General features: G+C 36.5%; 5 protein-coding genes and 1 long non-coding RNA gene across 7 annotated transcripts; 2 read left to right on the forward strand and 4 right to left on the reverse strand.

The window, feature by feature from the left end:
- Positions 1-15,690: 15,690 nt before the first annotated feature.
- LOC113279817 (E3 ubiquitin ligase PARAQUAT TOLERANCE 3-like) lies at positions 15,691-17,467 on the forward strand. The gene has a single exon (XM_026528472.1). The coding sequence runs from the start codon at positions 15,887-15,889 to the stop codon at positions 17,465-17,467; it is 1,581 nt and encodes a 526-aa protein (XP_026384257.1). The 5' UTR covers positions 15,691-15,886.
- A 436-nt stretch (positions 17,468-17,903) lies between these two features.
- Positions 17,904-19,421, reverse strand: LOC113277938 (LOB domain-containing protein 16-like). The gene is made up of 2 exons (XM_026526902.1): positions 18,997-19,421; positions 17,904-18,825 (listed from the first exon to the last, which is right to left on the reverse strand). The coding sequence occupies exons 1-2, from the start codon at positions 19,288-19,290 to the stop codon at positions 18,424-18,426; spliced, it is 696 nt and encodes a 231-aa protein (XP_026382687.1). The 5' UTR covers positions 19,291-19,421; the 3' UTR covers positions 17,904-18,423.
- A 1,792-nt stretch (positions 19,422-21,213) lies between these two features.
- LOC113283094 (poly [ADP-ribose] polymerase 1-like) lies at positions 21,214-30,554 on the reverse strand. Of its 2 annotated transcripts, none has more exons than XM_026532246.1 (20): positions 30,293-30,554; positions 28,642-28,691; positions 28,341-28,527; positions 27,793-27,979; positions 27,265-27,586; positions 26,235-26,430; positions 25,981-26,145; positions 25,751-25,823; positions 25,359-25,422; positions 24,997-25,251; positions 24,632-24,869; positions 24,415-24,530; positions 24,249-24,325; positions 23,960-24,117; positions 22,994-23,188; positions 22,799-22,907; positions 22,518-22,600; positions 22,291-22,428; positions 21,823-22,005; positions 21,214-21,541 (listed from the first exon to the last, which is right to left on the reverse strand). In XM_026532246.1, the coding sequence occupies exons 1-20, from the start codon at positions 30,437-30,439 to the stop codon at positions 21,494-21,496; spliced, it is 2,991 nt and encodes a 996-aa protein (XP_026388031.1). In that variant the 5' UTR covers positions 30,440-30,554; the 3' UTR covers positions 21,214-21,493. The 2 variants fall into 2 exon arrangements, with proteins under 2 accessions (XP_026388031.1, XP_026388032.1); XM_026532247.1 differs by having other exon boundaries at positions 25,751-25,811; positions 30,293-30,553.
- Positions 30,555-47,604: 17,050 nt separating this feature from the next.
- On the reverse strand, positions 47,605-49,826 carry LOC113283095. Its single transcript, XR_003327335.1, has 2 exons — positions 48,462-49,826; positions 47,605-47,939 (listed from the first exon to the last, which is right to left on the reverse strand). It is a non-coding gene; the product is annotated as an uncharacterized LOC113283095 (long non-coding RNA).
- Positions 49,827-55,004: 5,178 nt separating this feature from the next.
- Positions 55,005-57,094, forward strand: LOC113277939 (30S ribosomal protein S16-2, chloroplastic/mitochondrial-like). The gene is made up of 3 exons (XM_026526903.1): positions 55,005-55,244; positions 55,346-55,391; positions 56,718-57,094. Exons 1-3 carry the CDS (start codon positions 55,112-55,114, stop codon positions 56,968-56,970), a joined length of 432 nt encoding a protein of 143 aa, XP_026382688.1. The 5' UTR covers positions 55,005-55,111; the 3' UTR covers positions 56,971-57,094.
- Positions 57,095-57,479: 385 nt separating this feature from the next.
- LOC113277940 (E3 ubiquitin ligase PARAQUAT TOLERANCE 3-like) lies at positions 57,480-59,337 on the reverse strand. The gene has a single exon (XM_026526904.1). It carries the CDS (start codon positions 59,139-59,141, stop codon positions 57,561-57,563), a length of 1,581 nt encoding a protein of 526 aa, XP_026382689.1. The 5' UTR covers positions 59,142-59,337; the 3' UTR covers positions 57,480-57,560.
- Between the last annotated feature and the right edge of the window lie 12,752 nt (positions 59,338-72,089).

Genomic DNA, 72,089 nt, shown 5'->3' on the forward strand with positions numbered 1-72,089 from the left:
GCTCATTTACCTTGAAATGTTGACTCTTGTGCATGTATGTAAACATAAGGATTCTTAGTCTAGATATTTAGGCACCCTGATTCTAGCATAATTCACATGTGATAAGAAACTTGCACACGCACAATCTACCAATACATGTATAGCCTCGATATTCAAGGTGTTTGATGAGAAGTTAGATTGCCAATCACTTTAGAATACTGAACGAAACTTGACTAGCTTGTTCTTTGGTTGGTTGGGATAGATGGTGGAGGTTACATTAAGAAAGACAACCATCGAATTTAACTGGGTGCATCAAAAAGGGCTACCTCTTGCTAAGAGTCATGTAATTTTTTGTTTCCTTTTGTATATGTATCAAAAGTGTTGCTATGTTAAAAAAAAAAAAACGATGTATATATTCAGAAAAAAAAATTCAAAAAAATATCAAAAACAAAAATATCAAAAAAAAAAAAGTATTTATCAATTCCATCCTCTCTTGTTCCAAAAATAAAAGAGAGTAGTCAATGTAAATAAGAGTCATGTAAAGAGTCATCTTTTGTGTTTTTGTGTTATAAGCAAGGAAGGGTGTATGCCATTGATGTACAACGCGAGTAATTGTGAAATACCTCCAAATCATTCACAATTCTCGTAAAGTACGGACAGCTAGCTAGATTTCGACCTCGGTTCTTAGCCTGAGAAACTATATCTTGGTGATTAATAGTCATAACATCCGATCTTTCTTTACACATGTGTAGATACACTTTACACTCTTATCACATGTCTTTATTTGTTATCAGTGCTAGGATTGTGCCTTCGATAGCTAGATTGACATCTCCATTTTGCTGTGAGCTTCTACTGTCTTGCACATGTCACATTTCATGGAATATGAGCTTATATTTTGTCCTAGAACTTTGTAGGTACGTTCTACGCAAACCTTCACGAGACTTCAACTCGTCCACTAGGGACACTTAGTGGTTTAAAAGGCTTATTGCATTCGTTAAATGCAATCGAGAGACCAGCGACAGTGGTATAGGTAGGATTTCCTTAGTTTTGTTTTACTTGAGGACAAGTAAAATTCAGGTTTGGGGGTATTTGATGAGTGCTAAAAAGTGCATATTTCTATATATTTTTCTTGGCATTTAACTCATCTTTTGTGCATTAATTCTACATTTTATCCCATATTCTGTATTTTCATTGTTTTCAAGAATAAATATTTTAATTAATTAATTTTGCATTTTTAGGTACTAAATAGAGCCTGGTTAACTCACGGAGCGAAAAGAGCAAAGAAACGGCAAAGACACCCGCAGAAAGGCAGCGAAGAATGATGTTTGCAAGAGCCGGATCAACTAGAAGTGGGCTTGAAGAGGAAGAATTGTCCTTAAAGAAGATATGGGCTTGGCATACCCAAGGCCCAAAACCCTTACCAAATCCATTTCCAATATCCATACCCATTTCCATGAGAGTCGTCAGATTGGATCCATCACATCATCCAACGGTCGCCTCATCACCGATCATCAAATCTTGAAGCTCCTGTCAAACATCATAGTACCTAACTCCAATCTAAGCCGTCAGAATTGTTGTATCACGCATCCAACGGTCACTGCAAGCCTGTTCCATCTTAGCCGTTCGATTCAATCCAGATGTGATCATCCAACGTATCATCTTCGCTGGACATCGAATTTGCTACAACCGCTTAACACTACAACACCTAACACCTATACCCGCAAAACAAACGCACCCTTCTCCAATTCTATCGACTCCATCTTCTCCCTCACCGTCTGCAGAGAAAAATCTGCCATCACCAACTCTCTGCCACCACCACAACCACCACCGAGCTCTCAAATCACCAACAACCCCATCACCCCATCATCCATCACATATTCCCTTCTAATTTCAGAGACCTAATTCACCTAATTCACTCGCCTCTTCTCAGAAACCCTAGGCGTGTGAGTTTGGGAAATTAGGTTGAGAAATAACACAAATTGTAGGCATGGGTATCATCAGGAGAAGAAATAGAGGGATGGGTCGACGTACAGAAGCCATTATCAAAGATTAGGTAAACTGAATTTCAATTTTCAGAAACCCTAATTTACTGTTTTGGGGGTTTTGCTTGTAAAGTGTAATTGAGTATAAATATGGGTTGTGGGTGTTGTGTTGAAGGCATGCCTGGGCTAGCCAGTGCTTCACCCAAGAGGACTGGAATATCCAGTGCCTCAAGGGTTAGTTCTTAGTTTAAATTATTTTGTAAATTTCAATTGTATTTGTCCCATCCATGCTCTGATCTTGTTGTGCTTGAACTGTCTAGGATTGAATATCCTTTTAGGTTGTTAAAACACTAAGCAAGCTTCTCTGCGGGTAGTTGCAGTGTGAGATCCCCAACTACTACTAGGATTAGATTCATCTTAGTGTTCTTAGTAATCTTTCTAGACCTTAGATGAACATCCGGCTTTGAACCGCAACTGTCATCTAGTTATTCAGAGAGCCTAGAAGCTGACTGATAACTAACAAGGGACAAGAACATAGTTGGAGGACTTAGCTTAGGAAAAGGGTGGATTCAAGATCCTAGTCCCTTCTATACTTCACTGCCTGTGTTACTGCCTTGGTTTCTTTGCCACTATCACTCTTTATCACTCACTGTCAATGTCACCACCTTTGCTTCTTACTCACTGTCATCACTTAGCTTAGCTAGAATAGCCTATAAAACTTCAACTTACACACCCTAGTACCTGTGGAAATGTCCCTGCCTTGCACACTCACTACAACAGACCCTGTGCACTTGCAGGTATAACATGTAGGCCTTTCTGTCTCTCCTTATCCTTTGCTCTTGTTTCTTATGCATTCCCTAGCCTACCACCATTTTACAAGATTATCTTCATACACGTTTTCCTGAACCTAATGATGTCCAGAAAGAAGTTCAGTTGTTAGAAAGCCATCCTCTGGTTGATGTGGTTAACCCAGGCCATGATACCAAGATTGACTTTGTTTTCCCACCAAATTTTTTTTTTTCCAATTGTGGGGACATATGATTTTCAGATGTGTCGGTTATTAAGTTTTGAGACTAAACCTAATTACTTTAGGAAAATAGGGTCGACACATTTTCTTAAGGAAGACCACCTCTTTCATTGTGGTCAGCTGTGTGAGTCAAATCTGATTGACTTAGAGGATCCCCGATTATTCAGGCTTTTGTTATGCACTTCTCAGTTCTTAGTTGAGTATTTCCAGACTCTTCATCCCGATCTTCAGAATGCCTTTGAGGAAATCCAACCGATGAAATCTTTTTATTTAGACCCTTTTATAGAGCCTAAACCTAAACCATAACTAGATGTAGTTGTCTTAAACAAGGGTATGTTCGATGTCTTCTTGGTTTGTTGTAGTTTCCTCTTCTTGTGGTTAGCACTTTTTGATCCAGATGACCCACAATTATTCCGGCTACTGCTTTATGATTCTATGAGGTGATTAATTCCTTCCGATGTCTGTCTGAAGACTTTAAACTTAGCACTTCTTGGGAGGTAACCCAATCTCATGCAACACGGTAATATCTTTCCTTAACTCTTTTGCTTCGAGTGGTAACATTTTCTCCTTGTTCATGCTTTTAATTTTATCTTTAGAACATTGAGGATAATGTTAGATTTAAGTTTGGAGGTATGGGAGAAACTTTTTAGTTGCAATAAATAAATTCCAAAGCATAGAAATTTATGTTTATTAAGGATGACACTAACCAATTTAAGTGGATGGGAACATCTTGGTTGTAGGAGTTGAGGAACCAATCTGATTAGATGGAAACATCTAAAGAGTCTATTCATAAAAGCACAGAGCTCAGGTGTTAGAATTTAAAAAAAAAACATGGTAGTTTCGCCATATCTCGTTGAATCCTAATCCTTCTGTTTTTATTTTTTAAGTGATTTGGTGGGGCACACGATTCAAGTTGTTACCATTGCTAGAGTGAAATAGAGTGATTGAGATACCACAAAAAAAAAATTGAGACCAGACCATCAGACCAACCGGAATAAATTCAATAAAGTCGATCACTGGTGCCCTTGTATATGCCAGTTGTGTTGACCTAGAGTTAGGTTTATCAACCACTGGTTCCCTTGTATTTGCCAGTTGTGTTGATATTAGTCAGACCGGTATCTCAGTCCATTAGGATAGGTTCATCTTGGCAGAGGCCTTCAGACAGATATGGGAAACACCGTTCACTTTAAACCATCTATTTTCTATTTATCCATATTCTTCATCTTTCCATGTGATTGGTTGACTCCGGTTATGATGTCTAGAAAATACCTGAGTAGAGCTCTGTCACTTATATATGAATTATAGTATGTTGAGTGCAAACTCGTTTACAGCAATTGGAATTTCGCATCAGGGTACTTCCTCATATAGTCAATGTTTGTATGCCAACCAAGGAGATTCTTTAGTGCCTTCCAAGGTTCTGCGTAGATAGCTAGGGTGTGGAGTAATGGTTTTGTGGGTACACCTCTGGTAAACCCTCCCGAGACTATATCTCGGTCGCTAGGGCCACCTAGCGAGTTAGGATTTTATTTTTCTAGATTAGTTTTGCTCGAGGACTAGAAAATAATAAGTTTGGGGGTATTTGATATACACATTTTTGTGTCTAATTTGTCCTCAATGTTCTATATTGATGGTACTCGATTTCGTACTTATTATGGTGTTTTATGTTTTTGTACGTATTTTTGGGAAATAAACATTTTTGGAAAATTCGGCTCGAAAAGTTGCTCGGGGCTCCCCTGGAAAAGTACTAAAGGCACCCTCATTTTGGATAAGGGCACCCCCAGGCACCCCAGCTGTTAAAGGCGCCCATACTCTGGATAGGGGGCAACCATCATCTTCCTCATTTGAAACTGAATTTTGACGGGAAACTTGTTTCTCACCTGCAGAATTTTTTGTTCGAGATTTGAGGACATTTTAGAGAGACTCAATGGCTGAGAATTGTTGGGATGATGTGACTGGTCTTAACAGACATGGTATGGCTTATTTTGTCAGATAAAATTGGCTAGATTCTCGTGTTGAAGAAGACAGAGGCCTACGTGCATGGGAAGATATTCTCCATTAAACTCATGGATATTTGGTCAGATTTTCTCTTGTTTTGGATATATACCAGCCTGTTATACTACAACAGGGTTGGTAAGTGCTTTCAATTCGATCAAAGAGGAAGATACATGGAATCTCTTGAAACAGGGGAAGAAAATATTCCCGAGAATATTTTTCTTCAATACCGAGTAATGGAAGATTTGCTGGAGTTATGGAGGATTATTTTCGGTTCTGGGAGGCTATTTAAGGTGTACATGGAGAAACATAGGGGAGATGGAGTGATAGGGGAGCGAATAGAGGGTTGAGGATGGAGAAAAATCAAGTTGCAGAGATGAACCAGTTTTGCTGGTGAAGAAGAACACGAAGAACATTAGACCACAGAAGACAATCGTATTGCTACAGTTCCAGCGACACTTCATATTTATCGTTCTCTGTAACAGTTTGGTTTGTAACAAATATAATTTTTACAAACCCGGTTTTAATTATTTCTCACCTTTTCCATCATTTGTAAACACTTTTTTGAGCAATGAAAAATTCCTTTGAGTGTGTTTTCACCATGCGGAGCTAGACCCATCACTGGGACGACAGAGGAGGCTGTGTTTCGTTCATGTGGTAATTAAAATAATTCTTTTATAACTATTTACATAGAATTTAATTGTTTTATGATTTCCATTAATTATTTGTTATTTTGTTTGATGTCGCATGCTTGGTTTTAATTACTTTTGATGCGTCATGCTCACAACTTACAACGAATGTTTTATGAAATCTACTTTGGCAAAGAATAGAGTTATTGTTTCTTTTGTTTTTAGCTATAAATGTCTAGGATTAATTTATGAACCCCATGAACATGAAAAGCAGTGGAATCCCGAGTCCCAGTAAATTCTTTATCCCGTGACATATTTTGTATATAATTTCTTATTTTTAGTACTTTTATATTTAAGCCTAGAATCAATTCAACAAAGTCCGAGAGAACGACAACCTTCTTACCACTATAAAAAAATCGATCACATGTCCATACAATCGGTTCCCTTTTGCCTAAAAACATGTTGCACATGTCCATAGGATCGGTTCCTCTTTCTGCTATAAACCTTGCCGCACCTCATACAAGGATCGATTCCCCTTTGTGATGTACTGCACCTCTTACTAGCATTAGTTCCCCTTTACCCAGTTTTTTGTTTTGGTCAGACAAACACAAACTCGATCATACTGTTAGAGCATAGCTCGGTTGAACCCACCAAGCGTTGGTATGTCAAGTTTGGTTGTCATATTTTAGCGAATCAAAACTCATGTTAAGAGTCGCTTGATTATGTACTAGAGTCAACTTCGTATAGGTTAGCTTGAAGGTATTAAGATATGAGACATTACAAGTATTGCGAAGTCTTGAAGATGTGAAGAAGCAAGGAGATACAACGACAACAATCATCATTCCACTTGAGGTTAGTGATATTTGACTTGAACTGTTTCATTCCCTTACATATCTTTCAAGTCGTACATATTGAAAATATAACTGGAAGCTTATTTGAACTCTACATAGACATTTTTGTAAGGACCCTCAAGCTCGTCAACGCTATTATACTAGTCAAGATACGTCTTAGTCGATAATTACTCGATTAGTTTAACACGAACGTTAATTAATAGAAATTAATCTAGCAACGATCTAGATACGAAACTAGTACCGTTAGATTGAACTTGAGAAGTTATGCAAAATGGACTACTCGAACGTGTCATTCGGATACTGGACGAAGAAGATATCATCAAAGTGGCGTGAAGGGAAAAATAATCTTTTTGTAGGATAAACCGCCTGGCTGCCCTTATCGTTTCTCGAGTGTCTTTAACATTTTAGTCGGCCTTATCCCCTGCTGAATCGTTTGAGAATTCAGTTTCTCTTTCTTCTTTTCTTTCTTCTTTTCTTTCTTCTTCCCCTGTTTTTTCTTTCTCTGCGTGTAATTGAGAGTTGGCTTAAGAGAGAGAGACGATCGATGATTTAGAGCAGATGAATTAGAAGATGATGATGAAGAGATAAGGGTGGTGTTGATGTTTGTTAACTCTGAAGAAGAATAAGAAGATTATTACGTTAATTTGAAGATTAAGTTTTGAGGAATTAGGGTTTTTCAGAAGATTATGTGGAAGTACGATTAGAAGATGAATTTGATGTTCTAAGAAGAGGATTAGAGATGGGTTTGGTTGAATTGAGGAGTTAGAATTGTGTATTGAGCTCGAATCAGAAAACAGGGGATTAAGAATTACTTTTAGGGTTTTCATGAGCATAAATATTTGAGATGGAGATTGTGTGATGAAGATAGGGGTCGATTTTTTTAATAAGAAGGTGGTGGAGTTATTGTTGGTGTTGATTCAAATCTCGGGAGAAAATGGTGAAGAAGAGTTTGCATTCAATTTCTTCAACAAAACTAATTTGAGGTAACTGTCTTTCCCAGTAAACCTAATAAAGATATTTATTTCTATCATTGAGATTATGAGTAGCTATTGATTAAGATTGAGATGGACAGGGTTGGTTGTGATGGAACTATGATTGTTTTGAAGCTAATGTATGAGATGATTTATGGTTATAGTGTTTTTTTTTAAGTTACAGTTATGAGGAATTGTGTGGTTGTTTGTATGTTGGAATTAAATTACTAGTGAACTGAATTATGAACTATGGATGTTGATGGAGATATATTGAAACTGAGACTGAGATAGTTGGAGGTATTTCTAATGAATCTCTGGAGAAGTATGAATGGATGTGCAGGTGGTGGTTTATATGCTGAATGTAACTGTGTGTATTGGTTGAAGTGATAACGGGGTTACTGCTGGACTCAAGTTGAATGTGCAGATGAAAAGTGTAGCAGAGATGCTGAAGTGTAAACGGAACTGAAGTTGCAGTGTATGGCTGAGAGGATAGTTCCAATGGGATAGTGAATAAGCTGTAGTTGTAAAGATAGGTTTGTGATTGTATTACAGGAATAATTGTTGAGCTGAACTCAGTTGAAGTAGTCTGTGAATTGTGTAGAACTTTTAGAGTTGGTTTGTGCTCTTAAGATGTATAAGCCGACTTGGTTGTGGTGCTGTCATAGCAAAGGGTTCAGCAAAAGATTACAATTTCCGATCAAGGTAAATAGATTTTATAACTGTAATTGTGTTATCTAGTTATTTGAGATGTTTGAGTTAACTTGGGTGTGATCTGATTGGGTAGTTGATGGTGGAGATGTAGAGTGAAGCTACATTGGTGGTTATGAATCTTTTGTCTATATAGAAGAGTAGGTAGGTATGAATGTTGTGTATGGAACAAGAGTTGCACGCAAGGAAGGGTGGATGGTGGGAGTTGTAGGACTGTAGTTAGTGCTTGCAGTGGAAGCTTGCACCTTATACTGTTGCAGGTAGGCTGTGTTATCTTTTGTAAATCAATTTTAAGTTATAATTTGAATGATTGAATTGATGCTTTATTAGATTGAAGTTGAACTAGAGTTAGAGTTTCAGTTATGTAAGAATCTTTGGCATGTATGATATAACTTACTCAGTCGGATTCTGTTTGTTTAGCTGACTCAGTTAATATGACTGAGTTGAATCGTCTTGACCCATCTGAATCAGTCTAGTTGACTGAGTTGACACTGTTTAACCGATTCATCTATTTAGACTTGGACCAGTTGACCTTGGACTTGACCTTTACTGTTAGTTGACCCTTTGACCATCGGTGACTGTTAGTTGACCCAGTTGGGTCATGCCTTGTGTTAATTGGCCGAGTTTAGCGGACCTGGGCTTAGACCTAGTATTCATGTTTTGAGTGAATTGGACCACTTATGGTCCGAATTGGCCTTTGGTTCCTTCTATAAGGTGTAGATATTATAGAACCAATTTAATTGGATTAGTAAACCCTAGATGAGTTAAAGTAGAAAATGAAAAGGTAAAGAACCATAAAAATTTGTGTGAGCCTTTAGGCTAGATTCTTAAATTTCTTGTGTGATTAACAGTTAGTCTATATTAACAACGATCGATTCAAAGGATGAACCAGTGGATCGTGGATCTCGAGGTAGGCGTGGCTTGTCATCAAAAGAGGTGGGAATTTATATTTAACTATATTGTGATTATTTTTGTATTCCTTTACAAAAGTTTATGTTTAACAAATTCATGCATTGTCTGGTTGTGCTTTCCATGCATTGTTTAACTTTGAATTATGAAAGTTCTGTTATTTCTTTTAATCTTTCCGTTGCTTGGAAAGGAATCACAATGCTTTGTTTGTCTTTATGAATTGTTTGGGAAATAAGAATTTCCATTTGGTTGTTTGGAAATGAGAATTTCCATCTGTGGTATATAGGATGCTGCTCCTTCATTTATACTACTCATTTTCGAGCTATGATTAATAGGCGCGGGACGAGTCACCATATAGATATCTAGGTGCGGGACGAGTCACCATATTATATATTGTTTGGAAGGAGTTAGTTCCATATACATGATTGTTTACTTCTGTGATTTGGTTATGTTTAGTGTTAGAGAAAAGATGAATTGTTTTCAAATCATTTCAATGATTACTTAAAAGTTAAATGTTATTCCTACGAGGCACCCCTTTTAGGGATGATGTGCTCACACATTCCCACTTTCAGTTTCAGAGACAGATCAGAGTTGCACAGCGAAGGCTTCAAGGGTTGATTTCGTTAGTTGGATAATTTCTACTATCTTTATTATATTATTTATTGCATCTGTACACCAAATGACTATTGTATATGTATCATTTGAGAGGACTTCTTGTATATATATGTTTCAGAGCGGGTTAGTTTTTGGTTAAGTTTTGTAGCACATTTCATAGTCGAATGCTTAAGTATATGATTTAGATTTCTAGTGCCTCTATTTTTAGTTAATCTCTTGGATTAGTCAGCTGCTAGCTGGGGGGGGGGGGGGGGTGCGCTACAATAGTATTAAGGAATATAATACGAGGTTTATTTCTTAACCATTAAACTTTGTATATAAGACATCGCCATAATCATTTGAATGTTATTTTATGTATGGGTATGAGGTGAGGATTTCATCTTAGGGATCAATGTTTTACATGTGTTCTAAGGAAATAAGTTCATAAACTTGTTTGTGAACCGAAAAGGAAATTTCCAGGCATTATTGGTTTTGTTATTCATTGCATATCTTATAAACAACCACTATGTGTGATTGAGTATAACCGTTCACGACTTGTTTGTGTTCTTGGTAGAACTTGACTTATGTATTGGTATGACTTTTATTAGTGAAATCGATCTTAAGTAATCACCTGAGATGGTATGATCGGGTTTGTGATTTTATGTATGACCAAATATGGGAAAGGGGAACCGATCCTAGTAAGAGGTGCAGTACATCACAAAGGGGAACTGATCCTTGTGTGAGGTGCAGCAAGGTTTATAGTATAAAGGGGAACCGATCCTATGAACATGTGCAACACGTTTTTAGGCAAAGGGGAACCGATCCCATGGACATGTGCAAGACATATAAGTTAGATACCATATATATGTGGGGAACCGATCCTAGTACCAAGTCAACCGAATTTTGGAAATCTAGTGTGACTATGCACATTACTCACATGGAGGTAGAACCGAAATTTGTTTTGGTAGAACCGTTAAACCCATGATTGTGATTGAATGCTATTTGATCAATCACATAGTTCTTGAAATTCAGATGAACCAATTCTAAACTTGTTTGGAAGTGTGGCAGATCAGTTTCAAGGTTGTAAGTATGAAAAAGAACTTAGAAAGTAAGGATATCGACATACTTTGAACACGTGTTGTGAATGTTATTTCTTTAATTGTTCAAAGTTATTCCTTAATAGCCAAGGGAAGAGAATCCCAGGATCGAAACATAAGTAAGTTAAGAATCTTTTAGTTAAGGTTATTAATTTCATTTTGTATGGAAATATAAGAATTAGTAATGTGCATTTATTAATTAGATTTTCCGAGAGATTTCGATCATTATTTTTGGACAGAGCATTTCCAGGAATCATGAAAACCGAATTTGTGCTTTAATGAATATTTTTTGAATATTTTCGGTTTTGGAAATTCCTTGGTGTCCAAACTTCCTTGTCTATAAATACTTGAAATTTGCCTTTCTAGCAAACTAATCCTTCGTAACAACAAGCTTCCTTTTTGTTGTGTTGTTACTGGTGTAGCCGCCTATTCGGAAAGGAGAGTAACCTAATTAGGCGAAATCTCTTACGGCCGCTCAGTTTAAAATCTTATTTGGGATTGAGAAGCTCTAGCGTGTACCGTTGGTGGGAAACTAGATAATTGCGGTTTATCTTTTGTTTTCATTGATTTGACTGACTAACGGTGGTTGAACTTTGATTGCACCTAGTTTGTTTATGCTTGAGAATCTTCTCTTCTGATATAAGATTCACTCAAACTAGTTCAGAGTTTCGACACGGATCTTTAGACAGTTGTTAGTTCTAAAGATGATCTTGTGATAATTCATTGTTAACAGACTCCGTTCTGTGCGTGATTGATCAGAAGAGATTCAAGTGATTGTGTGCAGGTTATTATTGAAGATCTAATAAGATTTGAAGACGAAGAAGATATTTAAGATTTTTGATTTATGAGTTCATAATCTTTGATGTGCACAATACTTGTTTCGGTAAAAGAGGATCCAATTAATAATCTGTTTATCCTTGTGATAGATTGGATTGATTAATTGAGTAGATCGAAATCAATACAATTCTTTGGATTAATAGTGTTGTTGGCTTAATCTTAAACGATTACTTCGGTAATTGAACATAAGATAAATCTAAGGACCTGACGAAGGAGTTTATGTTAAGATAAACAGAAGATACTTTGTCCAACTCATATCACTTGGTTGAAGAGAGTTGATACCAAACATATTTGTTTTTCCTTTACTGTTTGGAATACGAACCAAAGGAATTGTTCCAAGTACGTGACTTATTTATAAGTTGGAGGCGTGGGAATACAGACGGAACTAGGTGAACTATAGGTTTAGTTGCTTGGTCTCAATTATACGAAGTTAGGTGTAATTTTGTGTAGCGGCTTAATCCTGAGAGTATTCAATTCTGGACAAGGTCCCGGGGTTTTTCTGCATTTGCAGTTTCCTCGTTAACAAAATCTTGCCGTGTCATTTACTTTATATTTTCGCATTATAATTGTTTTATTATAATTAAAGTAAATTACATAAACGTTAATTCCTATTTACTTGATAAGTGAATCCTATTGTGTTTGTTAAGCCCGAACCTTTTTATCAAGTAAACATACTTCCTTGTTGTATTGTCTCGATCTCGTATCCACAGACGATCACCATAGCAGCTGGTGCTGGGTATGGTGATGGTGATAGGGTTGTACGATAGTGGTGGTGGTGGGGAACGAATGACTGATTCTGTCGTGTGGTGAATGGGGTAAATTTTGAATACGATGTTGGTTATGGTGGAGGTAGTGGTGTAGAAATCATAGTATTTTGATTCTGGTTGATGTTTCGTTAGAAGATTTCGGTGATGAAGATATCGAAAGAGGAGATTTGGATGGGAGATTTGTTTCTCTGCAAGAGAGAATTTGTTTGTTTTTTTTTCCTGAAAGTGAAGAACTGAAAAAGAAGTGTTATGTTATTGATATACCCCTCAACATTTTGACATTTACGACACAAACTGAAGGAATGATGAAAACACAAAGCAGTAATTGCGTCATTTGGTATAGGGTATAATTTTGTTTTCCCCCTTGTTTTGTAAATATATATGCAAATGTTTCTAAGAAACAGAAAATCATAGGGACAACTTATACATTTCCAGGGGTTTAGAACAAAATGTTTTAGGACACCAAACAACTTATTCTTTTATATTATAGATTGTAAATATGTATCTTGAAATGCAGTCTCTGCTAAATAAACAAACAAAACTCCCAATCTGATATCCAATTCCACCAACTGTTTGTCTAATTTAGAGAACTTAATGCTACAAAATCCTTCCAGATCGGACACGTAAAAACTTCAATAGCTTTTTTCTCACCATGAGGTCTTCAAAATTCTGGATATTCATATTAGCCATAACCCCAAGACATTATCTGAAGACAAACTGATATGGACCCATCACCTAACGGCTAACGAGGTATTCTCAGCCAAGTCATTTATAAAAACACTTTCAACATAAACTTTCCTCAACCTGAACTGCTGGCAATAATGAAGACTCTCTTTGAAAAATGTTTTGGTCGGTAAAATCCTTGCCTCATAAGATTCATATGTTCCTCTGGAGATTACTCATTAATGTTTATCCATGGGCAACATATTAATGAAATTCCAGAAGGAGTTTAATATTGATTGTAGTCTTTGCAATGATGTCGTTTAATATATTGATCATCTCTTTCTCTACTGCTCAGTTTCCCAAGCATTTCTCTTTGCTTCTCCTTTGACTCTTATGGTTGATGATATATTGAGTTGTTCAGTCCAACACTATGTCAAGAGCTCATTATAAGAAGGTGGTGATTTTTCCAAGTTGAAATTATGAGCTTGTCTTTTGTGGATAATTTGGAAAACCAAAAATGATATAATCTATAATAAAGGAAAAGTTAATATCCAGCTGATAATTCAAGATGCCCTCTATTGGTATAACCTTGATTCACTTCACAGATATTACTGAGCTGCTTACTGAACAAGAATTTTTAGATTCTAAAATGGATAATGGTCTCCTACTCATCATCATACTAAGATCAAAATCAACTTCGATGAGGCTGCTGGTCTAAAATGTTATGCTTGTGATGCAGTGGATATGGATCATAATGCTATTTTTAATGGTTGTGAAACTAAAGTTTTCGAGTTTATCTTGCTTGTATAAGCGAAAGATGTTATGATGGGTATTGAATTGGCTATCGGCAAGAATCTCAAACATATTTTTATTGAAGGTGATTCCCTTATTGTGATTAATGTTATGAAGTCCAACAACTCTCATGTTCCTTCTTGGAGCATCAAGAATACCATTTCCAGAATCAAGGATAAGCTCATTTTATTTTTGACATTAAATTTTATTTTTGTTAAAAAGAAATCCAATGCTATGGCTCAATATTTAGCGACTTATGTTGTAGAATGCTTATCTGACCGGTGTGTTATCCTCTCCTTCTTCATGTATTACTCACTTGACAAATGAGCTCTCTCTTCCTTTTTAGTTTTTTTGTTTGTTTTTCTTTTAACCTTTAAAAGAAAAGGAGAAGAAAAAAAAGTCATCCCAACTTAGTGTTATTTATTGTGGAGGTTTTCAAATCACATGGCTCTACACATATTTCATGTATGTACAAGTCACAATCTAACATAATTGGAACTTTTTATACGGTGATTTAATTGCACAAATTTCTAAACGAACAACATTAAAAATAACCTAAAACAACCCTCTCACATTGGAGTGGGACCCAACTCCACAAATATAACACGCTATTAATTTTTTTGGGCGGTCCCGCTCCAATGTGAGAGGGGTTGTTTTTGGCGTTGTTTGTCTAGAATCACTTTTAAATGTAACATATCGGTCACACTTTTTAATCAATATTGTTTTAATATTTTGACTCTCATTTTTTCCAATACTCATTCTAACAATTCTGAAGTTGAAAATATACCTGAACTTTTAAATCAAACGTGGATCAAATACCATGTTAAACAGAATATTAGGTCTGGTTTAGATTAACCCATGGTTTAGATCCTAAGTTACACCCATTTTTTTTATGGATGCTAATAGGGCGACCTATTTGCTTGAGGTATACCATCCTAAAGGTGCTGGAATGTACACCACCAAATAACTTAATACTTCCTATTAGCAATCTTGTGTTCTCCACACACCTAGTTAGTGTCTCCAAGAATCCTAGCAATTTCCGAATTGCCAAACCTTCTAAATAATGTCTTCACCGCCAACTGCTTAGCGGTCGTCTTTTAGGAAACCGATCGTCTTTAGGAAACTACAGGGTTATAAATACCCTTTGGTAAACGATATCAGGACAAGAGAAAATCATAATTTTGTCTGTCAATAATTTTCTAACCTAACCATCTCTATATATTATAAATTCAAGATCGGGAAAGAATTTCATTCAATCCCTGCTCTTAGCCCTTTCATGTTTGTTTTCGAAGTTAAGGACTTAATCTTTCAAACCCAAAAATTTGTTCATGGAAAAGATTTTGATTTGATACCCACAAACTCATCAATTAACAAAGACTACAAAGATGATTCAATCCTTTTTTCGGTGTCACTCTGGGTTAGCTCTCGACCTCGAGCTAGCTCAATAAGTCATGGGCTTCGACGTGATGAAAACTGGAAATTGATATTCTCTTAGGCATTTACACAAATAGTAAGAAAGCTGCAAGTGAAGATAGTATTCAGAGTTGTTTTTTATTATAGTAAGATTGTTGATTAGCGTTTGACTAATGAAAGGATAACATAAACATTTACTATACATTTAGGATATCCCCTTACTATTCTTTTCGACATTGTTTGAGAAAGTCTTTTGATATTGTTTAAACCGATTGATATTGGGTTCTTGTTGATTCGGATTAACGATTAAGGTTTGATTGATGAAAGGGTAACTTAGACATTTGCTATATCTCTAGGAGCAGGAGGACATCCCCTAGCCAAACTGACTAGCCATTAGAATTCTGGGATCGGTTCATAAGTCCGGTTTCTATTTCTTCCCGTCTCTTAAACGAACTCATTCCCAATCTGAGTCCTGAATTGCTGCTATAAAGAAGCCACTTTCCAAATTTCAAACCACCGCCAAATTGCTTCTGGGTTTGTTGAGTTCGATTAGGAAATTGCTTCTGGAGTCTTATATAAACAAATCAAACTCACCATCTTAGTTTTTTATAAACAAATCCCCTTTCTTGGTTTTTCTCTTTGTTAGGTTCGATATTATTGAATAATTTTCACATTATGTCTATCTACTATAAGTTCAAGAGTGGGAAAGAATTTCATTCGATCCCCACTCTTAGCCCTTTCATGTCTGTTCTTGAGATTAAAGATTTAATTTTTCAATCCAAAAAATTTGGTCATGGAAAAGATTTCGATGTGATTCTCACAAACCCATCAACTAACGAGGATTACATAGATGATTCAACCCTTATTCCTAGAAATAGTTCTGTCATTGTTCGGAGAATTCCTGGATTGCCTGGAAAATCAATAGTCGTCAAATCAAAACAGCAGGAGGAGAAAGACAAAGAGGATGAGAAAATCAAAGAGATATGTCAACAAACAATTAGTTATGTGAATGCAAACAACGGAACTGCTGCAGTAAGCTCTGCACATCAAAGGGGTTTCAGCAATGGTTATTTGGGTGGAAGGCCAACAATGGGGCAAAGGATACCTCCAGAGGGTTACACTTGTCATAGATGCAAAGTTCCCGGGCACTATATTCAGCATTGTCCTACTAATGGTGATCCTGAATATGATGTTAAAAAGCGGAGGCCACCTACTGGTATTCCCAAATCAATGTTGGCAGAGACTGCTGATGGTTCATATGCACTGCCTGGAGGTTCTGTTGCTGTTCTGAAGCCTAATGAGGTGGCTTTTGAGAAGCTTGTTCAAGGCATACCAACTATTAGTAGGCGGGTTATCGATATTCCACCAGAACTTCACTGCCCAATGTGTAAAGATGTGATGAGATTTGCTGTGCTTATAAGCAAGTGCTGTTTTCAGAGTTTCTGTGATGGATGTATTAGAGGCAACATTATTTCAAAATCCATGTGTGTGTGTGGAGCTAGAGGAATACTTGTGGATGACCTCATTCCTAACAAAACAATTAGGGACACCATTGACAGATATATCGAGTCAGGTAACACTAGTTCAGGGAATACAAAAAGTTCAATTACTGCTGAAGATGTAGGAACTGCTCGTTCTTCAAAGCCAAGAATCCCAGCACCCAGTCTCTCCTGCACTTCAAAGACCGAAAAAATTCCATCATGTCTTAGAAAGGAAATTTCAGATGGCAATGAAAATGGCCAGTCTGCACCAAGTCTTGATTTATATGAAGATGAAGCCGAGTCAACGAGTAGTATGGTACAAACTAATGCTGCATTGGGGCAAGAGGAAGTGCAACAGCAGGTCCCTACTTATGAGAACTTCACTGTTGATGGCAAGCCGCTTTCACCTGGAGACCTATTTTGGGGAACCTCTCAAGCTTTTGGAGCTAATAACTGTATGATGCCTTTTGGCAATTCAGCCTATAACATCCCATATTGGAATTGTATGCAGCTGGGAATGGATGCGTTTATGGTTCCCTATAATGGTTACATGGGTTATGCAGCTGGTCCTTATGAAGGAATGTTCACTCAAAATCAAAGCCCCTTTGGTCGTGGTCCAGGAGGGTATGCATTGCCATGTGCTGCATCTCAGACAAAAAAGAGGAGCAGAGTTACACCATGTCATGGGAATGATTGGGGTGAGGACGACGAGGAGAGGAATTATAAGAAGAAACAATCATGGCAGACGTCTTCCGTTTCATGTCACGCAAAGTAGAAGAGAATCAGAGAAGAACGTAAATATTTGATATAATCTTTGTATCTGTCTTGTATATGACTTGGATGGATTCCACATCTTAATGAAATGAATATATTTGTTTAACCAAAATGGAATTTTGAGTTTGTTGTTAATTTGTTGTTTGATAGCATGATTTAGATGTCTAAAATTCAAAAGCATGATTTAGATGTTCAAAAGTCAGACAGTAACACTGTACTTAAACTAGGTAAGCTTTCACTTAAGCACCTCAAGGACAATGCAAGCTTTAACAAAACCCAAATATGAGACTGCTCCAGATTTCAGCCAACAAAATAAAAGAGCTTCAAAAGTTCAAGTCCCAATCCTGGCTCTTCTCTTTACACACCTGAACTCTGACGACTCATATAGAAGACAAGCAAATACAAGAACGCTAGTTTGTATAAGTTTGAACCATATATTTGAGAGATACTGGAGAATTTTCAATTACTACACAACTTTGAAAAATATTACTACACAACTTTGGAGAAATACACATTAGAATTGGGCAATCGCAAAATATTAGTCCTAGCAAAGGGGTAAAGAAATTGGCAAAACAATGATTTGTAATGTCAACACAAGCTAGGATTTCTGATCCTAACCTTGCAGAAAAATCATCACCTCCAAAGAGCCGTTCGCCGACTGCATCATCACCCGGTAATGCATGTTTGTGTGTTGATGGGTCTTACCAGTGCCATGGAACTTACTCTTAAACATTAAAAACACTAATTAAACTTCAAACAGTTTACCTCCAGTAGTCTCATGTTTCAAGTAAAAAAATGACCATGCCCGGGTTTTCGGATTACAGTATTATTCTTTTACTTTCTATGTACAAAGAAAAACAACACCAGGCTAATAGTGGCATATCCTCCGAGAGAGGGGGAAAAAGAAGGTGATAAAATTCATAATTTTCATAATGAATTATTAGAAAATTATTATTATTAGAAATCATTCCTCATCATCCTAAGAGCTAAAGCTTGAAGTTCACCCAACTCATTATTAGAAATCATTCTCTTCTTGTTATAAGGTTGATACGAATGAAGGTGGTCATTCGTATTATAACCACTATCCCTGTCGCTGCTTGTATAATGCATTCCTTGCATTGATGATATATCAATATTATTACTGCAGTTACTATTGTCAACTGATTCCAGTGAACTCTGAGGAGAAACCGAAGACCGCATATACGTAGCTGGGTAGCTCATATGTTGAGATGTTACAGCTGCAGCAGCAGCAACGTTTTCCATCCAATTATGATTCTCTAGTGACGACCGTGTGTCAGCGGCAACTTTGTTCACCAATTGTGATTTCGCTTGCATAAGTTGAGCTTGTAAACATGCCACCTTTTGTTCAAAGGGTCAAACTAGATGTTAGCATGAATTCGACATCTATATGAATATTTGTTCCGGTCAGTCTAGATATTCTTCCTGGAGAAGAATTCACAAGACGACCGGCTGTTTAGAACGAAACAAAAATAGAAAATGGTAAATGAATAAGCTGTTTTTGTATATTACCTGTTGCTGAAGTGCAAAAATATGAGCAACACAGCCATAGACAGGATCTCTAACTCTTGCTTGAGCTTCATAAGCAATTGTAACAACAGCTTCACACCGATCAGGAACAGGTACATGTAATAACAACTTGGAAACATTACTAGCACCAAAAACCTTATGAATCGCCGCAAACCGAGCCGGACCTTGTTCAGAACAAAAATACGGTGCAAACACGCAATCTGACGCACACTTTCTTCTCAAAAATTTACAAGCACCACAAGGTGAACCAGAACCACCACCGTTCCCAGTAGCCATTAGAGATGGATAGAGAGAAGAAATATACTACTGTGAATGAAATGAAGAATATTAGTAGTACTGAAACTTGAAAAGTCTTGCACACGAGCACACTAGGTAAGGGTGCTTTAGCCTGAACTTAGAATAGTAGGTCTATGGCACGGATACATAAGTGGGTCTTGAAATTCTCTTGAAGGGGTCTTATAAGTAGTCAAGTGAGGAAACATGGAAGGCCTCTGTGTAAGGTTCTTAGGGAACATTGATACATCAGATAATGGAACTAATTATAATTAAGCTTTTTTAATTAAAGAGGAGTCACTTAGACTTTGTGTTGATTTTCATTTTGGTTTTTATATTATTATTTTCATTTTTATATAATTTCTGCGCCGAACACCGCCGCACTTGGGAAGTGATGCCTTTTGTTTGTTTTTTTCGTACTGGTTGATGACATCTGGCCATTTTAATATTGCTTCTCATTTTATTTGTTTATGTAATTTTACTTGATTAATTAATTTAATTATTTTGATTTTTATCATCTTTTTTCTTTAACTTTTGTGTTCAAAAGAAAAGTCAAAAAGAGTATGAAGTTTAACAAAGCTTTAATAATTGATCCAGAAAAAGAAGAAGAAGAGACTATTCGTTGCTTCATCAGGTTTCCCGGAGATTTTGTATTAACCCCAGTATTATTAAAACAGTATCAGGACAGTCCGATCCCAAAAACACTTCAAGAAATTAGATCCAACAAATACAAAAAAATAAAGCCATAATAAAGCCATCTTTGACCGATCCCAAAAACACTTGGGAGGGCCACGAGGCTGCTGCGACTATTAACACTCATCAACTTTACCACCTCAATAGACACGCCCCCCACAAAGGTCTTAACGACTCTTAAGACATGCAGAAATGTCTTTTTAAATCCCGGACTGTTCGAGTCACAACCAATTATTCTAATCAATCTAGTTCATTTGGGTAACTTTTTCACTTGACAAACGTTTTTGCAACTATAATCAAAACTTATCGTATGTGAAATAGCTGGGTCTCAAAATGCTAGATAAATACTCAAACAACGCACAACCAAGATATTTTCCCCATCCAGGACATCAAATATATAAAATGGGAGGCATTGCAAATGACCCTAGGACTCGAAACTCCTGAAAATCTACGCAATCTGCTTCACTATGGGTATAAAAGAACCTATGAAACCAGATAGATAGCCCCCACGAGCCCTAACCTCCACAAGAGTACAAGACTACTCTGAACAAAAAAGTCTAAATCTAGTTACAAATGGGACCCAAAACTCAACATATTGGGGTCCACAGATGGGGAGTTACATAAATGCTAAACGCAAGATCTGTACTAATCTACGTTGTGGTTACCAGATTACATCACATGCTTTAGTAACAGGTATAGGCGTCTATTGACTACTGCAGATACAATATTACTAGTACTACCACATAGTTATAACCATACCAGACTGTCAATATATAATAATTTAAGAAAAAGAAAAGCCAAACAAGGAATCTCAATTCAAGTGCTCCTTCCCCATACACGAACCTTTGATGCCGTTTAACTTCACAAGATGAGTCAGTAGCAGATGCACATACAATGTATATTGGCAACAAAATGATTCTGATATGGAGTATGTATGGACCTACTTTTACTAGAACTAACCTTTCTTTTCATCTATATAGGTCCAATTGTCTGCAATCTTAATACTATGGAAAATATTGGAAATCAAACACAAGCTTGCAGCTTATAAAAAGCTGTACATGCTGTGAACCTGGAGGGCAGTCCCGCTAAACAAAAAAAAAAAATTTTGTTAAGACAATGTAAAAAGAGGTATTCTGGAAGCACCTTGCCAATAATACCCAATCTGAAGGTCCAATGACGTTTTTCGTGTCATATCATATGTTCTCAAGAGCCCAACCGAACAAACTCATCCAATTGATCAAATGTAGGTCTCTTTTTTTTTGTTTTCATTGACAAGAGAAGTACTATTTACATATACACAAACTTTTTCTAAGCATTCAAAACAGATTTCGACTGATAGATCTCCCAAAACTCCCAAAATGAGATCTTACCAAAACTTGGCATCATTCATACCCCCAAAAAATGGATCTAACTGTCATCCAAAATCCAATTTCCCACACAATAGCATTGCGCAAAAGTACTCTTACCTTGGAATGACTGGGAATAATGATCAGCAACCTATCTCAAGATCTGGTCACCTTTTGTGCTTAAACCTTACCTTGAGCAAGAACTGCATTTTAACCTGCAAATCAATTAAACAAGAATTTTTTTTATCAAGCATTTATTTAGGTTTGGATGAGAATCTCCTATAACAATTTAATTTAATGTTATATTCCTTGACAGGGTGAGCATTCGTTTGCCAGTTGCAACCTACTACCAAAGAGATGGTGCTTGCAGAACTGTTTGGTCCTCAAAAGTACATTTGAACTGAATTTTTTTTGACAAAGAAAAGAGATCATAAATGTTGTACCAAACTAGTAGACACAGCAAACGACATAATGATGTAGAGAAAAGCAAACTAACCTGGGCAGTATTATAAACGATATATTCGTTGTACATCAGCTCAGAGGCCCTAACATTTGATGCAACTGGTTTCCCACAAGGAACAACCACGTCATCCCTCCATTTCACGTACTCTGATTCCTTTGGTACCATCTTCCCCAGCCCTTTCGTTGAGTGTTTCCCTCGGGGAGGTTTATCCATATACTGATCAGAAAGAAAAAGGAAATCGAAATGACAATGTGGTATAGACAATATTGATAAACCTTTCATAATCACAGACCAGTAAATGGCTTATGGAGCATATTACACTAGACTCCCGCCCGAATAGCCTATACAGTACTCCCACCACAAAAGTTCCTTCTGAGTTAAAACCAAGCTATTCCATGTTTGCAAGCTTAATAACACATCATGCATGTAACAACTGGGAAGTTACATAAATCGTAACGCGCATGCACGCACTAATAAAGATACACGGCAAGATCAACTCACCGAGGCTTTCTTGAGCTCATGCACCTCTCCCAGGGCGACTTCACTCAAAAGCATTAAACCCACTGGATTCTTTTTGTCAGTGAAGCAATACTGAGCACTCTTACTCACCAGATCAGCGAAGTAAACTCCTTTTCCAAACTATTAATCAAAGATGAGCAAGATAGTGTCAGTATGAAAATATTACGTTTGAAAGAGAGACAGAAAGAGAGAAAGAGAGAGAGACAGACCATATAACCAGTTGCTGGAGCTTCTGGAGGAGCTATTCTTAATCCTTGACTGAGAATACCCACAAAGTTTGTCAAACGTGAACCTGTTGACCACAAATTCATCAGCTTTGTGAAAGTCGATAACTTATTCATTTCTTGACACAACTTAAGGGTCTGGATGTTGGAAGTCAAGAGCAGTCTATTACTTAATAGCTTGACAATTCCTAGAAAGGACTGGGTAGCGATTTTACAAGAGTAGACGTCCTTCGCACTAATTTAATCTGCTCTGCAGTTTAACTTACCATGCCAAAGAAGCATCCGATAGTTTAGTTTCTGTCTGTATGGAGCAAACTTATCAACCTCCCCTGCTCGTTCAACTGCAAAAACATCTTCCAGCTCGAGACCCCAATCCTGAGATGAATCACAAAGATCGTGAGAAAAAACTCAAAATTTGGAAAGTGATACTCATCTAATGCAACAAATACGGTGTGACCCACCATGTGTGTGGGGGCATGAGTTGTATGGAGATACTTCTCGACCAGCTTATAATCATCACTGTCATGAGGCAGTGGTTTAATGTTACAGTGGAGCTTCTTATACTTATCATCTAAGGTCTCGTCGTCGTCGTCACCATTGAAACCAACCAGCTTCGAAGCTATTTCAATGTCCTGAAGAGCTTCTAACATTTTCACCTACAACATAGAACATTTAAAATTCATATAAAGATAATTGTATGCAGCAGCAGTGCTGGAAAAGGACACCGAACTTTGTATGAGAGATAAAAACAACTGCTCGACAAGATTCTTTAGCATACACGATAGTATTAGCAATCAGAAGAATAGTCTCCCCAGTAGCCTAACCAACCACTAGCAATAAAAACTGATAGGCATAAAAACCAACTACTAAATGACTAGCCCAAGGACATTCTCTGCAGCTGATAGAATAACTAGAACCACAAACAAAGAGTATGGATTATTAGCAAGTTCGTGTAGACAATATTTCAGGATGAACTCCTAGATGAAAATCAATTACTTTGTACAAGTAGACTTAATATGGTCTTTTTCATTCTAGTCATTGATTGCTTCCAGAAATATTCAGCAACAGCCGAAATTATTAACTATAGATCAGTGAAAGTTGGCTTCACAGGGCCGGATGTTCTGGACCACCTGCATCACTGGAATCTGATTTAATTTTCAAATGCAATGTGGCAAAGAGGCCCAAACATACCCACAAACTGTGGAGTCTACGAGTAGGAAATGATAAATTTGTGTTTTCAGGTTCAGGTTTTTGGTTCATTATGAAAATAAATAATCTAATCCGCATACCATGACAATCACCCTCCCGAATGATTGATGACGACTAGTCACAAGAAAACAGACAGGGGAAATATAACAACTCCATTTAGTACACATGACATTAGTAGCACAAACATCATCATTTGAGTTTGCTTCTATGGGACATACCTTCAACTTAAAATCATCTTCGCCTCTGATGACATGGGGATGGATTGAAGGAATCACAGTGAAAAAACGGTTGCTGGCATCTACAAGCAAACTCTCTTTCATAGAAGAGTCACTGTTGCCATTCAACAGATTCTGGATCTCTGTTAATGCCTCAAAACCTGAGAAAAGAAGTTGAAGAGGAAAGTTTTTCATCACAGTGCATAAAAGCTGATCGAAGCAAGTACCACTGCTACACCCAAGGAATTAGTGTACAGCAGAATCATACAGAGGAGGTTATAGAAGAATATACCCTTTTGAATGTTACTTTTGCTCAGCTTTCCCAGAGGCATTTCTGACATATTTATCTCAAATTCCATCATGGCATTCCTGTAAATATACAACTTTCGTTAGCGCACATGGTCTTACAATTTATTGTTTCATACCAACTTAAAAAGGGAATAGAAGTAGCTCAAAACCTGTATGTTTCTACGTTAAAGAGCATCTTCATTAGTTCAACTAGAGGAGGAGCAAGGTGGCTCTTTATCTCGTTGAAACTTTTCTTTTCTTTCAATTGTTTGTTGACTCCATAGTCCTACAAAGACAAAATTGTATATATTTACCATTGTGTAGGAAATGTACCGCGAAGAGAATGTGGGAATGAAAAAAAACTCGAGCAAGACAAAAACAACTTACAATATCTAGTGGGAAGAATCTTCCAGGTTGCTTCTGAAAATTATCCTTCTGTTCCCATGATTCCCAGGTATTTCCTGTCTTCTCCAGGAATAAACGCTTGAATTCTATAATTGCATCAGATTTTGACATCTCTTCCAGTTTGGTTCCACCAATCCTATCATTTCCGACACGTCCCCACTTGCGGAACACGTGACAGTCGGACCCTTTATCATCTTGGATTACTTGAAGAATATAATAACTTCAAATAACAAAACATAGGATGTGATTAATTTACACACAAGAATAAACCAAGGGAGTAAAATATTGCTCGGCAAGAAAAAAAAAGAAGAGGAACGGAATGAACTTTGAATTAAGTCAATACTAACCTGTTAACTCCAGTTGATAAGTCGGACATGTTTAAGGTCGTATTATAGATACTTCTCCCATCCTCAAGAATGTGGCCTGTATCTTGCAGACCAGATGCTTCATGCACCGCACTTCTTCCCTTGACTTTCACAGTGACAATACTTTTGGAAGCCTTGCCAACAGCTTCAACTTTATATTGATCAAATGGAAGCCTCTTCTGCCTTTTCATACACTCTTCAATGTAACTTGCTCTCACAACAGAAACTTTCATTCTCCTGACCAGATTAGACACGAAAATCTTGTCATCATAGAAGTTGGAAATTTCGATGAAGGAACGAGAACTAGAAATACTTCAAATTTCAGACTTAAATAGAAATCCTACCTTGCTTTTTTAATCTCGGGATCTTCACCATCTGCCTCACCACTCACAACTAGGCAATCAGTATCTGCAATAAGATGCAAGTTTACCACTTTAGCCACAAATCTTACATCTTCATACGGAAAAGAGGGTATCCCAATTTAAATATATTTAATATTCTGAGGTGAATATGAGCATTTCTTTGGTGCTCCAGCACATTTTAGAAGGGCAGGATCCGCTAATCAAAATACCGCAGCACTTAACATGTTATAATCTATGTGAAGTACTAAAGTTAGCAGCATCAGCCCCTATTCAACTTCTTCAGAAAATTTCGAGGCAATAGCAGCACCACCCCCACACCACCCACCACCCCAACTTCCGTTTTAATTTCAGTGCGTGAAGGAAAAGGAACACACCTCTCTTAACCTTTGGATGTATCAGCACACCACTACCCTCAATTTTTCGCTTCCATTCCTCCTGCACAGTTTTCTTAATCAATAGTAATATATATGAGCTAAGTAAATGAAGCTTGTCAAAACTGATATTAAAGGGTTTTCTGGTGCAGCTGCTTCACATTGCCACGTATACAAATTAAAAGAATATAAATAAAGTATAAGAACGATGAATCTAAAGAGGCAACTTCTACCACGGATTTTTTTGGGAATCCAGCAAACGAAACTTTGAGACCTTCCAACGTTTCAACTTTTGATGTCTGAGACAGGACATTCACAGCTTGATTTCCCGAAGCTTTGTTAGAAGATGGGGGAGGTAGAACCCGAATAGGTTTCCTTGCTTTTTGAGACTTGAACCACTACGACCAGTGATACAACGAATAAATTATAAATTTAATCTTTAATCAATTGTATTCAGAACAAGACACATGTTAATCACTTTGAGTACCTGGCGAAGATATTCATTACTTGTTTCTTCAGGAATTCTCCATTTCTCCTTGACACGCTCAGGGGAAGTAGTTGAATATGAGCACTTGCTCCATGCTGACACATAGCCATGGCAACGATAATTACCTCCAGAATAATGCAGAGGACCGGAGCAAACAGGGCATTTAGTCAGTGCACCGAACAGCATCCCGTCAGCACTTGAACAAGAAAAAGTAAGTAATCAGAAACAAGATCAGGTTCCATTCCCGTTTACATGATTAAATGAATTCTATGTGGGGCCCACTCATTTGCAAATTTTAGGTGACAGTGATCTACACCTCAAAGAGAACATCCTTGACATTCCACAAAATGTAAACGTATCATCCTAAAGGTAACTGAACCACTTGATTGTAATGATATAATCGGTGGATGACAAAGTTAGGTTGAGTTTTGGCGAGGATGTCCTAGTCAGCATATACAGCATTGTCGCCCTGAAACAGCACTTAAACCTTCCCCATGTGTGCCCCACCGGGAATGTCACTTTAAGCAGGTCAAACGAGAACATCTGCAATAGGGTATTAAACAAAGGACCATTCACATTTATCAAATAAGAGTCGAGCACCATGTCTACACAATTCTGGAGTGCCTACAGCCAACACTAATATAATGGGAGTGCACAGGCATAGATTCCAAGCACAACAGAAGCTCCTTGGCAGTTCTTTAATAACCAAAATTTATGTGATGCAAGACCTTAATATAATAACCATTTTACGAACACATGTGCCGATCTAAAATTTATAATAGGTGTGCAAGAGCATAGTCAGAAACCGTATTATCACGCAATAGTATCAACCATATACAAGCAGAACTAGTGAACGATTATGCCCTACTGTGACAGGAGTTCTCATAGATCAATTAGTTTACAACCTGCACTGCATAAAAGACATGTGAACTGCAAGAGGAAGGCATGACGTGATGCTTGCTTATACGAAAACACGGAGACAGTGGTAAAATTATGATAAACTAAAAAGTCCTTGCTCAGAGATCTTTACCAGCGATCACGCAAATCAAATTCAGATCCAGCTGAATCTTGCTCATTTGCCTCAAGCATTTCTCGCAGCTCCGATGTTGCCACATGCTTTTTGAGATCATCCTTAATGGCCCATATTTCTTTCGATTGAGCTTCTAGCGTGGTTTCCAGATCAGAAGCTGGCTGTACAGCTTTACTTCCATGTTTTTCACTAGCTCCCCTGCTAGAGGAGACACCTTCTTCGGGTTTAGGAATTTTGAGGACTTGGTCACCAGCAGCAACCATTTTACGTTTTGTCCCAACCTTTGCAGATTGTTCAGCATGCTCTTCATTCTTCTGCCTCTCTGCTTCGGATAATGATAAATATCAGAACTGTTCCCACACGTGGATGATGTCACCTTAATGATGAATGAAGAATTGAAAGAGAGATGGAGAAGTTTACACGGCCAGAAAGGCAATACGCCCCAAAATGAAAAGCAGTCTCAGGTACCCTTTGAACCAAAAAGGTAGACCAACAGAAAGATAATGAACCATACAAATAATAGCATACCTTGTTTAACAGTGGAAGCCCCCTTTTGATTCAGTGCACGTAAATTTTGTTGTTCGGAAACTGAAAGCTTATCCCACCCTGTAAGCTTATCCACTTGGGTGGAAGGAGATGATTTCAAGAAACAAGTGGCATGGTGCCATTGCACACCCCTTGCACCTGGCCCCTCAGCCTTAGTTGATATGCGCACCTAAGCAAAGACCAAATTGAATCATGTTTTAAAACAAAAAAAGATTGGCAGACGCCTCTCTAGTGAAGAAGTAAAATTTAGGTACCCAAGACCTAAGTTCAAAACTCCTCGCACCACAACCAATGTACTAATGCAACCTCAGAATCAATAACTTGTACTTATGATAAAAAATAATAATTTAAAACTACATTATCAGCTTGCACATCAGTGATTCTCGCACCAAGTCTAGCAAGTAAGCAGTAACGGTTAGCTTACACAATTACTTTCAATAAAACAAGAACTAAAATCTATGAGACACAGTCACAGCATCAAAATTTATTACCAGCATATTGATAAAGATATATAACTGCAAAAAACCAACCTCTCCCTTCGGAATTTTCTCACTGCAGCGCCTACATGCAGCACGTCCAGACGGTGATACTTCCACACCACATTCATTAGTAGTGGCAGTTGGCGAACTCGAAGAAGATCCAACACCTTCTACGTATTTCCTTATCTTCTGCTGATCTTGCCATCGAAGCGAGTCTAACCCTTCAACATCATCGGGACTGAAAGCATTATTTGAACAAGGTTACTGAGTTAGTTCTAGGTGGGCAACACGGAAAATAACAAGCATCCCCTTCTTCAATACATCATGATAACCATTAATAAGAAAAACATACGATTTGATCTGGTTTGCTTTCTTGAGTATGCAACTAGCGTGGTTCCACATCTGGTCAAAGAAAGAGTTGTGTGCATGGGTAAGATCACTTAGTAAAAGAAGTATAAAAAACATTAGAACAAGGTTAGTAAGTATAAGTATCTTAAATATAAAGAACGGAACATGGAATTATAATGCTTCATAACATTCTTCATACTATCCAAAAAATGATTTCGACCTCCTGAGAATTGAGCTACGAAGTCCATAAGAGCTCAGACGAAGAAATACCTCCGACACCCTAACCATGTTGCCCATCATGAGAAAAAGTCGAGTTCCATTCTAGACTCTAGACATCTGTAAGACCCACAGAGAATGAAGAAAACCCAGAAGAAGGTTTAGGTAGGGCTATTATAAAGCCCATATAACACCAAAAGAGTCTCAACACAATCTACTTATAGATGACAACTCCAAATCGACCAACTAAATTAGTAAATTATTTCCAGGATCATTGGCAGACTCACCACGATGCTAACTTAATTTTATCTAAATTGTGGTCAGGGAAGAATTGTGCCTTTTCATTTAACAACAAAAAAAGTGAAAAACCATGTGTTAAGTTAGTGTATCGCAAGACTTGATCTAATTTCATCCTGTCTTCTTCGACTAATTTAGAACCAGCAACAATATCTTTTCACGACTTTCCTCTAGTCCTAGCTAGACATGTCAGATCACATTCAACACCCCTCTTCACTTTATTAATTACTACGCTTTTCTAAGATTTTCACACTTCTGACTTAATAACTTCAAGTATGTCTACAAACCGTGATTCCTGACTTTGAACATTCTGCTATAATAACTAACACTGGCTTATAAAACAATCATCTAGGCAGTTTAAAGTTATTGACAAAATAGGCAAATACCACCAGGATACTGACCCTTTCCAGAACAAAAAATAGACTTCATAAGAATATGGGCATTATTAACAAGATCATGAAAAAAGGTCGCTGTAAAATACACTTCAAAATCATTGTTTAATGTCGTATCTCCCTATGTATGTGGTTATTGAAGCCGAGACTGCATATATTCAAAGGTTAGTGTGTTTAAATAATTATCCACTCTAGTACCCCAACTCCAGACAAATATAGATGGGTTTATTATGCACTCTGAAACAACATACACAAATATTGATGGGTTTATTATGCACTCTGAAACAACATACACCAATGTCTGACTACATTACAGTAATTACAAATGTGACAGGTTAATCACGGCTTGCCCTAACTAAAATACAATAGGCATGGTCCTCAAAGCATTAATGTGACAACGAGATGCCAATTTCAAGATTATTTTACTCAAAAGGATCTTTCTCAAGTCTAACAAACACAAGAAGGGTCAGTTCTTTAAGTTTAAACTACAGGGATGATCATCAAAATGCTACTATATCCAATGTAATTCATACTATTTACTAAACCAAACATAGTTGAGTATTACAATAAACTTTGATCTTAAACCTTCTTTGAACCCTAAAACACCATTTTCAAGGCACAATAACCAAGAAAACCTAAAAAATCCAAGACTGAAATGAATAATCCCACATTCCATAATATTGTTGGTAAAGCAGAAAAAAGAAAGAAAAAAAAACAACGATTAGGGTTTAACAGGAGATAATGACTTACAGGCATGAAACCATCAAACTGTGTAGCTTGTACCATTTTCCCTAATCTAAGTATTTCTTTGGCAATGGGACTCTTACAGGCTTTGCATGATGATCTCCCTGACTTCGCATATTCAGCTTTCCATGGCTTCTGCGGTGGCGTCGACATATCTTTACTCTCTCAGTCTCTCTCTGTGTTGGTTGTCTAGAGAAGGAAATGGGTTTTGTGAACAAGAAAAGATCATTAAAGAAGAACTACTTAAAGAAAGAAATTGTTTTATACCGTAAACAGCTGGTTTGCATTTTGCACGCGTGTTGTGATCTAGATTTTCACATTTTTTTCTCGTCTTTCGGATTTTACTAGGCCTAGGGTAATAACGGGTGTCTCTGAAAAGCCAAACGTCACCTGGTGCCTGGTGGATAGACGCACGTATTACCAAAAAAAAAAAGTTTGATTTTGTGCACATTTTTTACCAAGTGTTTAAGTTTGGCATCACCTTGGTTTGATTTTGTTTTCGTAAGGAATTTTTTATAAAGTGCGCCTAATTCAGGTATCGATTTAGTCAAGTATTCCGGAAGTTTAAACATTTTTCGTATTTATTCTATAATTTGTTTTTTTCGTCTCACATTAACTTATTTACTCTTTCCTTGATGATTGTTCACCTTTTGCATCATTTATCAGGATGTCAATATTAGTTTACTTTATCACGATTAACTTATTTATTTACTTTTTACTTGTTGTCATGTTCACCTTTTATATCATTTATCAGGATCGATCATTTCCTAAAAGGGTTATCCTTTCCAAGTGTCATAGGGTTTTTAGGTTGGTGGAAAATCGACATTCTATAACACTTTTTATGTTCGTCGAGTTAGGTTCATAATCACTACACCTGCTTTCATACTCGTTGAGCCAGGTTCAGGATCGTTAACTCGCTTTCACGATCGTCTAATCATTTTACCCTCCCACTAAGGAAGTGTGGTTAAGGGGTAAATGAGACTTTTAATAGGTGACATAACTGCTACCTAAAACTTAATTGGGTGGATACTTAACAAAAGATCAAAGAATGGGAATACTTTCATTTAGTATAATTTAAAACGAGGGTACTTTATCAAAATCATTATAAGAAAAACATTCAAGAAAATCGATAAAGTTATTGATTTTGTTAATAAACCGGAAATGGTGGAATTAGACTAATAGCTCGTGATTTTGCAAACTCTTGTTATGATACAAAACCAAAGATCAAAGACCAAAGATCAAAACCAAAGATCAAAGACCAAAGATCAAAACCAAAGATCAAAGACCAAAACAAACGATCAAATTTGAGTTTAGTCTGTAGTGTCACGTTAAGGCAGTGGAGTATATTTAGTCGGGCGGATGTATAATCCACGCTTGCATGTGGAGCGTTGGTATAATCTTCGTTTGGGCCGGGCGGAGATATAGTTAACGCTGGTTGTGGGGCGTTGGTAAAGAATACGCTTGTTGTGGGGCGTACATATATTTCACGCTCGGAGAAGGGGCGTTTGTATAATCTACGCCTGGTGTGGCGAACGTATAATCAACGCCTGAATGAAGCGTACGTATAATCAACGCCTGTTTTGAGGCGTACGTATAATCAACGCCTGTTTCAGGCGAACGTATAATCAACGCCTCATTCAGGCGTACGTATAATCAACGCCTCACTCTTCTCTCAGGCGTACGTATAATCAACGCTTGGTTTCACTCAGGCGAATGAAGGAATCAACGCCTCATGGCAGGTGTACGTATAGTGTTGTATTTCTATTAACACACGTATCTAGCACGTGTGGCATTAAAGCCCGGACAATCTCTAACCACCACGTATAGCCCACGTGTTCACTTTCCCTTTACCCTAATCTTCTCCGTCTTCTTCTTTTCTTTTCTACCTCCTCTTTGTTTCTACCGCCCACAAACACAGCTTCTAAACCAACACATCACAGTAACGAGCAGTAAAAGAAAAGAAAAAAACGAGATACTTGATGAACCCGGGTTACAAAAGAGGTATGTTTTTTTTTTCTTAATCTCTTTTGTTTTATCCATATTGTTGTATAATTTATTTAGGGTTTTATTTGTTAAAATTAGTTTATCTAAAATTTAGTTTTAACGAACAAATATGAATATGAAATTGGTTAAATTTAATTGGGTATGTGTGTTTTATGTTTTTTTAGAGATTAATATGTATGTGAAAAAAACCATATTTGATGCTTATGTAAATTTGGTTAAATTTTTTTTTAAAATAGTTATAGAAGATCTAATTTGTGGGTGGAATAGATTTATAATTTTTGGGTATTGTAAAAATTTGTGGTTATGTAGATTATGTGGGAAATAGTTCTCACCCTTCATCTGTTTCAATCAACCTATTTCAATTGAGAGCTTCCTTTTATTGTTTTTCTTCATGTTGTCTGTTGGTAATTAATTTTAGTGAATATGGTTATCAATAATTGTAGTTATGTAAATTATTGGATTAATTTTAAAATTATTGGATTAATTTTAAATTATTGTAAATTATTGTAGTTATGTAAATTATTGGATTAATTATTGGTTTTCTGCATGTTGTATGTGAATATGGTTACCAATAATTGAATTTGTATTGTTTTTTATTGAATTTTGAGGTGATTAATTTTAGTTATGTAAATTGTAGTTATGTAAATTTTGGGAGTTACATATGTAGAAGAGCTAATTGCGTGAGTATGGAATTGATTTTTTAGTGATTTTTATGGAATCTTGAAGTGATTAAATTGGGTTGTGGAATCTTGTAATGATTTTCGAAATGCATCTGTGACGATTTAATTTGTGTTTCTGGAATTATTAAATTTGGAATTGATATGGTTTGTGTTAAGGATTTATAGTATTTGGAATATAAATGGTGATGGACTAATACAAATATTCGTTAATGAGGGTTGGTCTTTTAATAATGTAACTGCATCTATATTGTGTGTGCACAGATGTTGAACAAATTCACAGCGTGTTTCAATGGTCACATGAAGACGAACAAGAAACAAAAATCTGTAGCCGAAGAGGATTATAACTTAATCGCTACTGGTACAATTAAGGAGGTTGATATTCCCCGGTTAGGGAGGTTTCCTATACTGCAAGATGATAAAACGCACGCTACTACGGACATCACATTTACAGGGGAGCACAAATTGAAGTATCAACATCGTGTATCTTTGGCATCGGTAATTCATCACTATCAAACTATTTCACAACACTGTCCTAGAGCTAAATATATTATTGAAAAAGCGGGATGGCAAAATTTACTGGACATACAATGTAGCGAAACCAACCATTCAATGGTTGATTATATTGCTGAGCGGTTTTGGGATACAACAAACGCTTTTCACTTCCCATTTGGTGAGATGGGATTCACCCCCTAGATTGGCTCATGTTGACTGGACTGAGTATCGGTGATGGGCCTGATGTTCCTTATGATTCGGGGAAGTACCAATTTGAACATGTTCGTGAGCATATCTTTCCGGATATCCAAGATGTCACGCTCTGTCCAAAAGCATCGTCGTGGGTTTCAAATTCAATTACAATTAAATATTTAAGGTCATATTTCTTCGAAGACAAGTTGGTTGCGGCTGAAAATGATAGCACCCTTGCTCATAGAGTAGCAATTGCCTTTTTCATGTATGTTTTGGGACATTTTTTCTTTTCTAATGCAAAGACTTATATTGATGCTGGATGGTTAGCTGTTTGAAAATCTTGATGTAGTATCCACGTATGACTGGGGTGGTGCTGCGTTTTCGAAATTGTATGCGGCACTCCGTTTATCTGGGAGGAGACAGAAGGCACTATGTGGTCCATTCCAAGTATTAGAGGTATTCTTTCAATCTAGTTATTTTTCCTCTCATTGTTTATTTTGTTGCTAAGTTATTAAATTGGCTAATTATTTTGATGGAGTAGTTTTGGGGGTATGAATACCTGGGCATATGTCGACCAGAAATCCCAGAGGCGAGTACAGAACAAAAATGGCCCGTATCTTCTAAATGGAATGTACCGAAGAATACAAATGATATTTTCCGTTGTAGGGATTTACTAAGTAAGCTTACTGCTGAACAAGTGACATGGCGCCCATGGGAATCATACAGAGAAGTTCTTGCATCTGATATGGGATGCACGGCTACGCGGCTATCAGACTCGAGATATTATTTTCTTACATGGGCATTGTGAGTTAATTTGTAAATTTTATTATATAACATACTTTTTTTCTATATAACATACTTACTATATAACATACTTTTTTCTATATAACATACTTACTAAATTCTTATTCCCTTTCTAACTGTACAGCACAACATGTATCTTGGTGAAAGGTGTTGGCGGCAAAACCATTGTACTTTCGCTGTTCCTATAAGACTACACACAGTTATAGGGGATATTGGCAATATTCAAGCCGAACGCCTAAAAAAAGAAGGTTTGGTCGATGCAACAGAGATAGTGCAAGTTGTTAAAGATTATGATATATATTTACAATACTGGACAATGGTAACCAACTCCAAAGATTACGTGACTCATCCTATTTGGGAAGCCCAAACATATGGGTATGTCGGTGACTTGTATACGGTCCCAATTGAACAACCTGTTGAACATGTACATATCCCTCCTCCACATCTATTATCCCACGTAAGTGTACTTTCGACTTTTTATTGTACGTTCGATTTTTGTTGGTATATTTGTACTTATATATTTTATTTTTTCTTGACAGCATGAAGCTTACACATTATTTCAAGAAAATGCTGATTTTAATCAACAATTTCGCGAATTTACATTAAAACAAACGAAGGAGAGGATGGACGTTATTATGTCGAAAGAAGCAGAAATACAAAGGCTAAATAATGCGAACGTTGATTTGCAGCAACAACTATCTCTTTTCCGTATGCCGCACACTGTCCAACCTCTCCTTGGATACGGTTCCTTTTCCCAAACCCTGCCATCACAAGTTTGGAGTGGTATGAATCAAGGATCAGCTTCAACAATGTCCTCAGTCAATACCAATCCGAGAACGCACATGCCTTTTGTGGCACCAAGATCGTCCACTTCGGATAATGATAATATGAAGGGTTAATTTGTTATGACTATTTAGATGACCTGTCTTTGGAGTTATCTTTCTTATCTTATTATATAGTATAGTCATATCATATATAGTATAGTCATATCAGGTCCCTGACAAACACTTTATCTTTTTTGGAAAACACTTTTGCGTGAACCCAAAAAAATATCTATTTTTGGTTTTTTTAATGCTCTTGAAAATGGGTTATAAATTAAAGACCTGATCACTCAATATATGAATAACAATACATCTCTTCTGCTTCATATAGTAATGGAACACTATGAGAAAACCGCTCATTATTGCTCTTCTGTTTCTTCTTCATCTTCTTCTTCTAATAGTAGTTTTTATTCCTCGGATGATGATGCAATAGCAATTATGCAAAATAACATGGCCGTTAGTTTGGGAGTCCTTGTTACAAATTCAAAATGGCCTCAAACTCGTATCAGAATACCAAGAGATCGTGAGTCAGGGGCTGAACTTCTATGGAACGACTATTTCTCTCCGTACCCAAACCAACCACCCAATGTTTTTCGCAGAAGATTTAGAATGCGTCGACAATTGTTTAACCGGATAGTGGAAGGTGTTACCAATGCAAACAGATATTTTGTTCAAAAGCCCGATGCTTGTGGAGTTTTAGGATTAAACCCTCATCAAAAAGTAACACAGCAGCAGTACGAATGTTAGCTTACGGATGTGCGGCAGATGCAATAGACGAGTACTTACGCATAGGAGAAACAACTGTGCTGGAAGCTACTCGTAGGTTCTGTAAGACGATTGTGAATGTGTATGGGAAAGAATATTTGCGTGAACCAACGGCTGGTGATATTGAACTGTTGCTCAAGCAAAAAAAGACCGGGGATTTCCTGGGATGCTGGGTAGTCTAGATTGCATGCATTGGAAATGGGATAAATGTCCGTCGGCAGAATCTGGGGCTTACACCGCGTATAAAGGGAGCGAAAGTATCGTGTTGGAGGCAGTGGTGTCGTATGACCTATGGTTTTGGCATGCTTTTTTTGGTATGCCCGGTTCTAACAACGATATTAATGTTATGAACCGTTCATATGTTTTTCGAAGTCTTGTAACAGGAAAAGCACCGCCGGTGAGCTATGAGGTGAACGGACATTCATATGATGCCGTATTATCTAGGTGATGGAATATACCCAGAGATTCCTACTATTATTATGGCCATTAAACATCCGGTTGGTAGGAAAAAGGAAATATTTTCATCGATGCAAGAGGGTGCAAGAAAAGATGTTGAACGGGGATTTGGTGTACTTCAACAACAATTTGGAATCATCAAACAACCTGCAAGAATGTGGAATCCAGATGTGCTTGCCTATATCATGAAAACTTGTATTATCTTACATAATATGATAGTCGAGGATGAGCGTCTACCCGGTGACTGGCCACATGTTTATGAACAACGTAGCAACGCAGCACCGGTTAATATATTAAGAGGCAATAGTGACGAGTTTTCCCAAATTAGAGCTCAGCAACGCCGACGTGCAATGCGTAACAAAGATGCACATATTCGCTTGCGTGATGACTTGATCGAATATATATGGGCAGAATATGGGAATTAAAAATTGTTGTTTGTCATTTCCTTTATATTATCTCTTTGTATGTAAACATCCTCAAGTTTTAATTAAGGTCGTATGTTTCAAAAAAGTAGAAATTTAATTCAAATCAACGGAAGTAAATTTAAAATCCAAAAATTACATAATAATAATTCTAATTGTTCAGATAATAAGAAATTTAAAACATAATAATACTAATAATACTACTAATCACTAAATAGGAGAAATAATTAAGGTTTGAACTATTCCGCCTTTGTGTTAAGATTGGTTTCTTTTATTCCGAACTATGTCCGCCCTGCGAAGTGGGAAGTACTCTTGTTGTACAGGTTCCATTTTTTCAAGATCCATCATAATGATGCGAAATTCTTCGTCTTCAGCTTGCTTGGCTATTTTTGGCGCATGTTCAGCTTGTTTTGCTGCAAACTCTGCTGTTATTTGTTCCATCTTGAATCTTGATTGTGCTTGGTAATGAGTATTGAAATTTTGTTGTTCTTTAATAATTATTCCCATCAATTCCTCTTGGTGACTGGATTTCTCTCTTCCTGTTTTCTTCAATCTTTTTGCTGCTTTTTTCCCCATCTTACGAAGATATGTGTTCTCTATGTCTCCCCCATCTGTGTCGTTACCGGTCTCTCCTTGAGTTGTTGTTTGCGGTCCTTCATCATCTTCCTCGTTATTCTCATAAGTGTCCAAATCATGCGTCGTATCGAATACAAAAGTCGATCGTCGATTATATTTTATATTTTCTAACACAACTGGGTAGCACTCTTCGTGCTTAAATTTTTTCCCATCGTTGCATTCCTTGAACCTCTTGTTAACTTCTTCAAGCTGTTAATGTTTTTAAAAACACTTAAGTACATGGGCGCTTATTAAATATTAGAAAACAATTGTTCGAAAAATCAAGAATGCTTACCTTCTTTTCAGGACCCCATCCAGTATGATATTCACCTTCAACTTCTGCCTCTTTTGCCGAAAATAACGCCACATCTTTACTTATTCCCTGATATCGTTTTTGCCATGAACTCCAAGACCGCTCTGGATTATTAGGTAAATGAAGTTCAATATCATCCTTGATACGAGTCCACAACGTCGCCTCTGATTGATCAGCTCCAACACTAGAATCTTGAGATATAGATAAATGAATTTTACACATTGTTACATCTTCGATTGTCGTAAAATTTGGACCTCGTGCTACTCTTGGTGCCATTGTAAGCGAATCCGTGAAAATTTTCCAACTGATTTGAAAGCAGAAACAATATTTCTTCTTATTGGTGTGGATAGTTTGAAGTATTAGTCGTGGGAAAATGTCACAGGATCTCATGTGTATATATAGGTGTTTCTTCCGAAATTTTCAACGTTCCGAAATGTCTTCCAAACTTTCCAACGTTCCAAATTATCCAACGTTCCATTTTCTTCAACGTTCGAATTACCAACGGTATAAAAAAATTTCAAAATCAATTTTGTCTAAGTATTTTAAATTTTTTTTTAAACTCAAGCTTGGGGCGTTAACTATATAAACGCCTGGCGTGGGGCGTTAACTATATCAACGCCGGGATGGGGCGTTAACTATATAAACGTCTGGCGTGGGGCGTTAATTATATCAACGCCTGTCTGGGGCGTTAACTATATAAACGCCTGGCGTGGGCCGTTAACTATATCAACGCCGAGCTGGGGCGTTAACTATATATACGCCTGGCGTGGGGCGTTAAGAATATCAACGCCGGGCTGGGGCGTTTGTATAATCTTCGTCTGAATGGGGCGTTAATTTTATGAACGCCTGACGTGGGGCGTAAACTTTAGCAACGTCCCAACGGGCGAACATTTTATCAACGCCTGAACCGGGCGTAACTTATATACACGCCTCTTTATGGGGCGGTGACTTTACGTACGTTTCACAACAGGCGTAGATTATATACACGCCCGATGCCAAACGGTGATTATACCTCCGCTCCACTATATATAGTTTTGGTCTTGGTCCCAGACCAAATATGGTCTGGAATTTGGTTTTGGTCCAGATTTTAGTCTTTACTCCGTCCCGTTGCGTCTCGTCCCTGGACCATAATTATAGGTTTGCTCGTCCACTACAGTTGCTCTAGGGTAATAACGGGTGTCTCTGAAAAGCCAAACGTCACCTGGTGGATAGACGCACGTGTTACCAAAAAAAAAAAAAAAAAAAAGTTTGATTTTGTGCACATTTTCTACCAAGTGTTTAAGTTTGGCATCACCTTGGTTTGATTTTGTTTTCGTAAGGAATTTTTTATAAAGTGCGCCTAATTCAGGTACCGATTTAGTCAAGTATTCCGGAAGTTTAAACATTTTTTCGTATTTATTCTATAATTTGTTTTTTTCGTCTCACATTAACTTATTTACTCTTTCCTTGATGATTGTTCACCTTTTGCATCATTTATCAGGATGTCAATATTAGTTTACTTTATCACGATTAACTTATTTATTTACTTTTTACTTGTTGTCATGTTCACCTTTTATATCATTTATCAGGATCGATCATTTCCTAAAAGGGTTATCCTTTCCAAGTGTCATAGGGTTTTTAGGTTGGTGGAAAATCGAAATTCTATAACACTTTTTATGTTCGTCGAGTTAGGTTCATAATCATTACACCTGCTTTCATACTCGTTGAGCCAGGTTCAGGATCGTTAACTCGCTTTCACGATCGTCTAATCATTTTACCCTCCCACTAAGGAAGTGTGGTTAAGGGGTAAATGAGACTTTTAATAGGTGACATAACTGCTACCTAAAACTTAATTGGGTGGATACTTAACAAAAGATCAAATAATGGGAATACTTTCATTTAGTATAATTTAAAACGAGGGTACTTTATCAAAATCATTATAAGAAAAACATTCAAGAAAATCGATAAAGTTATTGATTTTGTTAATAAACCGGAAATAGTGGAATTAGACTAATAGCTCGTGATTTTGCAAACTCTTGTTATGATACAAAAAGGAAATTATGTTATAGGGGTGACCGTCGAATAGGAAGTGGATCATTTAGAATGTTTGGCGTTAAAAGAAGCAGAAAACACAACGTGTAGCGGGAATCTTAAGAAGTAATTTGAGTCGGATAATGAACTCCTATTGAGTATGGGAATAAGAAGCATACCCCTCTTTATTTCTTGCTCCATCGTAGCTTTGGCTTATGCACACTAGATCTTCTTTATGAGAACCGAACTTTAGTATTTTAGTTGAGCAAACATAGTTTAGGAACATGTCTTATTGAGTAAATTTGTTTCTTATACTTTAGCCCTCTCCCCTTTTTAGAGCATGAAAACAATTATAATAAGTGGGGTACACAACTTCTATTTAAGCATGGGGATAACGTGCTTTGATCAAGGAGCCTTTTTTAATATGAGTCATGAGACGAGGTTCCAGACAATGCACTAGTCCAATAAAAAGAAAGATAGACACAACTCCCGAAAATAATTTATGTTAAATTAGGAGAGCGAGGTCCATATGCTTCGAGTATTTTCGGTACCTCTATGGGCAAGAAAGTTATGCCCTACCGAGAGCGGAAAATGGACGGTGGATCTCATTGGTTGAAATGTTTGAGTAATAATGTTGCAGATTCTTTAGTTAAGAAAGACAAAACTAGTCGACTTAATTTTTAGTACGTTGAGTATTTTTCTCAGGATATTTCCAACTGGATATATGAGCAAATTCCTTAGGTATTAGTTGATCATTGATTAAAAAAATCGTTTAGAATTACAAATAAAAAAAATAATTCATTAATAAATATTGCTAACGAATGTTCAAGTGTAATATCAAATTTCTTTTGTTTTTATTTCTAATGTTATGTAACGAGAAATAAAAAATTTAACATGTGATGATATGACTAATTGTAAATCTCTTAACCAGTCAAATATTATATATATGTTAGATTACACTCTTTAAAAGACGTACAGGTAATTTGATTTGTAAACTCGATGGTGTGGCTAGGATTTAAATATTGGAGGGGCAATTGAGTTTCTTTCTCTAGAATTTAAACTTTACCCTTTTCTCGTAAGGGAAAAAAAAATCCTAGAGTAGTAGAGTTTGACATGACCAGGCCTATCTATGGTTTCTTAACACCTCAAGCCTCAAGGCATCAGATTATAACTTTGTTTAGTTTTGAATAATACTCTATGTACCTATGAGCAAACATTTGAATAGTATTATTATCAGTTCAATCAAAGATCAGTTGATTTGTCAAATAAAGTAGGAAGCCATTTTGATATCCACATGTAATTTCCAATAGATATTTCATAAGTAATTTCAGATGAACTATATGTTATCATTAAGGCAACCTTAGAAGCGGCTACAAAATTCCGAAAGATACCTAGAATTAGTTATTTTAGTTTGATCGGAAAATGCTAGATTTAAGAAAATTATCAACGGTTTGTAAAAGATAATCTCCACTTTATTTTGACTTGAAATTCTTTTGGGGGCCACATACTATCACTCAGATTATAAGAGGAAATATATTCGTCTTATCAAAGATTCCTAAAATCTTGGGTGGCCATTTCATATGGCTACGCTAAAAGTGTACGTGTCTCCGTCATTGTGTACATATTCCAAAATAGCAGTCCACTGGTATTGTAGCTTGGACATACACAATCCAATCCAATAATCTATAACCAAAAATCTGCAGATATGGTTTCCCAATTTCACTTTATTTCTTCGTTCCCATCAAGTATAATATGTATTTGAAATTATCTTCTCCTAGTTTTAGAATACACATCAGTGTAATTTTTTTCCCAAACCAACTATACGTCCTCCGGAAATTATGTTGTTGGTATGCTCAATGCAAAATGAAAGACTTAACTTTTGTAGAGTGCTAGGATTAAAAATATAGGAAACCATTTACCTGACGAGAGTTTATTACTTCCAAGCATAGCAACCCTGTTGAATATTTGATTATTCTTTTGTAAATACTAGTATCAACTTCTTTGGGGATTACTAATTTCGTGAATATCTTTATTTCTTTAGAGAACATATATTTTTCCGAATAATTATATGTTCAGCTGTCATATCAAACTTCCTTTTAGTTTCTAATTTTATGTAACGGGAAATGAAATTTTTAACATGTATGATAATGAGACTAGTGGTGAATTACTTAACCAAGAAATGTATATATGTTAGATTGACACTCTTTAAAAGATATGTCCGAAATTTGATTTTTTCAATAACAATACCATTAACTGTTATAATTTACCGAAAACTACATTTATATAATCGAGTAACTTATTTTTATTAGATTTCATTTCCATTGTCTATTAAGTTACTTTTTACTATACTAGAGCTTTCATGGTATATCGTAACTCTTTTATCTTAGACTATGTAAGATTTGAATGAAAAATCTAAATTACATACTTAATTCACCTCTTGTTAATGTGTAATTGCAACTGTTTAAAAACTAAGGGGTGCTTCGAGGGTTAATTCACTTAATGGAGTAAGATCTGTCAATAGGAAAGTTCACTGCCAAAGATGTTGTTTTATTAGAAGATGACCAATATTTTTAAATATTGCAGGTGAAGACAAGCCCGGTGATAATTTCCCCTCTTTAGCGGATATGATCACTAATGAGTTCATTGATGAGGAGCCAGGTTTTGCTATGGGTAATCCGGTTATCTCATCATTTCTCAGATGCTTAACAAGCTAAGAGTATAATATATTATTGCCTTCGGTACAAAGAATATATGAATATACTTGGGTAGCTAGATGAGAAACTAGATGCTCAAATCCAATTAAACAAGGATACTCTTGCCAAGCTAGCTGAATTGGAAGCTACCCTTGATTAAAAAAAAAAATTGGATATAAAACCCGTAAACTAAAAGTCCAACTCTTTTGAGATTTCTTAGCGTCCAACTTTTGATTCTCGTTTAAAGAATTATCGGAACTCAGATGACATGCTCAGCAACCGTGAGAGTCTTTCCGGATGTGAGCTTCATACCAATTTTTCCTTTTCTTACAATATTTGTTGCATATGAGTTATCCATATAGAGTTTATCGCCATCCTCTACCCTCTGATATGAGGTAAACATATCTTAGTTTCCACATACATGCTTGGTGGCTCCAGAGTCCATACATCAGTCTCTCACATTGGTAACCAAATTAACTTCATACACCATACCATTAGCCTCTTCCTTGTTTGTTTCAACCATAGTAGCATTAATAGTCTTCTTATTATGGTATATATACGTTGTCTACAATTGACTACCATATGGCCAGGAATTCCGCAAACATAATAATCACCCCTTAATTTTAGTTGTTGACACCCCAATTTCGCATCCCCCGTAAAAATAGTATGGTTATGCTTCAAAAACTATATAGAAGATACGGATGTGAAATCCATAATCCCGACAAGACAAAAGAAAGATAAAAAGCAAGAAACGCTATGCATTTCCTATCAACACCCTATCACTCACCAACATATTACCCAAAGAGAAAAATATACTCATTATATTTTCTCTCGCTTTTTTCATTGATTTTTTTTACTCGATACCAAAAAGAAAGGGGTATGTACCTTTTCCAAAGGAAAACAAAATCCATCACGTAAAGATTTTTTCCTAACAATTCGTAGCAAAAAAAAATGAAAGAATTTTTTTTTACTTTTATCCAACCTTTCCACCAATTTTCTATTGGTGCCTCCTTAATTTCAAATAAAAAATGAGTTAAAATTCATATCCAAATCCTATCACATTATCACCTTTATTACCATTTTGGTTTGTCCCTCGTATAAAACCGATTTAAGTTGGTATAAACAACATGGCAGGAATGTGATTAACACACAATATCTTCATATCACTAGAGAAGGTCTTCATTTGCGACAACTTTGGTTTTATATTCCTATGAGAGAAACATCAATATAAGAGAGAAAGAAAGGTGTAGTAGGTGAGGAAGGAAAATTCAAATACAATTAATTTTCTTTGCTTTTGTTACTAGTCACATTTTTGTACTTTAGTGCTTTATAATTCTAGTTGTACTCATTTGAATCTCAAACTAGAGATACCGATGTATTGATTAATTAACGTACTAGTCATGGTTAATTAATAAAACCATGGTGTTTAAGTAATTAATTTGAATTAAGTATTATCTTCAAGATTTTAAAATATTAGCATTAAATTTCTAGTACTTTAACTACTTTTAGCATATTAAGCAGGAGTAAGAAGTCACTGCAAAAAGCCTTTTAAGCTTGAACATCATATTCCAGGTATAATAATTAGTTATTCCTTCAGTAAATTATGTAGTCGTACAAGAATATGAGGTTTTCCATTTCGTAATAACACCGCGACTGCTATCGTGTTATGTAGAAATCTGTTTTTTAATTACTGTTAACGGTCTAAGTAGAGTAAATTTATGTGTGGGTATAAGCAGAATTCCCTCTCACGTTAGACCTATTGTCAAAATAATAATCATTACATTAATACCTTCTTTTATTGCCTCTGAGCTCACCTGCAGGTTAATTGTTTAATTTTAAAATTTCATCCAAATTTTGACGTGAAGTCAAATCTTAACTCTACATGAGAAACCTATAGTTGGATTAACATTTTTGGCAATATTATTTTAGGCATCAGTTTGTTCTCAATCTTTTGCAAATTATCGGTTTAATTTTGGTATTGAATCCAATTCAAAAATTTAGATTAAAACTAGCCCATAATCTAATGTGCAAATCATAGTCGAACTAGACTACTAGGTGACAACTTTCATGTTTAGAATTGACCTAAAATTCTTTAGCATCACACCTGGGGTCGATCTAAAAACTTTCGTAATTAAGTCTATGGTTGACCGAGACTTTAGATGATATTTATCATGTTTAGGAATGCCCTTAATCCTTTACTCGCATGGTCAATTTGGATCTGAACTACACTCTTAACAAATTAGGAATTGTCCTAAGCCCCCTAGACACCGAAAATGTTGAGAGTTGCCATAAACTCTTGATGTTTAAACTCATAGTCACAACTTCACCAAGCTTTCAACTTAGCCTTTGTTCATAGCTTAAACATGAAAAGCAATTCCCAATTTCTAACAAATCCTAAATCATAGATCTTTGATCACAAGCATGCATATGTATGTTTTGGTAAAATAAATTATAAACATTTACCCTTTTAATAATAAAGTAGATGCCAATCTTACGACTGGGCGGTTGATGGGTGCCTAACACCTTCCCATCATACTAGAATTTCCTTACTCAGAATCTCTGATAGTAGACCATTAATATAAGTCATAACTATATTTTGTTTCTCGAAAGAATTCAAACTAGTTAAAAAAGGCTCCTGACACCTCTTAGTCAGGTGGCGATTTCAACACATATCTTTTCTTTATAAAGTTAACTCTCTTATTAACGAACTAGTAAGAAGTTATCTCTATACGACTTGTGCAATAAACATTCACAGACGAATGAGAAGATCCTACATACCTTATTCCTTGACCATACCACGCCATAATAACAAATCTGAATAACCAGATTCATGTCCCGTGTGCTTCCTCAATTTCTATACTAGTAATGTCAGATTCAGGTTTACAAAACGTACTTTCCTTCAGAACACCACACTTAGAGTTGTGTTTGTTATTCTCACATTTTTCAGCTTTGGAAGATTTGTGTTCAGCCATATGAGCCTTGTTAGGCATGTCCCTTGCAGATGACACATTCTTGTCCTTAGTACATAATAATTCTTCCATTTGTATTTTCTTTCCCAGTTGTACCATACTCACCTCACAAGTTTCATGCTTCAATCTTCATTTATACTCTGACCAGGAATACGATAATTTTTCAATTTCACAACAGACACTTGAAAACGTCTCATCAATCACATGCCTTCAACAAGAATTTCATTAAAAATATGTTGACGTTCAAGGAATTGGTCAACCACAAATTTCTCGCTAGGTAACTTAAATTCCAAGAACCTATTCCATCTTGGTACTTTGCCATTAATACATCCCATAAATCATATTCAGTAAAAATTTCTTTTGTGATATAAAAAATCACACAATGCATCATCAAACAATTAAGTATATAGTTTTTCGCTATATAGTTATGCCTAACCCAATCATCCAAATCAATTTCACATCCATTATCAAATGTCTGCAAATTCATTTAGCATGCGATAACTCAAAAAATTACATCGTTGACTGCCATATTTTGAAATCATCCCTGTTATTTTTTTTTGGTCTTTCAACATCATTCTTTCCCATTGTTACATAAATAATATTTTTTTAAAAGATTATTGGAACTTGTAACAATAAAATATCAAAAGATGATGAGTTTAGTAATACTAAAAAATAATCAACTAAAATTGAATACACAATGACACATGGGGACACAGCCATCTGCTCAACAATTTTTCATTAACACGATAGTCCATGGGTATAACTCAGGAATGAGGGATGCTATACCCCAACAACAGATATGTATCCAGGATAGAACTGCCCATTATAAAATGTATAAGCACGATACAATCTATCCACTCCCTGAACTTAACATCAATAATTATGAAGATAAATAAACAAACAAAGCGCACAACAAAACGAGTAGAGGGGGGAAAACGAGGGCTAGTAGCCTGCTTTCAGACATTTTACAAATGAAAAATTTGTTTTCTTTTATAGGCAAACCAAGGAGGTGAAATCAATGATAAATTGTGATAGGATAATGTTGAGATAATTTTTAAAACGTTTTGAAAAAGATTATGTCATAACGTTGAACTAAGTCATACAAATTATTTATGGTAAGCAAATAATTTTCTCCTAAGTTAAAGCCCCAAGTTAAGCAAAACAATAAAGAGATACTTAAACTTCATTTTAATCTTTCGGGTAATTTAAAATAATTTTGACCAAGAAGATAGATTTCGTATGAACCCACTCCCAAGCCCAAGTTTGGTCAGGCGTGCTTCGATACGAAGCATCGCGCGTGCATGGAAGATTGCTAGCCATTGCCCAAGTCTTTCCTCTCACACAAAATTGTGTTGACCCAATAATCATATGCTTAGAATCTCAAGAATCCTAGTAATATGGAGGACATTCATCTCCAGAATTTCCAATGTGGGACTAGAGGATCTATTTCATCCATAATAATGAAAATAGCCAGGAAACCATAGTGAGTCATAGGTCTCAAGTTCAAATCATACTAATCCCAACAATATTCTCTATTTTCCCCAATAGCTGGTACAAACGAATATAATAGTGGCGATGGTGATGAATTTGCTAATTTTCAAGCTTTTGCTGATTTAAAAGAAGAAAATTCAGATATAATATAAGAGGTGTGGCGTAAATCATTAGGAGTAGTGTGGATAATGAAAAATAGTTGAACAAGTGACACTCGAAATAAAAGGTAATATCTCGATATTGTATCCTAATGAGAGTTGCACAGACCACAAGATGATATTGTTCAAACGGAAAATGGGTCGTTTGTCCAAATATTTTTAAAACATGGTTCAAATGGACGAGTAAAAATTAGGACTTTTTACAAATCTAGGCCTGTTTTTTTTTATGGTTTGCAAGACTAAACCTCTTTTTTTATTTCTTACAAAACTAGGTCTTATTTGACCAAAATCGGTGGATGGAAAGTTAGCCCAGTTAAGTGAAGCTAAAAAGACCTAATAGTCCTTTGAATTGCAGCTACGCCAAGAAATGTGTACCGTAAGAACTCAACACACTTGTGATATTTAAATACTGTAAGAACTCAACACACTTGTCTAAAAAGTAGAACTCATAAAAAATCTTAATTGATAGACTACAGCCCAGAAGTAATCTCTGATAGTACTGCAATCATTAGTGTCTAATTCTCGCAAGTATGATGAAGCTCTTAGTCTATCTTAGATTTGGATGCGCAAAAACAAGATGAAACTTCAACTGAATATGAAATTTCCAAAGTTTTGAAGGTTACATTTACTGGAATATTGTGTCCATAGCACTATCGCAAAACACCCCATGGTCACCAAATTCACGATGGAAGCTGCTGAAGGCCCAGTCAACTGAGATGATCTGTGTTAGAAGTTCCACATCTTCTCAAATTCCATCAATGCATATCCCTGAGTACCAAAGAGGATTCACATTTACAATCAGGAACAACAAGAATTTCCCTACAGTAGATCCAATAACTACAAACTACAAAGTGAAACCTTAAAAATGTCATTATAAGGGTATGTTCCAGCAAGAGCTCTTCACAAGGAACTCTGTTTGGAGCCAATGCTTGTCGAGACTCGAGTAACAACAAAATTAAACGGAACCCTTTATAAGTTTGGTTATCTACTTCAGAAGGCAGAAGGTTAAAAGAAGGTCAAAACAGAGCTCTCAAGAAAAGAAGAATAGGCAAAAGATATTTCTCTTTTCTATAAACTTGTAGGATTTTTTATCTGCACCATTTAATGATACAGGATATAAAGTACCAAACCCAAATGTATTATCTTAATCTACATCGTTCACTTAATAAGATTAAACAACCATGCTAGAGAAATTTGTTGAGTTTAGGATAAGATCAGCAGCATTGTAACAAGATATGGTTCATGTTACTAACAAAATTGTATACATGAATGAAATCGAAATTAGCTTACCTTTACAAATCCAGTCCTGCGATCAAGATTCAGATGCAAATTCTTCACACTTCCCCAAACTCAAATACAGTATGTAGATCATCTTCTTGATCTTCTTCACGAATTCCAGTAACCAAAACTATCCAACCCTCGATAAATTATAGAGGACCCAAATAACCCTAGGTCATCAATTCAGAGTTAAAATCATCTAACACCTAATATTATGCCATGGTGGGTTATTGTTACACAGATCATCTCAGCAACTTCCATTCATACACCAACTTCCATCATGACCATGGCTAGCACCGGCTCTTCTCTATAACAATAACCCACACATCTGAGCAACATAACTCACCAAAACCAAATTGCTGGAAAATATCCCGTTTCTGTCCATTCAGAACATCACCACTATTCTCAGCTCTTGTAGCCCAACACTTCAAACCTAGCCAATGCACCACCAACAACAAATAAGAACACCAATACTGCCGATACCTCTGTAGCTTCATAACGTCTCTTCCCGCAGTTCAACTTCTCCCGATAATTGGTTTAAGCCTTTCTACAAACAACCTGTGTGCAGTTTACTGGCACTTCACAGTTGAACTCCATCTTGATTTCTAAGATCATTTCTATCTCTTTCCCTGCACAATACAAGTATAGCTCAAACCCATATATTCGAAGCATTCATAAATCTTCATAGTTAACTGCCAAAACTTATGGCAGTAGCTTTACTTCTCTGGATGGTTTCTCTTAATCAAATCTTCATTAAATCTTCTCATAACTCACTGTATACTCGAATCCAGTGAGAACCCAACTCATAATTCCTCACAGACTCTTCACAAACCTCTTTCATTTCCAGCATTCAGCCATAAATTCAATGGCAGCAATGCTTGTTTCTTCAGTGTTTTGCTTTCAAAGATAACTCTGTCCAGACTGGCACAAAACTCATATCCAAATAATTAAATAAGTCAGACCCAAACTCCATACCTTTGATTATAACTCGAGTTTGTGGATTTATGCTCAAGATTCAAACTGATTAGGGTTTCGATGATGGTAGAATTCGTATTTGCAATGGATATTTGAGCGTATTCCATGGAATTACAGGGAAGAAGGATAGTCTATTTCCACAATTGTTCGAGAAGAAGCTGAGATTAATCGAGATTGTTAGATGATTTTGAATATGTGATGATTTTGAGTCTGTGATGATTTTAGGGTTTACAGGAAGAAACAATTGCAGGTGATTTTGGGTTATGTTGAATTCGAGAAACAAGATTTAGAAGCCGAGAAGAAGTTGTGAGCTGCTGTTGTTTATCCGAGGAAAAGGGTGACATTGATTAACTGGAGCTAGAGATGTAGAAGAACACAGCACATATCAAGAACAAGGAAGGAGAGAATTGATGGGTTTTGAGAGGATTTGAAGATAAAGGGCATAATTATAATCTCAGCACCTCCACGAGATATCGTTGTACGAGAATTTTAAGATATATTGACCAGTCAACACGAGATATTGACTGAGAAAACGGATTTGGATGGAATCCGTTCAACTGGCCTAGATTTGTAAGACATAAACAAAGAGGCCTAGAAACGAAAACGAGGGTCCAGAACAGGCCTATTTCTGTATATATCTCTAAAAATTAGTATGGGTGAAAAGGACACTAAAAAAATAGCAAGGATGAAACTGGATTCATCCTGACTTAAACTTAAAAAATAGTAAGGATGAAACTGGATGCATCCCGATGTAAATTAAAAATTAGAAAATGGGTAGGATGAAACTGTTTACATCCTGACTATTTTTACATTTTTTTTCATTTAAATAATATCAAAATCTAAATATCCTTTTTATTCAGGAATTATTGATTTTGGTCTTTTTAACCAATTTTGTGTTGTTCAAATCATTTGTCTAGTCCATTATTGTCCATTATTGTGGATCTTCACTAGCCAGGTAATGTCAATTCATCCTGGTCTAACATCACCGACGTGCCAGTGACTAAGCAGTGCCAATTATTTTGGTACAACATCGTCAAACTGCCACTGATGCGGCAATATCAATTCTGATTGACTCAGCACCGTGTTGCAGTGATCTAATAATGTGACTTTTTTTGGTCCAACGTTTTCCATTAATCTAATAGTGTCAATTGTTATTAGTCTATCCAATTGATTACTGATCCAGTTTTTCCCAATTATACTTATTTTAATATTGTTGATTTCTCTTAATGAAACGATATTCAGTTGCTCTTAGTGATATTTTTTTTTTTTTTTCATTTTTTAACTAGCTTAAATAAACTACCGAGTGACATGAAAACAAAACGAATGAAAAAATTCTACAAAATTATGAAAGTGGAACCAGAATACTTAGCAAAATGAAATTATTACGTGGGAACTCGATTTTGTGGACATTCTTCGGTGTTAGAGAGTGTACGGGTGATATTTCGATCTCATTTGAATTGTGTGGTGCTCCGAAAAGAAATTGTACGAACGGTGCCCCATCATAAAAAGAAAAGTCTATGCAGTATTCTAGTGTGTACTGAACTGTATAAGCTGAGCCAAAACCGCCCAAACGCTAAACCTTGATAGAAATTTTTAGTCTCTCATAAAGTAAACTTCGTCGAATTGGTTTTCTATCTTCTTCTTATTTGCTGTGAAAATGGTGGTAAGACTAAGATTTCATCGGCTTGGTTGTAGAAACAGACCATTTTATCGAGTCGTGGCTGCTGACAGTAGATCTCCAGGAGATGGAAAACAGCTTGAAGTCTTAGGTCATATAAAAAGAATTTTGGTGGGGAATTGAACCAAATGCTAAAGGATTTTATCCAAAAGCTTGGATGAATCTGTGTAAGCCTATGTATAAAGGAGGATTAGGTTTTAGAGATGCACATAAGTTTAATCTAGCTCTAATAGCTAAGATAGCTTAGAGATTATTAAAAGAACCAAATTCACTTTGGTCTAAAACACTTGGCCCAAATACTTCGGAAACAAATATCCCCTTAGAGCCTCCATATTGATGTTCCTGGACTTGGAAATACATCTATACATGCCTAAATTTAGTGGTTCAAAATAGTATTTGGGAAGTAGGAAATGGTACTAGTATTAATATATGGGAAGACAATTGGATACCGGGTTTAGCAACCTATCTAATGCACCTCAAATCCACAACTAACAATACCTTATCTTTGGTTTGGCGTACTTTAAGAAATGGAACAAGACTCTTATTTTCTCTTGATTTCCTAAAAATATAGCTGAACAAATTTGTAAAATCAACTTTTTCATAAACAGAACAAATTTGTAAGATGGAAACTAATCAAGCCAGGAAACTTTAGAGTTAAATCAATGTACAATTGTACAAGCTAAGTGAGAATAGTATAAACTCTTCTGACCTGGATTTGGATGATAATTTATGGAAATCTCTATGGAACTTAGGAGTTTCACCTAGAATCAAGCTTTCTTTGTGGAAATGTTTACATACTGCTATGTTAGCTAACTCAATATTAAAAGGTATGATTAGAAACATAACCCAAAATGCAATTTTTGTGGTGAACATGAAGAGACTATTGAATACCTTTTGCTACTGTCCCTTTGCAAAGGAAGTTTGGGAGTTAAGACCAAACCATGTTCATGTAAACTTTAGTGCCTCTACGAAAATAGTTGACATATGTAAGGATTGTTTTTAAATACCTAATTCGATGATACCCTTAAAACTGGTGGCTACGAAAATATGGTTTATTTGGAAAGCAAGATGCAATAAAACTTTCCGAGAAAACACACAGACCCCCCCAACAACTAGAAAAAGAAATTCAAATACATATAGACTTTTGGGTAAGAAAGGAGAGACCTACAAGTGGCTTAAAAAATAAAAATAAGAAAAAGAACATCCCATGGACTCCCCCAGATAAAATTACAAAAAAGATTAATGTGGATGCTTCTTGGAAATTTTAAACTATTCCATCCAATTTTTCTTTAATTTTATGAGGTGATACATGAACTTTTGAAGGAGGAAGAACAGGACCATCAGCTGGTTCATATCCACAAAAGGCACAAGCAGTAGGACTTTTGCAGATAACAGTTTGGGCAGAAGAGAAACAACTATCAAATTTCAGCATCGAAAGTGACTGTGAAGTTTTAATCAGAAGTTTAAAAGGCTCTTCAACAGACATCTCTTGGACCAGCAAGTCTATTTTGGAGGAAGCAGATAAAAAAGTTTCTAGTTATGCAAATTTTCTAGGTTTCTAGTACCGTAAATACAATAGCAGATAATATAGCTAAAGAATCAAAACAATTTCAAAGTATTATCGATTGAGATACAATTCCCTCTTATGTATCAATATCAAACTCCAAAGTAGATAAATCAAATATATGAGGAGTATGAATATCCCGATGTTAGATGGCTTTACTTCGGACATAATCACGATTTCTGTCTTTTATAACAAAAAAAAGAAATATTTGAGTGTGCCAAAAAATGAATTGTGTGGGTGCTCCAAAAAGAAATTGTACGAACGGTGCCCCATCATAAAAAGAAAAGTCTATGCAGTATTCTAGTGTGTACTGAACTGTATAAGCTGAGCCAAAACCGCCCAAACGCTAAACCCTGATAGAAATTTTTAGTCTCTCATAAAGTAAACTTCGTCGAATTGGTTTTCTATCTTCTTCTTATTTGCTGTGAAAATGGTGGTAAGACTAAGATTTCATCGGCTTGGTTGTAGAAATAGACCATTTTATCGAGTCGTGGCTGCTGACAGTAGATCTCCAGGAGATGGAAAACAGCTTGAAGTCTTAGGTCATATAAAAAGAATTTTGGTGGGGAATTGAACCAAATGCTAAAGGATTTTATCCAAAAGCTTGGATGAATCTGTGTAAGCCTATGTATAAAGGAGGATTAGGTTTTAGAGATGCACATAAGTTTAATCTAGCTCTAATAGCTAAGATAGCTTAGAGATTATTAAAAGAACCAAATTCACTTTGGTCTAAAACACTTGGCCCAAATACTTCGGAAACAAATATCCCCTTAGAGCCTCCATATTGATGTTCCTGGACTTGGAAATACATCTATACATGCCTAAATTTAGTGGTTCAAAATAGTATTTGGGAAGTAGGAAATGGTACTAGTATTAATATATGGGAAGACAATTGGATACCGGGTTTAGCAACCTATCTAATGCACCTCAAATCCACAACTAACAATACCTTATCTTTGGTTTGGCGTACTTTAAGAAATGGAACAAGACTCTTATTTTCTCTTGATTTCCTAAAAATATAGCTGAACAAATTTGTAAAATCAACTTTTTCATAAACAGAACAAATTTGTAAGATGGAAACTAATCAAGCCAGGAAACTTTAGAGTTAAATCAATGTACAATTGTACAAGCTAAGTGAGAATAGTATAAACTCTTCTGACCTGGATTTGGATGATAATTTATGGAAATCTCTATGGAACTTAGGAGTTTCACCTAGAATCAAGCTTTCTTTGTGGAAATGTTTACATACTGCTATGTTAGCTAACTCAATATTAAAAGGTATGATTAGAGACATAACCCAAAATGCAATTTTTGTGGTGAACATGAAGAGACTATTGAATACCTTTTGCTACTGTCCCTTTGCAAAGGAAGTTTGGGAGTTAAGACCAAACCATGTTCATGTAAACTTTAGTGCCTCTACGAAAATAGTTGACATATGTAAGGATTGTTTTTAAATACCTAATTCGATGATACCCTTAAAACTGGTGGCTACGAAAATATGGTTTATTTGGAAAGCAAGATGCAATAAAACTTTCCGAGAAAACACACAGACCCCCCCAACAACTAGAAAAAGAAATTCAAAGACATATAGACTTTTGGGTAAGAAAGGAGAGACCTACAAGTGGCTTAAAAAATAAAAATAAGAAAAAGAACATCCCATGGACTCCCCCAGATAAAATTACAAAAAAGATTAATGTGGATGCTTCTTGGAAATTTTAAACTATTCCATCCAATTTTTCTTTAATTTTATGAGGTGATACATGAACTTTTGAAGGAGGAATAACAGGACCATCAGCTGGTTCATATCCACAAAAGGCACAAGCAGTAGGACTTTTGCAGATAACAGTTTGGGCAGAAGAGAAACAACTATCAAATTTCAGCATCGAAAGTGACTGTGAAGTTTTAATCAGAAGTTTAAAAGGCTCTTCAACAGACATCTCTTGGACCAGCAAGTCTATTTTGGAGGAAGCAGATAAAAAAGTTTCTAGTTATGCAAATTTTCTAGGTTTCTAGTACCGTAAATACCATAGCAGATAATATAGCTAAAGAATCAAAACAATTTCAAAGTATTATCGATTGAGATACAATTCCCTCTTATGTATCAATATCAAACTCCAAAGTAGATAAATCAAATATATGAGGAGTATGAATATCCCGATGTTAGATGGCTTTACTTCGGACATAATCACGATTTCTGTCTTTTATAACAAAAAAAAGAAATATTTGAGTGTGCCAAAAAATGAATTGTGTGGGTGCTCCAAAAAGAAATTGTACGAACGGTGCCCCATCATAAAAAGAAAAGTCTATGCAGTATTCTAGTGTGTACTGAACTGTATAAGCTGAGCCAAAACCGCCCAAACGCTAAACCCTGATAGAAATTTTTAGTCTCTCATAAAGTAAACTTCGTCGAATTGGTTTTCTATCTTCTTCTTCTTTGCTGTGAAAATGGTGGTAAGACTAAGATTTCATCGGCTTGGTTGTAGAAACAGACCATTTTATCGAGTCGTGGCTGCTGACAGTAGATCTCCAGGAGATGGAAAACAGCTTGAAGTCTTAGGTCATTATGATCCACTACCTGGTATGTATAATAATCATGAATTTTTTTCCTCCACAATTTTTGTTTCTTGTCATACCCTTTTCTTAATTATGTCATTGATGATGAAATTTTCATTTTTGGAGGGCAGGATGGAGGTAAAAGAATAGGTCTCAAATTTGATAAAATCAAGTAAGTAGAACCAATTTTCTTTTGTCTAGTTTTTTTCTATTATCAGTAACCAGTTGAATCACATATCAGGGATATATTTTGAGGACCCTATAGCATAAACACTGAACTTGTTGTATCCTCATTCTTGCTGCCAAAATTACGAACCCCTCTTTAATTTCTTCGACTCTCTCGCTTTGCCCGTCCTTTACCATATCATTGATTAAATGCCAGTTGGGCCTTCTAAGATTTATCAATCGAATAAGGTTGCCACTTCGATTTTAGTTTAACTTTGTAATTGCAATCTTCTTGTAATCACTTTCTTATTACTGTAGTTATGGCTTTCTTTCCAATAGATAACAATGCTAAGGAAGAGATGGAGAAAACATTTGTGCTTAGTTTGCAGTTTTGGCTGTATATTGATTACTGGATATGAACATGCTAGGTTTTTAGCTTGATTAGGTTAATGCGTACGAACATCCAAGAATTATGGGGGTTTGAATCATTTGATATGGGGTGTTTCGCCCGACACGTCTAAGTTTGTAAGCATCTTAGTCAGATCTAACATGCCTCATGAATCTTGGAAGAATGTTTTTATACCAAGCCACTACAATACCTTGAGCGTATTTAGCTGATGGAAGTATTTTCAGTGAGCTTCTTTTCTGATAGTGAGATGTACACCTACTTAAACAGGAATCAAATGTCAAAATGATGTCTCAGGATAAAAACTATACTTTTTTCTGATCGTTTTAAGATTTCTTTTGTTTAACTTTGTAATTGCGATCTATTTCTTGTAATCATCTTCTTTGTTTGTTTTATTATGACTTTCTTTCCTGTAGACAAACAATGCTAACTAAGGAAGAGATGGAAACAAACTTTGTGCTTATTTAGCAGTTTGGTTGTATGAACAATGAACATGCTAGGTTTTTAGCTTAATTAGGTTAGTGCATGTGAAACATTCAAGAATTATGGGGGTTTGATATGGATTATTTCACCCGACACCTTAAGTTTGTAAGCATCTTAGTCAGATCTAACATGTCCCATGAATCTCGGTAGAATGTTTATACCGAACGATTACAAAATTCGAGCTTATTTAGCTAGCGGAAGAAGTATTTGCAGCGTCTAGCAGTGAGATAAACACCGACCCAGACAGGAATCAAATACCATGATTATATCTCAGGATAAAAACTATACTTTTGCTGATCATTTTAACCATCCGTGTATCTTTTTGCAAAACATTTTCTTGGCAAACTGGTTGGCATGAACAAAACTTTAACTTGCGGTACACAGTTTGTATTGACCTCATCACCTGACTCAATCTATTTCTTCTCTCTCATTTTCGTTTTGCAGGTACTGGTTATCAGTTGGTGCCCAACCATCAGATCCTGTTCAACGTATACTTTTCAGAGCTGGAGTATTACCTCCACCACCAATGTCTGCCATGACACGTAAAGGTGGACCCCGTGACACTCGTCCAATTGATCCTTTGACTGGTTGCTTTGTTACTCCAAAGGAACATACCAACACTGATTTGCCTAAAAGCTCCGGAAGTGCTGAAATGAACTCCAAAAGCCTGAATATTGCCACACTTTTCGACAACTAATCAGAGGGAAGTTTAGATAAGTTAGTATTTGCTTATCTGATATGTAATTCTGTTGGGACAAATCTATGACACTACATTGTTTTCGTAATTAATGCAGTTAGTGTAGAATGTAGTTGCATTGTTATGCTCCTCTAGTTAAGAGTTTCCTGTAGATAATGAACTGGAATATATTGTGGCTGATTTAGCAAAACCCAATTCAGTCCATACCCCTCACAGGCTCACACCCAGCTTATTAATTCAGTTGGGTCATGGTGAAATTGTTGAATGTGGTTTTTTTGTTGCTCTTGCCTACTTCGCCGTTGGTTATCCCTAGCAATGTGGCCTTAAACTTAGCAAATTGCAAAAACTACCAAAGCTAAATCAACTCGGTGGATGTCATACAAACTCAAAATTTGAATTTTGAACATGGAAACCAGGCGAATCAACCAACAAATTAACAACACACTCAAAATTTGATTTTTTTTTCAAAACAAATCTATCCATTTCATTAAAACGTGGAATCCATCCAGGTAACATATACGATACAAAGACTATATCAGAAATTTACATTCTTCTCTAATTCTGCAACATGCTGAACAGCTATGCCTCTTCTACTTTGCGTGACATGAAACGGAAGACGTCTGCCATGATTGTTTCTTCTTATAATTCCTCTCCTCGTCGTCCTCACCCCAATCATTCCCATGACATGGTGTAACTCTGCTCCTCTTTTTTGTCTGAGATGCAGCACATGGCAATGCATACCCTCCTGGACCACGACCAAAGGGGCTTTGATTTTGAGTGAACATTCCTTCATAAGGACCAGCTGCATAACCCATGTAACCATTATAGGGAACCATAAACGCATCCATTCCCAGCTGCATACAATTCCAATATGGGATGTTATAGGCTGAATTGCCAAAAGGCATCATACAGTTATTAGCTCCAAAAGCTTGAGAGGTTCCCCAAAATAGGTCTCCAGGTGAAAGCGGCTTGCCATCAACAGTGAAGTTCTCATAAGTAGGGACCTGCTGTTGCACTTCCTCTTGCCCCAATGCAGCATTAGTTTGTACCATACTACTCGTTGACTCGGCTTCATCTTCATATAAATCAAGACTTGGTGCAGACTGGCCATTTTCATTGCCATCTGAAATTTCCTTTCTAAGACATGATGGAATTTTTTCGGTCTTTGAAGTGCAGGAGAGACTGGGTGCTGGGATTCTTGGCTTTGAAGAACGAGCAGTTCCTACATCTTCAGCAGTAATTGAACTTTTTGTATTCCCTGAACTAGTGTTACCTGACTCGATATATCTGTCAATGGTGTCCCTAATTGTTTTGTTAGGAATGAGGTCATCCACAAGTATTCCTCTAGCTCCACACACACACATGGATTTTGAAATAATGTTGCCTCTAATACATCCATCACAGAAACTCTGAAAACAGCACTTGCTTATAAGCACAGCAAATCTCATCACATCTTTACACATTGGGCAGTGAAGTTCTGGTGGAATATCGATAACCCGCCTACTAATAGTTGGTATGCCTTGAACAAGCTTCTCAAAAGCCACCTCATTAGGCTTCAGAACAGCAACAGAACCTCCAGGCAGTGCATATGAACCATCAGCAGTCTCTGCCAACATTGATTTGGGAATACCAGTAGGTGGCCTCCGCTTTTTAACATCATATTCAGGATCACCATTAGTAGGACAATGCTGAATATAGTGCCCGGGAACTTTGCATCTATGACAAGTGTAACCCTCTGGAGGTATCCTTTGCCCCATTGTTGGCCTTCCACCCAAATAACCATTGCTGAAACCCCTTTGATGTGCAGAGCTTACTGCAGCAGTTCCGTTGTTTGCATTCACATAACTAATTGTTTGTTGACATATCTCTTTGATTTTCTCATCCTCTTTGTCTTTCTCCTCCTGCTGTTTTGATTTGACGACTATTGATTTTCCAGGCAATCCAGGAATTCTCCGAACAATGACAGAACTATTTCTAGGAATAAGGGTTGAATCATCTATGTAATCCTCGTTAGTTGATGGGTTTGTGAGAATCACATCGAAATCTTTTCCATGACCAAATTTTTTGGATTGAAAAATTAAATCTTTAATCTCAAGAACAGACATGAAAGGGCTAAGAGTGGGGATCGAATGAAATTCTTTCCCACTCTTGAACTTATAGTAGATAGACATAATGTGAAAATTATTCAATAATATCGAACCTAACAAAGAGAAAAACCAAGAAAGGGGATTTGTTTATAAAAAACTAAGATGGTGAGTTTGATTTGTTTATATAAGACTCCAGAAGCAATTTCCTAATCGAACTCAACAAACCCAGAAGCAATTTGGCGGTGGTTTGAAATTTGGAAAGTGGCTTCTTTATAGCAGCAATTCAGGACTCAGATTGGGAATGAGTTCGTTTAAGAGACGGGAAGAAATAGAAACCGGACTTATGAACCGATCCCAGAATTCTAATGGCTAGTCAGTTTGGCTAGGGGATGTCCTCCTGCTCCTAGAGATATAGCAAATGTCTAAGTTACCCTTTCATCAATCAAACCTTAATCGTTAATCCGAATCAACAATAACCCAATATCAATCGGTTTAAACAATATCAAAAGACTTTCTCAAACAATGTCGAAAAGAATAGTAAGGGGATATCCTAAATGTATAGTAAATGTTTATGTTATCCTTTCATTAGTCAAACGCTAATCAACAATCTTACTATAATAAAAAACAACTCTGAATACTATCTTCACTTGCAGCTTTCTTACTATTTGTGTAAATGCCTAAGAGAATATCAATTTCCAGTTTTCATCACGTCGAAGCCCATGACTTATTGAGCTAGCTCGAGGTCGAGAGCTAACCCAGAGTGATACCGAAAAAAAAAGTCATACTCAACGTCAATTAAAACAATTATAATAGCGGCATGTTAAAAACAGGAGTCATTGACTAAACATGAGAGACATGCCATCAATAAAAGGCGTCGTCGTAATCGAAAAGCAATCAGTTGATGCACCAAACCTCCAACCACATGACCATGAAGCAAGCGGTAAGCCTGGAAACGAATTATCTTTATAGTACATTTAGATCTTATAGTAAATGTCACAAGTAGTTAGTTAACTCGTACATCATAGTAAATTAAATTGTTTCTGAAAGATTTAGAATTACACCAGTTCGAAGAAACTGAGTTAATGATTTAGTTTTCTTTTTGCTAGATAAACAAACTGAGTTGCATAGGGGATTAGGTTGTACGTACATTAGTCCAAAATGCAGAAATTAGGACAGACCGAAACTGTCGAAAATAGAGTTATACGACAAATATCATCCCTCCTAAAATCTATCATATATTTTGTGTACTATCTATTATAACGCAGTTGTTTCTGACCAAAGTTAACAATGAACTCTTTTTGTCCAAATAAAACGACTGATAACGATTGTCGAAATTTTATAATTCAGATATTCAGACGATTCTTATCCAGGTAAATCAGTTTCAGTTGAATCTAATTCAGGTGACTCAATTTCAGCGGAACTGATTCAGTCCCTAGGAAATTATTTTTTTCCCTTGTTTTTTTCTTTCTTCGTTATTTTTTTAGATTCATGGTAGACGCGCTAACATATAAATTTTGTAAGCAAATGCAACTCAAGTATTAAATTTGGTATTGAATTTCTTTTTAAAATCCGACGGTTTTGATTTTATTATAAAGATGTAAACATGGTGTAAGAATAATAGAAAAATAATTTTCGTCTCTATATTCAACTCAACTTTATATAAGACAATTTACGAAGCACTTCATTAGGCCTGTCAATATTTGTCCGATATCCGGTATCCGTTTCCGAGTATTCGAGATCCTATAGGATTTTATCCGTTTTATCGGATATCGGATATCGGATCGGATATTTTATCGGATATTTCTTCCTTAACATATCGGAAAAGGATTAGACCCCATCCGAAATGTTAATATCCGATATCCGATAGTATAGGAACTTATTTATAATTTATCCTAATTTCGAGTCTAGTATCGGATATTATCGGATATTGTCGGATAAATATCCCATAAGTGTCAATTATGAAAATGTTTTACAAGGGTTTTTAAGCTTTTTTGTTATAACCGGATACTATCGGATATTTATCGGATATTTATCGGATATCCGACAACTTAGCCTATCGGAATCGATATCTGATTTTGATATCCTATAGGATATTATCGGATATCGAATATCCGGTAGTGCTTAACATGTCGGATATCGGATTTCTAAATATCCGACGGATATTCTTCCATTGACAGGCCTACACTTCATGTTAAAGAACAATTGTTACACACTTACTATACATTATTTAACATGTGCAGCAAGTGTTTTCATTCCCTGAAGAAGTGCATATAGAATAATCAAGTTTCATTCCCTACCAAACTTTTGAAATTGAGCTGCAACAGAGACAACTTCAACTAGACAGGTGCCGCACTGCACAAATGGAAAGACGAAGTTCAATGGCTGAAAATGAAAAAAAAATGGATCGGAAAACAACACTATATTGCAATGAGAGAAAGTCGAAGTTCAATGTCTAAAAATAAAAATTAACAACTCCTTGAATTACGGCGTATGGCTTATGAAACACATAGAACAAAATAGGTGATGCAACTAATAATGAGCACGAAACGGGCACAAGTAGTGGTAAGTTTTGGTATTTCTTTATAGATGTCGATATGTATCACATGTATAAATTCCGTGTTAGTTTACAATTTCTTTCCACATATAAATCCCATGTTAGTTCATTGTTTACTTGCATCCATGAAACAAAAGTACTTGCAATAACAAATTAGTTGATACTCGAGACATTACTTCAGCCTTACAGTTACTTTATCAGATATAGGGGACCATATTATTATTTAGTTGATACTCGAGACATTACTTCAACTTACCTAAAATTTGATTTGATCCTTAACTAATTTTTTTATGATGTGATCCAAACTTTCAAAACTTTTACAAACTTTATTTGTCATGTTAAGATCCTTTTTATTTGAGAACGGTCTAACTGTTTCTAAACTATCGTTAGTGAATATCTAACTTAACCATTACTGACGTGGTTGTAATTTTCCACCATGTGTAAAATTCCAGTACTGCTAGTGACTAAATATTGTTACCCGTTAGACGTTGCGGTAAGCAGGGTGCAATACGTTATCAGTTAACAACTTTTCTTTGGGTATCGAAATGAAAAAGTTGGCGGTGTACTTGGTACCCCCATGTTTTTAATTGGTATCAGAGTAGGTTCGTGTACTAATAGTGTCACAAATGACATGACGATCTCTTTCTTTGATAGGAGCAGTCAATTTACAGATCCCGAGTGCGTTCTACAAACCATCGATGTTGATCTGAATATTGATTTGAATAAAATCATTGATAATCTTTGTCATAAGAAACAACGATTGATAAGAAAGATTGATGTGCTTCATTTTAAAATATTTATCAAGAATTCTGATCTTCGACAAGGATCTGAAAGAGAAAAAGTTCTTCAAAAGGGAATGGGTAATCAAATTCGTATAAACAAGAACATTGTTGCCAGGTTAGATGAATCTAAGGTTACCTTAGAAAAAGTTCTTGAAAATTTGAAATCTGAAAAGGAAATATCCAACTCCTTGAAGAATTTAAGTCATATTTCTCTTGGATGCGAACGATTTTAAGGGAGGGAATGTGACTTTTGGAGATGGGAGTTTTTGCTACATTATAAAAAAAGGGGATGATTCCAGGAGTGACTTAAATTCATGATGTTGTCTACGTCAAAGGTATGTTTGCTAATCTACTTTCTGTCAGTCAAGTTTGTGACAAAGGCCATAAAGTTATCTTCAATGCTAATGGATGTGATATTGAAGATAAATCTTGAAAAATAATTTTTCATGGCATTCGTGGAAAGAATAACTGTTATCTTCTTGATATTCAGTTTAATCTTTGTTGCAACTTGATTAAAGTGGAATCTACACAACTTTGGCATGAGCGTTTTGGTCACATCAATTATCGCCTCCTTAGCAAGATCATTAACAAAGAACTTATTAGAGGTGTACCCAAAATCAGTGCCAAAGTGTATGATGTCTTTGTTGCATTTCAAAAGGGTAAACAAGCTAGAGCTCCATATAAGTCGTCTCAAAACATTGTCACTAAAGCTCCCCTTGATTTAATTCATATGGATTTTTTTGGTCCAATCCAACATTCTACTATTGGAGGGAATAAATATGCTTGGTAATGGTTGATGATTACACCAGATTCACTTGGGTTTATATTGAAAAGTTCATCATGCGAACTTACTTAACGAATGTATTCGCCAAATTTCACACCAATTTTTATTTCCTTTATACCAATCGAAACATGATGTACTACTAATACTCATAACTAAAAACAAATCAAATTGAGATTTTCTACAGTAATAGAAATTCGTTTAAAAAATTAAAATTTTGTTTGCATGACATATCTAAGCTAGTAGTAGTTTTTCTAGAATCGCAGATCCAGTCTTGATGTTAAAGCGAACATATGAAAAAACTTAAAAACTTACATAACTTTCAACATTACTAATATTTGATAACAAATACTTGATTTTAAATAACTATCACATCGTGGAGTATGTTATCCCCAGCTCGCCACTTGCTTCTCCATACAAAATATTGGGTATCGTGTTAACTTAGAATGGTTCCATATTCATTTCCTCTTTTACACGATGTTCCCTCAACCACTCTGTCGGTATATTCTTCTCAAGTCCACAAGGATTGATATCACATTGGGTAACAAGTCCTACACTTCTAGTTATCTTCAATTTATCTAGAATTTCATGCATAATATAATTAACCTTTAAACGGTCCTTTCTTAGACTCCCAAAAAACGTGTTCCAAATTATTTTTTTTTGCAGTGAGGATAAACTGCACAAGTAATACCTTCACTGAAACATATTCAACTGAAAACCAGAGATGAGTAAATAAAGGTTACAACTCGTTGGGAAGTACAATGCAGATGAGTGTGCTTCAATTTGTATTTGATATAAAGTTTTAATTCTTGGTTGGCACCTTGTGATTCTTCATCAAACAGTTTAAAACATCACCATATATAAATCACCAAAAGAAATTTTCTGAGAGTAAGAAATTTTGCATCTGCCCAAAAATTGTGGATAACATCTCCAATTCCAACACAACTTCCATAAAAAAAAAGTTGTTGTATATTCCGTGAGTCTAACGTTTTTCGATAGTAGATTCTATCCAAATATGCACTTTAATATCTTCAATGCACCAAGATTATGTCAACTTCTCTTATGATCTCTAAAGAGGGAATGTAAGAAAACAAGATCTCTTTGATTATCATGCATTCCAGTTAATATAATTTTTTTCGGTGGAATACTATGATCGTCCTCACAGTCACCACTACTATAATCATCACAACAAAATTAATCTTCGTCTTTACCATCACCTCTGTCTAGGTAAAGTAAAACAATTTCAAATATAAAGAACTGTTTGTTTATCCTTCAGAATTGTGGCTTCTGATACATATATATGATTCATATATGGTATAAAATAAATGATAACAAAAAACAAACAAAATCAAATTATATTTATAAATGATTTTCTCGCAATGCGTATAAAGAGCAAGAAACAAAACCTCATGTACAATTTATACATGGTATAAGATATATAGTTAATCTTATTGTGTCTATATGTATGTCATTAGTCATGAAATTATTCTATCATCAACTTTTTAACGCCAATCTTTCTTTTGTATATTATCAACTCTAAAGTACGTGATACATTTATGGTGTTATCAATGCATTTCTCTTGAATTTAATTAAGTTGCTTCAATTATAAGTGAATAGTGATTTTTTTTAAAAAGATTTCAAAGGTAGTCAAAGAATATCGGCAGAAATATCTATGTAGTCCTCATTGGTTGATGGGTATGAGTATCAAATCAAAATCTTTACCATGACCAAATCTCTCGGATTGAAAGTTTAAATCCTTAACTTCAAAAACAGACATGAAATAACTAAGAGCAAGGATTGAATGCCACCCTTGAATTTAAAATATATAGACATGGTTAGATTAGAAAATTATTGACAGACACTTACTTTATTTTACATAATGATGATTTTTTCTTTTCTTGAGAACGTTTGTTTTACCAATAAAGATATGATGAGAGTTTTATGTTGCAACTAAAGGGTATTTATAAACCCTGTAGTTTCCTAAAAGACGGTCGATTTCCAAAAAGACTATCGGCAAGCAGTTGGCGGTGGAGACATTATTTAAAAGGTTTGAAAAGATGTATAAAAAACGCAAGATTGCTAATATGTGGTATTAACTTACTTGGCGTGTATCAAATTACATATAATAAAAAACATCTAGTATTTTATTGATGGCACACCCCCAAGCAAATTGATACCGCTATTAGCCTCCATGAAAAGAACGGGTATAACTTGGGACCTAAACTATGGGTTAATCTAAACTTGAACTGGTATTTGATCCACGTTTAATCAAAAAAAAATTGGCCAAGTTTTCAACTTTAGAAATATTTAAAAATTAGACTAATTTCTACAAAATATAGTTATCGGTTGCTCGCACGTGAAAGAAATTTTGAAGTAACATCTGTTAGAGAACTGCTCGGTCAAACTCGCAAGCGTTGCTATCTCAAGAACAGAGATGAAAGGGCTAAGAGTGGGGATTGAATGAAATTCTTTCCCACTCTTGAACTTATAGTAGATAGACATGGTTGGAAAATTCGAATGGTAAGATGATACTGTTTTCTTCTTCTTACTTCTCCAGTGTAGAGAACGGCGAAGAAGAAAGGGGGTTTTGTTTCCAAACAGATGGTGAGTTGTTTGGGTACCGACACTGAGTATTTATAGAATATGTGGTTTCCTAAGAGCAACTGCAGTCGTACGACTATACCCAAAGATCAAAGACCAAAAAACGGGACCAAATTTGAGTTTACTCTGTACTGTGACGCTACGGGATGAAGACCAAATTTGATCGAGCGGATAATTTAGTACGTTTGAAGACGGACGGATAATTCAGTTACGTTTGATTTGTGGGCAGAGATTTAAATTACCTTTGAGACAGGCGTAGGTTAAATTACCGCCTGACGACGGGCGTAAATATAAATTACGTTTCACGTGGGACGGGGTTTTAAATCACGCCCATTTGTCAGGCGGATGATCATCTCACCGTGCCAACGCACGTAAAATAAAATTACGCCTGGCGATAACACGTTTCTTTAGCACGTATACATACACAAGGGCGGAAGTATTCTAGTACGCCTGAATGGGGCGGAAGGACCATTGTACGTCTGCTAATGAGGCGTAAAAAAAATTTACGCCTGTGTGGGAGTGCTCTGTGATATGAGTTTGCAATTTCATTATAGTAACTAGTGACCAAAACTGATTCATGAATGTTCTTATCTCACAAGCTTAGAAACAAATGTCAGGGTTCTATTTCGTAGGTCCGGAGATTCAATTCATAACTAACATCAGCACATTAGCCATGTTAATATTGCGGTGGTGCAACTCCTAGTCCTGAAACTGAGATGCTATAGGTTTGCCATTCATTGGCAGAGAACTTAAAAAGAATAAAAAAAGAAAAGAAACATCAGCTTACTTGATTAAATCTGCAAATCTACTGCAAAAATTTCACATACCCCTTGGTTACATCTTTCTCTTTTTCTTATTATTAAATCTCCCGGTAAAATAGTCACTGATTGTTCAGCAAAAATGCATATGTTACTGAGTATAGGGTAGGGCAAAGAGACTTACCAAAATCTTATCAGTATATACAACCAAAAGTAAATTTAAGATGATGTTGCTGACGATTCGCTAAAGGGACATCAAGCTAAAGCTAACACTGTTCTTCCACTAATGCCCCTGAATTTGAATATCTGACGCATCTTACACATTAATCATCAGAAGCAATGGATGATCCTTCATTGGGTTCTTCAGGATTTGAATTTCCAAGCATCTTCTGCAGTGACTCCACATCCCCAGCCTCAGACCCTCTGTGATGGGAGGGGCGTAAATTTGGTATCCGCCCCAGAGAGGCGTAAACCTGGTGTCCGCCCAGAAGAGGCGTGATTAATATCTCCGCCTGGCGACAAGCGGACTTTGGCGATCCGCCTCATCGGGCGTAGTTTTGGAATCCGCCTGTCTCATACGTACATTTGATGTCCGCCCCATCAACAGGTGTAAATTCCCTTTCCGCCCGTTAACGAGCGTACTTTAAATTTACGTCCAGCAACAAGCGTACGTTAAATTTACGCCTGACTATATCTGGATTTGGGATTTGGTCGCGACCAAATATGATCTGGAATTTGATCTTTGGCTGAGATTTGATCTTTACTCCGTCCCACTGCGTTACGATCTCATCCCATATTTTTAGTTATACTCGGCCACTGTGGTTGCTCTAAAAAGAAACTAGGAAGGAATCGACGGTGGAGTGTCTGGGATGATATTTAAAAAGTATACCAAAATCGTGAATTTTTTTGGAAGACGTTAGAAGGTACAGTTTCAAACTATGAACTGGGTCCATCTAGATTTGCAGATCGGTGTGAAGCAGTTGTCATATTTTCTTACTCAGTGACGATATACACAAAATATGCATTTTGGAACCCAAAATTTTATGGGAACATCTGCCGCTATAACGCAAATCTACCATCATGGTCCAACAGCCGGCCATAACTGTGACCAAAAATCCGCTAACCCTAAAACTACTGCCGCCAAATTTACCAAGTGACCCGAAATCTATTTTGTATTAAATTTGTCTTGTGGCCCGAATCTCTCCATGTTACAGAAAATTCCCTTTAAGACTCAAAATATGTCGTGTTACCTTAAAGTGGGTTTGTGGCATGTTTAATTGTGTCTTTCTAACCTCAAATTTTGACTCAGAAAGTTACCTTGTTGGTATAAAATTTGCCTCGTGATTTAAATCAACAATATCACCATAGTAGTTATAGGTGTACGTTTAGAGTCATCTTATATTCGAACCGACTAATTCGTTTTTCATATGATCACACTTGATCCAATTTCATAAGATGACTAGGACTTCATTTAATCTTATTTAAATCCGCTTGGATTGGATAAGATAGCTGGTTTTGTTGTTCATGATTATGATCGAGTGAAGGTTAGTGATAAAAACAAACTTGTTTTTTTTTTAAATTGTGTTTGGGTTTTGGGTAATGCTAATGGTCATCCCCTTTATCTTTCTCCTCCTGATTTTTTGATTTGACGGCTATTTATTTTCCAGGCAATCCCGAAATTCGACGAACTATGATAGAGTTATTTCTAGGCAGAAGTATTGAATCATCTTTGTAGTCTTCGTTAATTGATGGGTTTGTGCGTATCAAATCAAAATCTTTTCCATGACCAAATTTTGGGTTTGAAAGATTTAGTCCTTAACTTTGAAAACAAACGTGAAAGAGCTAAGAGGGGATTGAACGAAATTCTTTCCCGCTCTTGAATTTATAATATATAGAGATGGTTAGGTTAGAAAATTATTGACAGACGAACTTTCTTTTGCAGAATGATGATTTTCTCTTGTCCTGAGATCGTACCAAAGGGTATTTATAACCCTGTAGTTTCCTAAAGGAGATCGGTTTCCTAAAAGACGGCCGCTAAGCAGTTGGCGGTGAAGACATTATTTAGAAGGTTTGGCAATTCGGAAATTGCTAGGATTCTTGGAAACACTAACTAGGTGTGTGGAGAACAAAAGATTGCTAATAGGAAGTATTAATTTATTTGGTGGTTTACGTTCCAGCACCTTTAGGATGGTATACCGCAAGCAAATCGGTCGCCCTATTAGCATCCATGAAAAAAACGGGTGTAACTTGGGATCTAAACCATGGGTTAATCTAAACCAGACCTAATATTCTGTTTAACATGGTATTTGATCCACGTTTGATTTAAAAATTCAGGTATATTTTCAACTTCAGAATTGTTTGAATGAGTATTGGAAAAAATGAGAGTCAAAATATTAAAACAATATTGATCAAAAAGTGTGACCGATATGTTACATTTAAGAGTGATTCTATTCAAACAACACCAAAAAAAAAACCTCTCACATTGGAGAGGGACCGCCCAAAAAAATTAACAACATGTTCTATTTGTGGGGGTGGGTCTCATTCCAATGTGAGAGGGTTGTTTTAGGTTATTTTTAATGTCGTTCGTTTAGAGTTTTGTGCGACTAAATCACCGTATAAAAAGTTCCAATTATGTTAGTGTTTGAGGGTGAAAACGGTTTCTGCTGGTTTTGGTAAATTCGTGTGTGTGGATGAGAAACGAGTCTAAACCCTAAACAATGCACTGCACGAGAGTACTTTTGATTCGAGAGATCAATCTGTACAATCCTGGCCTAAACCAAGAAATGGTTGTTCCAGGCTTTCTTCGGTCACAAAGAGAAGGAGAAGGGTTGGTTTTAGGGAGGGAAGCGAAGAAAGTGTTGAGACCAGAATCGTTGATTATGAAGGTGTGGTTTGTTTACGACTTGTATCAGAAGGTAGAACAGGCTAGCAGAATGGAAAGCTACCAGCTGATTTCTGGATACTGTGTTGTTCTCTGATAAAAACTTGTTGTTTGGTGGAAATAGGTGAAACCTATTTATACAAGCCGTACTAAAACGCACCCTGGCCTCGTAGGAAGTGGAAAACGATTGAGTGGTGGAAGAGTGGAGTAACGTGTAACGTCAGGAATTATGCTTCCTTAATGAAGGATCCGTTTACACCAGTGCTTCTTGCCATTACTAACCGCCCTGTTTTATGACACTTTCTTGTAACGGGCGTATTGCACGCCGCACGCTGTAAACCGCTAGACCAATACCGTGATGAGTATCCCCCAGTTTGTGACATGTTTGATGTCTCGAGTGTTTTCGTGGAAAACATGTAGCACTTTGCTATGTGTGGAAAGTTAAAATCAAGAGGCTTGACGTAGGAAAATAGCATGTGATGCTATTAGGATCGTCTTGGCTGGTCGCCTAAAACTTTCCACGAGTCTGTCAGTTCGGTGGCAAAATTCGATGGATGAGATCACATCTCATGATAAAGGGTAACCGTTGCTTATGGCTACCTTGTGTTGGCGCCTGATAATGGCACAATGGCGTTTTGTTGTATGTCAGTGGCAGTGCGGCATGGCTAGCGTTGTTCGTGCATGCTAGTGGCACGGTGGTGCAAGTAGCGCCTGGCGTAGCCATGGCCACTAGATTTAGGCGGCTTGTCGCCCAAAAATTTCTACAAGCCTGCCAGCTTGGTGGCGAACTTGGATGGCTGTGATTGCATCTCATGTGGAAGGGTAACCGTTGATTATGGCTACCTTTTGTTGGCGCCTGAGAGTGGCACAATGGCGCCTTTAATGCATGCTAGCGGCATTGCGGCATGGATGGCATAGTTCGTGCATGCCAGTGGAACGGATGGCTTAGTTTGTGCATGCCAGCAGCACGGTGGTGCTAGTGGCGCCTGGCATAGCCATGGCCACTGAAATTTTGGCACGTTGGTGTTACACTCAAACGTGGTGTGGCAACATCAGTTTTAATGGCCACATTGATCCCCATGTTCCGTGGAACCTTGTTTGGCTCGGTTGGCGTAGCAACTTTTCCTAAATTAGGGTTTGGCATGCCGAAACCCTAATTAGCGCATATGGAATGCGGCATGTGGTCGTGGCCTAGCGGCGTTTCATGTAAAAAGTGCCAGAGCCATGCCAAAAAGAACCATAATCAGGCTGTTATGTAAAAATGGTCACCGGAGTCAATATTTCCACGAGTGGCATGTTGTGATGCCTTTATTAGGGTTTCCACGGCTCGTGGCATGTTGTGGGCCCGGAGTGGCATAGTTTGTGCCATGACTATAAATTAGGGTTTCATCCACCGCCACTAGAGCATGGTCGTGCTTCTTGTTAGAATAGCCGAATTGAAGTCCATTGTGAAGATGGTCACGCATGGAGAGTGGTTTGGAAGGTTTGGCATGCTGTCGTGGTGAGTGGCGCGTTTGGCATGTGCACTTGGCATGCCTGTTTAGCGTGTGCGATTGGCATGCTCGTTTTGGCATGTTTGGAATGCCATTAGTATGTTGGCGCGGTTTTGGGAAGCTAACTTGGTACAGAGACCTCTTGACACAATTTCCACCTCTTTTAAAGCTGTGGCAGGTTTAGAGTAACCTGATTGGTCAATGGAAGTAGGGTGCCGGCCAAGCACGGGTGTGGCTACCCTTTTGGCACGCGTGGTAGGTTTAATGTGACCTGATTGGTTGATAGATAATAGGGACGGAAAATATGGGCCCATCCACAACTCATTGGGAGTGTGGCAGTTTTAAAGCGACCTGATTGGTCGGCAAAGGAATAAGGGACGGCTGGGTAGCATGGGGCGTGGCCAAGTGGCGTCGGCTAGCCTATGGCATGTCCACGCTTCCCTCGTTGTTGCTCCTACTCCGCGACTCTGTTTATTCTTTGCTTTATGACTGAGTATTCCATGCAAGGATCTTAATCTTGATACTTAGAAATTTTCAATACTCTACTGCGAGTGAACACAAATCCGTCATGCCATACCAATGTTAAGAGTTCTGCTGGGGAACTGAACACGGGAAAAGTATTTAGGGGGTCTTACATTAGGTAATAATATAAGCAAAGGTGTTGAAATTTACAGAGCATCTGGGGTTGTTGCTACATGCGCCAGTCTGGATAAATTTCATGAAAATATATTGAACGACTCAATAAATATGCCAGTGAAGAGGTTGACACTCATGGATCCGTTTCCTTACAGAGTGACGTCACATCAGATGCAAGGTTTTACAATTTTAACCCTAAGCTAAAAACCACCATATACATTAAGTCCCATGCTTAGCTCGGAACAGTGGCATTGTTGCGGGGTAAGCATGAAACGGTGACAGACAAGGATAAAATCGAGACGACAGGTCATGAAGAGATTGTCAGGAAGATTTGTCTCACCTTTGTCAGGAGGCGTGAAGAATCTGTGATCCTTGCATTGGCGGCTTTGCATAAATTCGGCTTGGTCATAGGGTGTTGACGTCAGCGCCTCAACTTTGGCTATTGATCGGAAAAGGTGGCACTGCAACTTGGTCCGCGGACGGGCGCTGGCTGGATACGTAAGGTGGATGGCGCTGCTTTGGATATGGAGTGCTGGAGCCATGGCG

Source organism: Papaver somniferum, chromosome 5, assembly GCF_003573695.1.
Source record: "Papaver somniferum cultivar HN1 chromosome 5, ASM357369v1, whole genome shotgun sequence".
In the NCBI taxonomy this organism is placed as follows: domain Eukaryota; kingdom Viridiplantae; phylum Streptophyta; class Magnoliopsida; order Ranunculales; family Papaveraceae; genus Papaver; species Papaver somniferum.

Bases quoted from the DNA above. Each gene is read 5' to 3' on its own strand.
- LOC113279817 (XM_026528472.1), top strand. From the start codon at position 15,887: ATGTCTATCTACTATAAGTTCAAGAGTGGGAAAGAATTTCATTCGATC.
- LOC113277938 (XM_026526902.1), bottom strand. From the start codon at position 19,290: ATGGCTACTGGGAACGGTGGTGGTTCTGGTTCACCTTGTGGTGCTTGT. The intron at 18,826-18,996 runs GTAATATACAAA...TTTGAACAAAAG, and splicing joins TTTTTGCACTTCAGCAACAG to GTGGCATGTTTACAAGCTCA.
- LOC113283094 (XM_026532246.1), bottom strand. From the start codon at position 30,439: ATGTCGACGCCACCGCAGAAGCCATGGAAAGCTGAATATGCGAAGTCA. The intron at 26,431-27,264 runs GTAAAGATCTCT...TTCTTGTTCAAG, and splicing joins TTTGATTTGCGTGATCGCTG to TGCTGACGGGATGCTGTTCG. The intron at 21,542-21,822 runs GTTAGTTTGCTT...ATTGATTTGCAG, and splicing joins TCGTTTATAATACTGCCCAG to GTTAAAATGCAGTTCTTGCT.
- LOC113277939 (XM_026526903.1), top strand. From the start codon at position 55,112: ATGGTGGTAAGACTAAGATTTCATCGGCTTGGTTGTAGAAACAGACCA. The intron at 55,245-55,345 runs GTATGTATAATA...TCATTTTTGGAG, and splicing joins TCATTATGATCCACTACCTG to GGCAGGATGGAGGTAAAAGA. The intron at 55,392-56,717 runs GTAAGTAGAACC...TTCGTTTTGCAG, and splicing joins CTCAAATTTGATAAAATCAA to GTACTGGTTATCAGTTGGTG.
- LOC113277940 (XM_026526904.1), bottom strand. From the start codon at position 59,141: ATGTCTATCTACTATAAGTTCAAGAGTGGGAAAGAATTTCATTCGATC.